Source organism: Grus americana, chromosome Z (assembly GCF_028858705.1).
Source record: "Grus americana isolate bGruAme1 chromosome Z, bGruAme1.mat, whole genome shotgun sequence".
NCBI lineage: Eukaryota > Metazoa > Chordata > Aves > Gruiformes > Gruidae > Grus > Grus americana.
This window is the reverse complement of record NC_072891.1, coordinates 77,492,552-77,564,640: the sequence shown is the minus strand read 5'-3', so window position 1 is coordinate 77,564,640 and position 72,089 is coordinate 77,492,552.

Here is a 72,089-nt window from a genome sequence, read left to right as displayed (position 1 = left end):
TTGGGTTTTTCTTTTTTTTTCTTTCTTTTCTTTTTCTTTTGTCCTCTTAATAGAGCTGTGGAGCATCAGTGCTAAATCTTGAGAATGTATCTTAAGGAGGAATGCACATGTACTGCAGCTCTGGTTGAGAAATGTGCATGTAATACTATTTCTTCCCAAAGCCTTTTCTTGTACCATTAAGCTCACAGGTATCTGATGCATTAAATTCTGAAAAGGATGGAGAATCATCGTAGAAAACCTCCTCTTTTTATTTTTACCCACTCTATAGCAGTAATCATTGGAGGTTTTGTTACTTTATGCTTTTTAATAATCAGTATTGCAAATTGATGATGTCACTTAGTGCCTAGGAGTAGGTGGAGGGTGCCATGTGGTCCAGAGGCTACAACTGCTGCTGCAGTAGCTCTGATTCCCCCCCTTCCTCTTCCTCAGTTCCCAGATAAAAGCAAATGCAGTCTCTAGTCTGCAAGTGCTCTGACTTCTGAATGCTGCAGTGCCCACCCGAACAGTTATTAAAAAAAATAAAGAGGCAGCATCTCAAAATCAAACAGATTGGAGAATTGTATTAATAGCAAATGAAACTACCTCATGAAAAAATGTATCTACTCTACAGGGTAAGGTAGATTTAAACAATCAGGGCTGGACCAAAGAGGCAGTCTAGATGCAGCAGAGGGAAGGCAGGTAGAAATATTCAGCTCTGTACTCCGTCCAGCCCCAGCCTGACTCCCACTGGTCCTTGTTTTAATGCTGTTTCCATGTGCTTCACTGGGGCCTGTTGGTTGTTTCCCACGGAATCGCCGTTTGCAATGCGCCACCATTGAGGCTGCACCTCACCGGCACTGTGAAAACGGCTGGGTCTGGAGGCCGGCTCCTTGCGATCACCGCCTCCTGGGCCAGAAATTGGTCTTCACCTCCAAACTCGGTTGCGTGCCATTTCTCTAGTGGCAGAAGTCTCTGGACTGCTCCTGGCCTGGGCTGGCAGCATTTCAGTGGGGCTGCTCCTTGGAGCAGGGTAGACTTGTGCCAGGAAAGGTCCCAAACATTTGTCATCACGGTATTACCCCCTAACACTGTCAGTGCACCAGCGCAGGCACAGCCTCAAAGGACACAAGGATAGGACAGATGTGGCCAGCATGACAACCAAAGCTAGTCCCTCGACTAAAACCATTATAACCCTGACATGCATGTTGCCTAGCATCCTGTGTCAGAGCAAGTGATATGGGTCCTTGTGTTCCTTGCAATGTACGTGATGAACTGCTGCCACCTCTCTTAGCCTTTGCAGTGTGTGCTCAGAACTCCTGCAGAATGGTTTGTCTCCATCTGACTCCCCTGATTTTCTAAAGTGCTACTTCAATTTTACATCTTTTGCTCTTCTTCCCAGAAAAAAACTATTTGTTTATTGAGAATTAGAAGGTATTAGGAAGATTTATTTTGTATGTTCTTTTTTTTTTTTAAGAAGAGAAAGATTCCAGTGAAAACTCTTTACGCCTCAGCTTAGAGACTTAAAACTTTGTGTGTAGCAGTATTGTTTAATTCCCTTGCCAGACATGAAAGATCACGTACATCTATTGTGGTACATGTGGACTCATGTGGCAGAGTCTGAATCAAATTTAGACTTCTCCTGCACTACAGTGCAATTGGATTCAGTGTTGCAGTTCGTTGCTCATCTGTATTTACAGAGTGAATTATAACAAATGCTCAGTGGTGAAATGACTGGCAGTTACCGATCAGATTCAATTACCATTGAGTGAAGCAAAGAAAAATGGAAAAAATTGTCTAGGGATGTTTATCACCAAAAGATCTTGCACAGCGTGGTCAAGAGAAGTGCAAAGCATGCCTGTGTAGTGTGGGGTTGATGTAACAGCACGACACCTGGCTGCTTTTGCTCTCAAAGTCCTCTTGCCGTTACAGGAATGCAGTGCACACCTAGTGTGAGAGCACTGTGCAAGGACGATTTTTGTTACAGCAGCTGACGCTGTAGCTTCCATGTGGGTACAGTAGGACAAACCTGTGGCTGGAGTCAATGGGCCTACGATAGTGTGTGCCTGTAGTCTGGCTACTTTGGAAGGTATTTATGCTAATTTCTGATTTCCAACTGGATCAGTGTTTCTGCTGGTGGCTGGCTAACATGCAGTGGAAAAGCTTGTGACACAAAACATTTCAGTCAGCATATGAACTTGTCATTTTCCCCTGAAGATTTCTTTAAGGTGTATGTACTAAGCTATGTGAAGAAAAATGATGAAACAAAGAAACAAAAAAGCCCCAATCTTCAGTAAGTTAGAGTTATAGAAGTGCATTGCAGAGTTCAGATCTGTGTTTCATTTCACCCAGTCCAGCCTTGAAAATTCCACTTGACCCATTCTTCAGTAAGAGGGATGAAGCATCACCGCCTTTTGAGGACCAGTAGGTTGATGAGGAGGTTCCCATGCAAAATGCCCATAAGGTCTGCTGTCAAAATGCATTTTTGTCAAAAAAAAAGGTAAAGAAGAAAGAATAATGTGAAGTTTAATGAAAAAAAAAAAATCCTGGAATGTTGGACCTAAAAATTTATTCTAAAAATGAGAGTGCAATCAGGTATGGTATACCAGAAATCATTGCTTGCAGGTGTGGCTGAGCATACAGTTTTAAATGTTAAGGCTGAACTTTCTGTGGTTCTTTTGTGGTCCTGAATGCTCTCTTGCATGAATCAGGTATTCAGATCTCCTAAAATCCAGAAAGATCATCCAGAAAGCCTATCCTCAAAATCATGCAGTGTATTTTTTGTACAAGTATTTCCCAAAACATATCCAGTAGTGAAGATATTGAACCGATCCATTTTCAGATGTACTCCAAAAGTATGCAGAAAAAAGGGCTTGGATAGTGGATGTGTTAGCGTCGTCTCCAGTCACCAGGCACTAAGTTTACATTCTCAGGCAAATGAAATCCAGTAGGTACCACATCTTGCCTGCTCACGCATCATGCATAATTTAGTTTCTAATTTAGTCTGGATTTAGTGGTGCTTTCATGTGCTGTTTGTTTCACCTTTGTAATACCAAATCTCTTGTTTAAGGTAGAACATTTTATTTCCTGTTGATACCAATGCCTTCATGTTTTCTTGCACCCCTCTGTATTCTGTGTCTCACCTTCTGTTTTAAATCACTGTGGTTACAAACCACAACCAATTTACAGCAGTAGGAGTGTAATTAAAAATAATAGCCATAGCAGCTGTGTTGAAAACATGGTCTTCCCATATACCAGTTAATGACAGATCTTGCTATAATCTGAATGCAAAACATGCTTCTTTAAAGGCTTTTTCCAATATGAAAGGGAATGAAAACCCATTAATAACTATATTCTACTGCAAGGTTTTGAAAAATGAAGGAAAACCTTCCCCCCGCTCCGTCTCCTGGAAATTGCATCCCTGATGTCTGGGAATCTGTAAAATGCAGATGATTTATACCACCGACAGTCTCCAGATCCCTGAGAAACAGCAATGGAAAGCTTCACAAGAAAGTCTCTAGGGGTTCAGGCACAATCATCTACTGTGGAAGAACTGGACAGAAGGATATTTACTGTGTAGTGTTTCTCAGACCGTGGTAAATAGAAAGTTCAGGAACGAAAGGAAAGAAATATGAGTAAAAACAGGGGAAAGGCTGTCAATTCAAGGTGAAATATTCTTGTTGTCCTCAAAATCCCTAGCTGAGAAAGCCAGGGCTGCAGAGACAGTATTAACCCAAATTATTCTGAAATTGCTGAGGTTAATAAAAAGAAATCCTGAAATGCTTCAAGGAGTTGAAAAGGACATCTAGAACTTTTAAAGTTTTTCAACATTTTTCCTTCAGAAAATACTTTCCTTTTCTACTCAAAACTGAAACTTTCTGCAGGGATATGTGGATTTTAGTTGGGATGTACTAGAAATAAGTGCCTTGGTGAAACTGAATATTTTGACATTTTTATTTGTAAAAGTATTCAAATTTTTATTATTATATACAAAATCAATTTTGGAATGAAATATAATAATTATTTAAATTAACCAGAAATTTTTGTTTTGAAAATTTGCTTTCTGGGTGGACAGAAAAGATGTAGATGAATCTATGCTACTACAATTTTCCCTGAAGCTAGATGGGAAAAAAATGAAAATAGAAATAAACAATTGAGATAGATAAAGCACACCGCTAGTATGAAGTCCTTCCCCAGGGGTACTACTATGTCATTTACTTTTGTTTTGAATATTGCTTGGAAGTGGAGTGTACTGATTCATGCCGTCAGCAGAATTTTAGGTTTGTCGGTAAAGATTTATGAGAGGCTACTAAGAGCATTTTCAGGCGCCCTTTTAGTCAATCATCCATTAAGGGAAGACAGAGCTATTCACACAATCGCTCTGGCAGTTGCTTATATGGGGTGTACAAATCCAGCATATGGGAATGGTGTTTTGCTACATCTGCTTTTCACCAGGCTAAAGGACAGTGTGCATGACAACAAACCCCAGGCTCCTTCCGTACGTGTACAGCATGCTGTGGAGGTTTTGTTGTTTGCTCCATAGAAATTGTTAAGCTGAGGTTCTTTGTTTGGACAGGGCACAAGCTGTCTTTCTTATGTTGGGCTATTTGATTTAGTTTTTAAACCTGGCACAATACATACTCAAAGAAAAATTAACTTTCTTGGTAATTTGGGGAAAGGGAGACAATTCTAGAAGGATCTTTTGTAAAAGCAAAACCTTCTGTCCATATCAGATGAACTTTCATGGAGGGATTCTGGCTGAAAGTTGAAACCTGAAAAGGTCCACGCTCCTACTTTCCATGCCACTTCCATACATTAACTCTTAGATGCAGTACGGTCTTAAAGCTCCGCCTTAGCAATTGGAGTTAACAGTAAAGTTATACCAATAGTCACCATGTCCCATCTGCTGCTCTCAGTACAGTTGCTACATGTTCCCTTTCTACGAAGAAAATCTAGAGGGGGCAGGTTGGGGTACTTGGATTTCAGGGGGGGTGAGAAGGGAGAGTGGAGAAGCTGAGCCACGTTAGCCACGTGGTATTTAGAGAGGGTTGTGTTGGCTGAGGGGTGGCCTTTGACATAATTCATAACAACATAAGAGAGAGACAAAACAGGGAAGGTAAGGAAGTGGAAGTGAAGGATGGTCCACAGAGATTATTCATATTGCATCACAGATGCTTCTCACCTGCATCTCTGTACAGCCACCATTGCCAGCACTGAAAATCTTGTAGGTCCACTCATGCCTGCCTTCCCTGCCTGCTGTTTGGTATGCCATTGCTCTCAGCAGTTGCCATCTCTGTGGGGGTGCAGGATATGGAAACAGCAAAAAGTGGAGGACAGTCTCAAACCACAGACTGAAACACTAGAATTTTTTTTCCCCTTTCAATTTCTTTCTCCCACAGGGCACATATGCCATATTTTCACAAAATTATCACACAAAAGCCAAAGCAAGACTCCAGAGAAACCCCCATGCAATTACTTCCCCACCATTAAAACATGGATGTCATGCTATTTCTGTGTTTTCCATGATGAAGCAGGAACTTGTGAAAGCTGTGTGTTTTCCCACAGAGCTTTTTGTGGACCTGTGCAGGAAAAAGGAGATGTGCCTGCAGTGTGATGCTGGCCTGGCTGCCCTTCCCTCTCCTGCATCACCCGGTTTGTCCGTCCTGCCGATACCGCTCTCCTGCTGCACTGCCTAGTGCTTCATCTGCTCCCGTTCTAAAGGAGGTCAGAAATCAATCTTACAACTCTTTCCTTCTCTAACAAACCCTCTGTTAGTGAAATCTTGCCTAATTCTTTCAGCTGTAGTTGTCCAGAGTTCTATTTCTTCCTCCTGCTAGGTGCATTTATACTCCTTTAGCAGCTCCTGTTTCTCGCCTGCAAAGAAGCAGATGGGTGTGAAAATCCTTCACAGACTCTGGGGCAGATAAAAACTTGTAAAACTCCTTGTGTAGGATGCGGAGAGACCCCACTTGTGTTACCATGCTCCAGAATGTTAAGTTCTTCCACTGAATTTTTAGCTACGTGATTCACCACCCTCTTCAGCACCTTTTGTTCCCCTGTATCACAGCCTCCCTCCCCAGGTACACCTGACACTGCTGGGTGATTGTGGACAACCAGTAAGGTAACTCACGTGTGTGCACATTGTCCTGTGTCAATTATACAGCTTTAGTAATATCAGCCCTGAGTGTCCTGCTCTGGGATAGCTCTAATGGCATATAGATATTTACATCAATGTAATCTGCTGACTGGGAAATGGACAAAACTAAACCAGATCGTCAGGAGCCCATCCTAGTCAGTGCATTGCTAGTCGCTTTTCTTCAGAAAAAGATCTTATTGCACACCAAGATAATGATGTTGGTCCATCTCTATGTAGGTCAAGACTCAAAAAAAGAAGTATCCTAACAAAATAAGGTCCTGCAGGTGCACGTGCTTGTATTGGGTCTGGCTGGGATGGAGTTAACTTTCCCCACAGCAGCCCTCAGAATGCTGTGCTGTGTATTTCTGGTAGAACGGTGTTGATAACACCAGTGTTTTGCTGAGCAGTGCTGGCACACAGCAAAACCCTCCAACCCACCCCTGCCGAGGCCAGTAGTCTGGGGGTGGTCAAGTGGTTGGGAAGGCACACAGCCAGGACAGTTGACCCAAGCTGACCGAAGAGACATTACATACCATATGACTTCTTGCTCAGCAACAAAAGTCAAGAGAAGGGGTGAAGGGATTCATTATTAAGGCGTTTGTCTTCGGAGGCAACTGTAGTGAGGCCCTGGTTCCCAGAAACTGGCTGGACATCATCTGCTGAGGGGAAGTAGAGACTAAATCCTTTTGTTTTTCTTTGCTTCCACATGTGGCCTTTGCTTTGCTTTATTAAACTGCCTTTATCTCCAAGACCCATGAGTTTTTAATCTTATTTTCTCCTCCTGTCCTGCTGAGGAGGGGGAACGATAGAGCAGCTTGGTGGACATGTGGCAGCCAGCCAAGGTCAACACACCACAGCACTGAATTTCCTTTCAGCTGGTGCAAGTATTTTTCTTTCTTGTTCTGAACTAAAAGGCATCAGCAAAGCTGTTCTGAACTGCTGGGAAAACCTGACGTCTCAGTAGGCATTTCTGACAGCAGAGAACAACGTGCACAAACCATGATGGTGAAGTAAGCAATGACAACAGTTTGAAATCATTAGCACCTTCATTACATTGTGCATTTTTGAAAGCAAAGATTGCTCCTGGTGATTCCTTTCCAACTATTTCTTAAGTGGCAAAATATGCTCTTAAAACATCTGGGGAATGTCAGATGTTCCTTCAGGCGGTGGTAATGCACACATGAAAAGTTTAAGGCCTGCAATAAAGCAGACAGAGCTATAAAGACTGTGTAACTACATGATAGCAAAGGCATGAAGTGAACACTGTCTTTAACTCAGTGAAATTCTGCAAGGAGGCTAAACTCTGTTCTGCGCTACACCTTGAACAGCTGTTTAGCCAAGTGAAAAGTAGATGTGTGTTTGTCATGGTTTAACCCAGCAGCAGCTAAAACAACCACACAGCCGTTTGCTCACTCTGGCCCCCCAGTGGGATGAGGGAGAGAATTGGGGAAAAAAAGGTAAACCTTGTGGGTTGAGATAAAGACAGTTCAATAGGACAGAAAAGGAAGATGAAGATGATGATGACGATGATGATCCCCAGCCTTCCCATTGGCAGGCCAGTATGAGAATCTGAAAAGTCCTTGACTGCTTGGCAACAACTACAAACGTCAGTGTGTTATCAACATTATTCTCATCCTAAATCCAAAACACAGACCTATACCTGTTGCTAGGAAAGAAATTAACTTTATCCCTGCTGAAACCACGACAATGTGAAAAACTGTTCTAATTTACAGTAGAAGAGAAAAGAGTGAGAAAAAGTCCCATCTTAAAGGTATAACATTTGGATGCCTAGAGGCCACAGTGGTATGGTTCACGAACCTGGATTAAGGCTCAGCAGCAGCCTCTGAACTCCATCTGGATAATAAATGCAATGTTCAACTAACTTGAATAACTGCAAAATCTGCCGCTGACGGATATCATATGGGTATATTGATTTCCTTTTTCGTGGTTTTGTGTGCACAAACCAAAGAAGAATACTCTTTGTTATTTGTTTCCATTTTAGCAGCAAAAAGCGGTTCTTGGGCTTCTGCCCATTATTTACAGTTTATATGTGCACAGCTCTGTCAGTCTTATGCCTCCTGTAAGAAATTTCTTTGTCATGGAGGATGCAGAGACCCCAGCAGTTGGGGTTATCTTCCCAGTTCATCTCAAAAGCCACGTAAAAGCAGCGAACAAACAACTGTGCAGAGACTGTGCAAACACCACGCCAGCCCCTGAGCTCAGGGCATAATCATGCTGCCTCTGGAAAGTACATCTGGTGGCAGCTGTACAGGCACAGACTTGCTCAGCGTCAGGCACTCGCTCCTGCAAACCACTCCTGGGCCTCAGCAGAGCTTGTGGGTCCAGCAGCCGCAGAGAGGAGCCTGCTGAGCTGGTGACCAATGCTGAGCACAAATGCAGGCATCACCTCCACTGTATTTTGCTTGTTGTGCTGGCAGCTGCTCCAAACTGGCTTCAGCAAATGCCTTGATTTTGAATAGGATGAGTTTTTAAAGATTTTTTATGGAAGAAGGGAAAGAGGGAGAAATGTGGAAGAGAAATGTAATATTTTCCATAAACCAGGACTGATCAAATAACTTGCCAGTCGCCTAACTTTTTAAATGTGGCTGGTCTACCTCTCCTGAGTAAATGTCCATGCTTACATAAATGCAGAATGACTTGCTAGAAATAGAATAATTTATTCCCTATCCTCAAGAGATATCCAAAATAGCTTTGCTACTTCTTTTCTGAAGTTTGCATTTCTAAGTGTTAGGAAAAATTTCTTCAACAGAACCACAGTTTGATTTTAGTTAACCTTAGCTGTGTCATGTGGTGGAAAACCAGTTACCTGCTTACATTTTGCTAAATCTGGCTCTTTCACCAACAAAAATAAGTTCTCTCGCAAGTAGCAAATGGAGCCTTTTTTCTTCCTGAGAAGTCATTTAAGCGTGTCTTGTGTATTTGGGAGCACTGGACTAGATTAAACCTGATTTATCATGCGTTTGTACGTTGTGGTTAGTTGATATTAGTTGTGGTTAGGAGACCAGGAAGGCTGAAGCTCCACTTGAAGCTTTTCTTGTGTTTGAAGCTTTTAAAAAATGGCTTTTCTCCCACACAGTTTGAATCCTGTGTATTTGTGGATGGGGGTGCACTGTCAGTGATCGACAGTGTGGCAGCAGTCAGCCACAGCAGCTCCTTCGTTCAGCTCTGCCTGTGCTGTACGTGCAGCTCCGTGCATACTGTTGCACAGGATGCCCATTCTTGCCCCAGCGTGGCACGAGGTGCAGGTTGTGCCTGAAATATCCTCAGGATGCAGGCCTGTGAAAAACCCTGGAGGAACAGTGAATCATTCTATCGAGTGTTAGCCCTGTCCCAAAGAACCACAGAGGTCGTGGGTAAATTTGTAAACCATCTGCCTGGCAAAAAATAATGTTGCCCTCCCTACTGGTCCTAGCATTGCACAGCAGATGCTAGCCATGTCATTCCACCGGTCAGGGAAATGCGTAATTGCTAGGGAGTTGTACTACTTTCATGGGACAGGGTTCTGTATGTCCTGCAAAAGGGGTTTCTGTTTGGTATTCAGAGGCTAGCAAATTAAAATCAATCTTGATCTCTTCAATACCAAACAAAGCCACCTTCTCAGAAGCTGCAAGGTTAAGCTGAAGGCAATGTATGGATATTTTCTTCTTTTGCAATGTGGTATCTGCTGTCAAATTACCTGCACTTGGCTGAGTTCAGGCTTCATTCAGACCATTGAAGATGATAGCAGGATTTCCATTGGCTTTGGTCTGCCTTAGACAAAAGACTGTACAAAGGAAACATAAGAAGCTTATGAGCTAAAGCTGGGAAGCGATGCAGTAGACAAGGCACCAGATGTATATGAGCATTTGTGGTCCCTGTGATTCACAGTAATTCACAGCAGTAGCATTCCCCTGTGTTTACTTTATTGATGTTTAAAACTAAAGTAATTGTAGGTAACAACAAACATTTGCTTTTGCAATGGCAGCAGCTGATAAAATGTGATGGCATTTTATTAAGAATTCAGTCAGCAAGATTGTTTTGATTTGTTGTGTGAAATACATTAACTGAAATAAAAGCTGCAGTATCTCACAGGTTCAGGAATGCTGTTGCGCTTATTTTTAGCAGGTTGGGGGGTTGTGTGTTGTGGTGCCTTTTTTGGTTTTTTTGTTTGCCTATATTAACAAAAGTTGGTATAAGGATGTCAGGAGAGGGATCATGCTGCAATCTACATATTGGTAAAAGGGTATGTGCTTCAACCTGCAGCGAGTGCATTGCAATGTGCTTATGAATGGTCAATGCCTCAGGTCGTTTTGTCTCAAAGCTTGAGTGCAATGTCAATTATTTTGGAAGAATGTGTGTTACTGTATCTGTTGTCTGCATTGACTTGTTTACTAACAGCTCTTCCAGGAACACCCTTACTTGTGCCATACCTGTTCCATATGTCAAGGCAGCTCTGTGGTTTTTAAGGTTTGGGACCTTGTTTCAGGATACTGTGCACCACAAGGTTGAAAATTATGTATTCTCATTCAGCAGAGAAGTTTTAACAAATTAGGAAGTTATGACAGCATGTGGGTTTTTCATGTCATTGTTATATGAAGGGAGAGAATAACTTTGAAAGAAGTCCTGGAACAGGTGGGTTTGTTTTGGTTGTTTTTTGTTTGGGGTTTTTTTTTGTTTTTTGTGAACTGAAACCAGTCGATTCTGCAGGCTCTTAACCCAAAAACATCTGTGTGCCAGCACTTATCCTATAAGCTTTCTGTATGTCTGAGTCTTAAACTGAATGTACATTAAGATCATTTTAATTCCGTATCATGAGCTTAAAGTCAGTTTTGAGTCCATACAATAACCAAGGTTATTGCTCATGCAAACGCAGTGGAACTCAGAGGAAGGAAAATTCCAAGCTATGTTAATGTGCTGTATCTCTAGATCTCCTTTACCATAGCATTTGTGTGCCAGCATAGACTGCGCTTGCTCTGGTTACAACAGTGTGAAAGCAGCACTTCATGCAGATGTTTTCCAAACTGTAGTAACTGACCACATTATTTAATAAGGGACACAGCAGCCTACTTTGGCTGCGAGATAAACAGATGGCAACTAGTCAAGCTGGGACAACTTCACGTCTGCCCAAACACAAATATCTTGACTTGCAAAATGCGCAGTAACTCCCTACTCAGAAAGGTGAGTTTTATGAAAACAGAATATAAGTGAGGAAATCTCTGTACCATATTGTCAAGAAACTGTTCTAAGAAGAGAGCCCATCGTGATAAACTTTCTCATGTTAGGTACTGTCTGCAATTTATACACCTCCTTGGAGGCAAGTATCTTACAAAAGCACTTCATTAATTCAAGGTGAACACATAGTTTTTTGTGCACACCAAAAATGTCACTGTTCAAGCATTTTCCACATAAACATCTTTTCCAGTGCAGAAATGCAAGATATGCCTTTCTAGCAAAGAGGAAATATATTCTTTACTTCTGCTATTGCATTGTGAGAAAAAAGCTTTGAAGACAATCTGGGCAAGCAGCTTGCACTGGAGTTAAAAGGGAGGCCTCCAGATGAATTTAGCCTGTTAACTTGGCTTAAAACCAGAGGTTTCATGTTCCCCTTGTTATTTTAACAAACCTAATTTTTGAGTCTGGCCTTTTTACAGCTGGGTGACTTGCAGCAATTGCAGCAGTTTTTCTTGTGCTGTCTGCAGAAACTGTGGAAGTTCTGTAAAAAGAGTTAGGTGAATTTGTTTTCAAGTGATCTGTAAAGAGCTAGCGCAGAAGTGACTGTGCATGTGCTCGTTACTGGTTCTACAGGCTGACTTCTGCATTCAAAGATAACTACCAGAAGCTGACCTGCTTGCAGGTGGCCTGAAGTAATCTGACCTTTACAGTTATGTGTAATCAGTGGTACAGACATGCCAAACCTCTGAACACCCACATTTGCGTGCATGTACACACACACACACACACTCACACTCTTGAGACGCTTCCAACTCATTTTGTCTCTGTGGCTGTCCCTCAGCCTGGAAGAGCTCCTAGGGTCTTCCTGTACCAAACACAGAGTCATGTCTGACTCTAGGATGTAGTAAGTGCAAAAAATAAATAGTTATGGGAAGAAACGTGTCCTATGTTGAGCATGCAAATAACTTCCTAGCTGGAACTGACGAAATATCTGTTTCCCCCCACCCAACAATCTCATTTCCAGAAGACATCTGAATGAGGCAAAGTCACATTTGGACCAGCGCAGTGAAGACTTGGGGATAACGCAAACAGACAAATTGATATTTCATGCCAAGTTAAACTTAGACAGCGTGTATCAGCCAATTGTTGACATAGCATTAGTAATTGCTTTTCTACATTTATTGCAGGTTTCTAAATGGATGAAAAATTATTTTAAGCCTTGTAAAATATTTATTATTAGAAATGGCTTGTCCCAGAAAGATTAAAGTAATTTTCTTAGCTGGTATATACTGTTGTAGCTCTGCAGATACTAGTTAATGCCCGTTGTTCCTCCTCAGCAGCCACACAAGGAAGGGACACAGCTTGTAGGAGAAGAAAAGGCATGAGGTTCTGGAAGGAAGGTGCTGACAGCCAAGTCAATCTCATGTAATCTGGTGGGGTTTTTTCCACTCTGTGCAGCAATAACTTACTATGACAGTTTGTCACGTTAGCTTTTCATTTACGTAAAAGGGACCAGCTGTTGGTTTATTTCTCTGAAGGAGCCCATAATGGAATTGCTGAAATATTTAAGGCATAATTGCACAAAATGCTATTTCAGGCCTTAATATTGATGTGTGTCTGTCACTGAAAATTCCAAGATGTTTCCCAAATCAGAAGTGGGATGAAGATTTGTCAGGCTCGGGAAAGCTCCATTTCTGTTTAGATTTCTGCTCCAGTGACAGATATTGTAGGGATCCTTATGTCTAATAGTAATACTGGCTCTTGTCCTTTTCTTTCTAGCCATGAAATTCTCTGCATCTCAGCTATAAATTCCATGACTGCTATAAGCTACGAGTGTTTCTCAGACTTACTTAGCTTATAATCACTGAAATGCCATGCTGTTATTCCCCATCCTTTTAATATTAAAATAAGACTAAAGTAAACTAGAAATAAACAAGATGGTGTCTTGTTATTAGAGGATAAAAGACTGTGTGGCAAGTGAGAATGTTAAATCAGTGAGAAACCTCATTTCTCAAGATGCAGTATCTGGAACTCATGCCTGTGATAGAGCCATTTATTGTTCAAACTCCCTTACATTGAGGGAAAATCACATTATACAGCAATCTGTGTGCCATTGGCATATATTGTTGGGAGTAATGGCATGTGTGTCGCTATGTGTATTGTACCATCAGTGTTTTGGGTCACTCTGTACTGTTCTACCCTCTTCTGATGAAAAAAACCTTGATAAAATATGCCAGCATGCCAGATTGAATTGTGTTCTGCATGTGACCCCCACAGGAAAGAAGGTCATGGGGCCATTCAAGCCTTATTTCTGCACCTTTTAATGAGATTCTGAAAGGGCTGGGGAGGAGGGAAAGACCATTTGTCACTTTGGAAACAAAAGAAGAGGCAGCAGAAACAGAATCTGAATACAAATGAGACATTTTTCCACTTGGGACAAGCTGATTTCCATATTAACTATTTTTTTCTATATTTGTACAAACGCATTTCCTTTGCTATTTTGTATTTAGAATCAAAATGATGATAATGAGTCAAATTTGCACGTTTTCTAAAGAAATGCTGAGGTTGAACCTACATAGATTAATTATGTTGCACTGCATTTTAATGGTTATATCTTTAAACAAAGCTGAAATCCAGCAGACCTTATGACCTGTGATCAGTGTGTGCTTTGTCTCTTACTTTGTCATTGCACTGTGAAGACAGATAAGGTGGGAAGAAAATATAAAAGTGTTTATATAAATCCCATTTATGACACTGCAATTATGCACAGTACGTTTCTGGGATGTAGATACAACTCATTATTCACATAAGGAACTTAATAAGGAAATCCAAACATGTTGGTACAGTTTCATCTCCTCGGTAAAGTCAAGGTGCCACTGCAACTTTCTGAACTGCTCTGAGCGGTTTCCTGAGCATTGCTGATGGTGTCCGTTCTGTCCTTGGTTGATTCCAGGTGAAAATATTTTACCATTAAAGGAACATGTCGGAGGAGTGAATATGGCAGAGGAACACCCAGGGGAGCAGGTAATAATCATCTTCATTAATGACCCAGTGATGGGGCAGAGTGCACTTCAGCAAGTCTGCAGATGATACAGAATTGGGAGGAGTAGTTGCCACTTCGTACTGCTCTTCAGAGGACCTCAACAGGCTGGAGGAATGAGCTGGCAGGAACCTCGTTAGGTTCACCAAAGGGAAATGCCTGTTCCTGCACCTGGGGAGGAAGCACCTCAGGCACCAGAATGTGCTGGGGGCCACCCAGCTGGAAAGCAGCTTTGCAGAAAAGGAGCTGGGCATCCTGGTGGACACCAAGATGACCATGAGTCAGCAATGGACCCCTGCAGCCAGGAAGGCCAACGGTCTCTTGGGCTACCTTAGACAGAGCATAGCCAGCAGGTCAAGGGAGGTGATCTCTTTTCTCCTCTCTGGTGAGGCCACATTTGGTGTGCTGTGTCCTGTTCTGGGACACCCAGTACAAAACAGACATGGGCTAACAGGAGCATGCCCAGTGATTGCCATGAAGATGATTAAGGAACTGGAGCACCTTTCACATGGAAGAGCCCAAGACTGCTGGGCCTTTCAGCCTGGAGAAGAGAAGACTAAGGGGGGGATCTCATCCACGTATCTATAAATACCTAATGGGAGGAAGAAAAGAAGTTGGAGCCAGACTCTTCTCTGTGGTGTCCAGTGACAGAATGAGAGGTAACAAGCACAAATTAAAGTACAAGAAAATCAATTTAAACAGAAGAAAAATCTGTTTTACTGTGAAGGTGGTTAAACACTAGAACAGATTGCCTCGAGAAGTTGTGGAGTTTCCATCCTTGGAGATATTCACACCCTGACTGGATATGGTCCTGGGCGACCTGCTCTAGTAGGTCAGCCTCTGCGCAGGGCTTTGCACCAGCTGATCTCCAGGGGTGCCTTCCAACCCCTGCAGTTCTGTGTGATTATGTGATCAATTCAAACTACCCTTCGGAAGCCCGGTCTTGATCCTAGTCTTCTGACGGGGAACTCCTTGCCAGTGAGGGGTATGGTTTTACTGTCTCTTTCCCAATCCTGCTTGGTGTGGTGCTCGCCAAGTGCCTAGCAAGCCTCAACCATGCCACAGTTGATGTAGTTTTGTCATCTAAGCAAGACTTATGAGTGGCTGATGAACTGGGACCTACATACTGAATGCTGATTCATTCATCCCTTGTTAAAAACTGTTTTCTTTTTAATCCAGTTTTAAGGCTGTCCTTTGCTCTCCAAAGCAGGTGGAGGAGGGATCAGACCTCATCAGACTGCTCAGAGCATTCAGTAGTATGACCCAGACCTATCCCGCCTTGAAGAATCAGAGGTGGACCCAGAAGCATTAAGATTAATGTTTGGCCCTTGGTTTCCACCCTCCCTGCTGTTAGTTCCTGTGAATCCCCAAAACACCAGATGTGTAGTCATTCACAACACTCCCCCTGTCCCCTGGTACCTTCTCCTCTTACTGTTGTCAGCTTTTTCCAGTCGTAAATGATAACCTAACGAATTACAGAACTATATGAACAGACAGATTTTCTTCTCAGTCATGCAAATCTCAGCATTGTTTTATTTCCCCTTCAGCTCCTAGATCTGTGGATTTGTCTTTATCCTTAGCAATTAAAACATCTTTCCCGAGGCAAACAAAAGGAAAATAATGCAATAATAAAATGAGAATGCTTGCATCTGCCTGATGTTATCTTGACAGCAGATGATGACAGATACATTAAACAATAAAAGACCTTCATTGAAATACAGACTTGGAGGGGAGGAGGTAATTCAAAGCAGGAAAAACAATCTCTCTGCTCACTGTGGTTTGATAATAATTATAGCAAAATTAATTACTTGCCCTTCACAGGAGCTGAGCAATTATACCACTTAGATCTTCTGAATTCTATATGTTTATTTATTGCTAAATTAATTAAATACAGATGGTTTATGACTTTGTTACCTTAGTGCAGTCACACTAAAAAAATCCTACTGGCACACAAATGAAGCATCTGAAAGTCCTGGATGGATGACACTGTGGTGGTGTTCACCACTAACCATTGCTATCTAAGCTCTCATCTGTCTACCTGGATTACAGGCTAACAGTGGGGAAAAATTCCATCTGTCTTCTTTTTACTCAGTGCTATAACTACTTCTGTAGCATCAGTGTTATAAAGCAATCTGAGAGAACTCCAGTGCTTCGATGTCTTCTGGCACCAACTCTCCAGCCAGGGTTAAGCCGTGACACTCATGGACATTACGAGAAGTATTGCAGGAACTGCACCAGTGTGGCACCACCAAAAAAAAAGAGGTTTTACTGTGGTGGATGCACCACACTGTTGTGCAAGGAGATTCTGGTATGAATAAAACCAGGGCTGAAACTGCTGAGTTTTTCAGGTGCTTTTGGCAGTGTTATCTGTAACGAGTTACAGAAGACATTGTAAAGGCTTGACAAACAGCAGAAGGCACCAAAACCTCAGATGTGACCTGCAGTTCGCTTTGTTTTCAGAGAAAGGTGACACCCACAGATGTTAGAAGGGAAAACAATACTGCAAACATGAATAGGTTTTGAAAGTCATTAATATCCTCTTTTTTCACAGTGCAAAATTATATCTGTGACCAAAACATTGCAAAACTATCTTTAAAACCCAAGGATGCTGACCAGTTCCTGTCTGGCAGTTCCTGTGGGTCAATTTTCCTTTTAGTTAGGACCAGCTTTATGTCCTGTGTTTTATCTCTTCCCTGCTCATTCACAAAGTATCTTTTTTTAAACTTAATAGGAAACTGCAGTAGTTGGGCATTTCGAGAGACTGCCTCCACCATTTCAAGAAGGGCTGTTTAATAGATTTCCTGCAGAAGCCATTGATCAGGTGGAGATTTGTGCTGAGGCAGCATCTCTATTTCATAAAAATGAAGCAAGTCCTTCTGAGTATCTTAAAAGCAAGTATGCTCAGCTGGGCTTTAATTACCTCTGATAATCTCTCTAGCAAGTTGCAAGGGTTTTTAAATCTGTATGTGAGGGACTCAGAAGATTATGGTCTTTGCTAATAACAGGTATTAGTGCACAGTTAGGGGATTGCAGTGCTTTTCTATTTTCAATTTTCAGACTATTGCCATAATTACAAAAGCTCAGGCACACCGCAATAGGCTTGTACAGGGGTCTCAAGAAAGTAGAGAGAACTAAAAGCAAAATCTGTTCTTCTTCTTTCCCCTGCTGGGGTAGGGAGCCACACTGGGGTGACACTTGGTAAAGGGTTTCCAGCTCTTCAGTCTTCCAATCCATACAGATTGGGCACTCACATATCTGTATGGTTGACGCTGGTGGTTTTATAAGTGCATTAGCACCTGATTTTGATATCAATGTGCAAGTGTTTTGCATGCAGCGAGGCTGAACTGAGGTTGCTACAGAAGCTGAATGATGAGGCCCTTGAAAGCCAGGAAATGGCAGGCTTAGGACTGGCCCTTAGCAACAGCAAGTCAGCTCTGATAACCATGGCTCATGGGACTGCTCTCTGGGACTGCTTTGACCCAGGCACTGGTACAGCAGGAAGGATTGGGCCTCAGACACTTTCCTTTCCCAAGCTCCCCCTGTAATCTTGTCATCCTCTGACAAGGGCAATGGCTGAGTCCAGTGATGGAGCATCCCATTTGGGTTTTTTGGTAGAACCACCAAATGGAGTCTATCATCTGCTCTTACATCAGTCAAGCCTGTCAATGCCTTGTCTTTACGGCTCCAAAGCCTCGATGGTCTCTGTGACACTGTCACAGCATCCTTCTGTCTCTTCAACATTTACTGTCCCCTGTGGACACCAAAGGTAGTCCTTCAATGACTGATTTATTTGCCTTTGGAATTAGATACTGCTCTTTTGTCAGATGTGGTAAGCTTTTCATCCCTTTGTGCTGTTACTGTCCATCTTTCTCTTGTCTGTTGTCTGGATTTCTAGATTTTTCTATTAACAGTTTTATATTCACACAAAGAGGTGTATCTTATTCTGTTCTCTGAGGACAGAAAAGCCACTAGCCCATGTCCATGTGTCTCATGCATCGATACCTGAGTGCATATAGACTTTCAGATGCTGAATCTTTCAAAGCCGGAAAGTTTCTACTGGCAATAAAACACATCTTTGATTTCTGTTTCATTTTTCTAGGACCCAGACTTCCCGAATTCTTTTGGTGATTAATATGGCTATAGTCTTGTTTTGTCACCTGCATCAGTTAGGTCTCTTATCTACTTACAGAAATTACCCAAATTTTAACTGATTTTTCCTACAAATTAATAAAAAATGAGAAATTAATATTGTTTATAAAATAACTTACATTGGGCTGTCTTCTGTACTTTGGGTGTTCATCTAAGAAAGGGGAAAAGTTTGTTCAGAAAAGAGTCTTTTTTTGTCATTTAATATGTTGGCATCCCAGTTTGCTAAAGACATCCAACCCAATTAAAACCATTCTGCGCCACTAAGCCCCCAAGAATACTGCCAAAAGACATAATTTTCTCTCCAAAAGGGATTAAAGAGTGATTGTTCCGGGGGAGGAAATTGTTAAACAGTAGGTCAGAATTTGCCTCTCCCAATCGCTTCTATTCTTCTAGTTCTCTTCCAGTTTTGTCCAGCAGACATTTCTCCAGAGATTGCCACTAGGGCGTATTGTAAATTTACATTTAGTGACACTGCTGCAGGAGCACCTAAGATGACTGGAGAACAGTTATGTAAAAAAGAGCAACAATTAAGAATTCATTATATTTCTACAGTCATGTGAATTTGTGGTGATAATGCACAATAAAAATTGGTGGTACTTTAGGCTTTCTGGATCACCTGAAAGGAAACGGATATTTCCCTTAAAAAAGAAATCGCAGATGGGCCTCCTTGATTAAACTATTTACTACTTTATCAAAAGCTTGAATTCATTGCAGGATATTTCTCATCTTTTTGGTTATTTTTTGAATGCAAAATCTATCTCTAGCTGTATTTTCCATCTATTGATATAGAAGTTACCATGCCCTAGAGAAGAGTTTAAGCAAATTCAGGCATTCTTATCTTTACAGTATCTGTCCTGAGCATATTTATTTGTTTTCTGCCAATAGCTGCAGATAGGAACCTTATGGTCACTTAAAAAGAAAGAATATATATTTTGCATAAATGTAGAGTAGTTTCTTTTTGTTTTCTTAATCTCAGAACATACATAATGGTGTCTGCACCTATCTATAACATGGTCTGAATGGGGAGGGAAAATATGTGTAAATTAAAAGAACTGTATATAGACAGGCAGAACAGAACTCACAGCTGAGTTTTACAGTTTACATATCTAGCAAGAGAGGAAGTCTTTATAATTGTTTATACTCTTGGACATTATGTATACTGGGTAATATTTAAGCATCCTATGGGCACATTAAGAGCTGGGAATCAGAAACTACCTGAGTAAATGTACACCCTTCCATTTACTAAGAAGATACACTGTTTGATTTTGTGCTCACATGCTGTCTTACCTAAGGGGTTTTTGTTCAGAACCAGAGGATGTATCAAATTAGGGTTGGTGCAGTTGACACACTGGAGGGAAGGGATGCCATCCAGAGGGACCTGGACAGGCTGGAGAGGTGGGCCTGTGCGAACCGCATGAAGTTCAACAAGGCCAAGTGCAAGGTCCTGCACACGGGTCGGGGCAATCCCAAGCACAACTATAGGCTGGGTGGGGAATGGATTGAAAGCAGCCCCGAGAGAAGGACTTGGGGGTGTTGGTGGAGGAGAAGCTCAACATGAGCTGGCAGTGTGCGCTTACAGCCCAGAAAGCCAACTGTGTCCTGGGCTGCATCAAAAGAGGTGTGACCAGCAGGTCGAGGGAGGTGATCCTGCCCCTCTACTCTGCTCTTGTGAGACCCCACCTGGAGTACTGCGTCCAGCTGTGGGGGCCCCAGTACAAGACAGACATGGAGCTGTTGGAGCGAGTCCAGAGGAGGGCCACGAAGCTGATCAGAGGGCTGGAGCACCTCTCCTGTGAGGACAGGCTGAGAGAGTTGGGGTTGTTCAGCCTGGAGAAGAGAAGGCTCCAGGGAGACCTTACAGCAGCTTTCCAGTACCTAAAGAGGACTACAGGAAAGATGGTGAGGGACTGTTTATCAGGGAGTGTAGTGACAGGACAAGGGGTAATGGATTTAAACTGAAGGAAGGTAGATTTAGATTAGATATAACGAAAAAATTCTTTACTGTTGGAGTGGTGAGGCACTGGCACAGGTTGCCCACAGAAGCTGTGGATGGCCCATCCCTGGAAGTGTTCAAGGCCAGGTTGGATGGGGCTTTGGGCAACATGGTCTAGTGGAGGGTGTCCCTTCCCGCAGCTGGGGGGTTGGAACTAGATGATCTTTGAGATCCCTTCCAACCCAAACCATTCTGTAATTCTATGAAATCAGTGCTAATGTAACAGTAAAAATATTTACTCAAAGGCCTAAATATTGGATAAAAGTGAACCTGATAGTATGTCTCCATAGCTGACCAGAATCAGGCTAAGAAAATTTTTAAAAGAATGAGTATTTTGTTCAGATTTTCCTTAACTTTTGGTATGCAGCATACTAAAATTATCTGTAACAAGCAATCACAAAGCCAGATTCTTAAGAAATCAAGCTGATACAAATAACGCAAGCACACATTTTACTAAATGGACACTCTAGCAGTGAAGGAAAGTGCCAGCTTTAAATACATTCAGAGCACTGTGGCATTTATTTCTATTCAGGCTTTAAAAGCAAGGCTGCACAACCTATAGGTTTCACTGGTAGGTGACATTGGATTCCAAAAGTTTCCCAAGTTAAGGAGAAAATGTTTCCAGAACTGCAACAGAGCTGCTTTCAGAGTAAAAGATGTAACTGTGATGTTGGAAAATGTTTTCTCTAGGAAGAGATTTAACCCACATTGCAGATCAAGCCCCAGTCCTCCAATACACACCGGCAGCAAATTCCCACAGGAATCCAAGTCCATTATCCACCATCTGCCCTTGCCAAAAGTACACTTTCGAAACTCAGAAACCCTGGGCAGGAGATAGTCCAGAGCATGACTTCAGGGTCAGGTGCTGTATTAATATGACTCGCTAGCTGTGCCCTTGGCAGCCTTGCGTACTCCTCGAGCTGTGGGCTGTCTCTTCATATAAGCGGCTAAGCAGGGCATGGTCCTGAACTCAGCTTGCAATCAGAGCATGAATAAGGAGATTATAATTATATATATAAGATAGATAGATTACAGACACGTACAATAAGTATTTCCCCCAAAGGAGGATGTTTTTCAGCTATACATCAGTTTTAGAAAGTTGATGAAGCTTCTGCTGAAACTTTGAAGCTATAAACCAAAACAAACCTCAGAGCACAGCATGAAATAAATGATTCTCACTGGTAGCAAACAATCCGTTTGCATAAGTATGTTCACACTTAACATGCTGTGATGTTCAACTGGTTAATTTTCTTATATCTAAAAATAAAAGCAGGGCTCCTAGTAGAAGTGCTCTCTGGAGGGGTAACCTTGGCCAGCTGTCAAATGCCCATCCAGTCGCTCTCTCACTCCCCCTCCTCAACAGGACAGAGGGAGAAAATAAGATGAAATAGCTCATAAGCTGACATAAAGACAGGGAAATGACTTACTTATTACCATCACAGGCAAAACAGACTTGACTGGGGGAAAAATAATTTCTTGCCAATCAAAACAGATTTGGATTGTGAGAAAAAAAGACAAAGTAAAAGCCACCAAATTAATTTAATGTATTGGTATAAACCCCACCAATATTAAATTACTATTTATTGTTTAATACATTAATATATTTAATATCTATTTAATATATTAATTAATTAATTAATTTAATTTGTGCCTTTCAAAAAAATCTCCCTCTTTTTAGTGATTGCTCTGTGTTACAAGACTAGAGTCACAGAATCATAGAATCATGGAATGGTCTGGGTTGGAAGGGACCTTAAAGATCATCTAGTTCCACCCCCCCTGCCCTGGGCAGGGACACCCTCCACTAGACCACATTGCCCAAAGCCCCATCCAACCTGGCTTTGAACACTTCCAGGGATGGGGCATCCACAACCTCTCTGGGCAACCTGTGCCAGTGCCTCACCACCCTCATAGAGAAGAATTTCTTCCTAACATCTAATTTAAATCTACCTTCTTTCAGTTTAAAGCCATTACCCCTTGTCCTATCACTACACTCCCTGATAAACAGTCCCTCTCCATCTTTCCTGTAGTCCTCTTTAGGTACTGGAAGGCTTCTGTAAGGTCTCCCTGGAGCCTTCTCTTCTCCAGGCTGAACAACCCCAACTGTCTCAGCCTGTCCTCATAGGAGAGGTGCTCCAGCCCCCTGATCATCTTTGTGGCCTCCTCTGGACTTATTTCAATAGCTCAATGTCCTTCCTCTGTTTGGAGCCCTAGAGCTGAATAGGGGAGGGGGGGGGAGGGGGAGGGGGGGGGGAAGGGAAGGGAAGGGAAGGGAAGGGAAGGGAAGGGAAGGGAAGGGAAGGGAAGGGAGGGGAAGGGAAGGGAAGGGAAGGGAAGGGAAGGGAAGGGAAGGGACGAGGAGATGTGAAAGTCTATTACAGTATTGACAGGGAAAACCTGACCAAGCACCACCAACTTTGTCATGGACTTGCATCTAAGAAGGAACACAGCTGGGCCAAACACCTTCCCAGTTAACTGCAAGTGGCTGCACTTGCAGTGCCATCACTGCTGTGGTCACTCTGATGAGCCAGTTCAGCATCCTACTTGCCAAACTCAGTGTCAGAGAATGCTGGGTGAACACAAAATACAACAATCTATAATTGCCTTTTGAAGAAAACATCTGCTAGCACTCAGGACTAAACTTGGAAATTAAAATCAGAAAAGAAAGAAAGAGGAAAAAGGGGAGAGGGGAGAGGGAAGGAAGGAAGAAGAAGGGAGGGAAGAAGAAGGTAGAGAGAGAAAGAGGTAAAGAGAAAAAAATGGGAGGGAGGGAGAGCGGGCCAGAGAAACCAAACCCAGATCATATCACAACTCCCTTGTTTTCCTGAAGTTTCCTTGTGAGAATTTCTGGAAATACCTTTATCCTTAAAGTTCAAAAAAATTATTTGCATTTCAATAGCTGCTCTCAGAAAATTACACTAGCTGAGTCATCCCACCAAAAAAATAAAAAAATAAACCCCAAACCCTTTCTGAAACCTCAGTAATCGTCTGTATGGCAAATACAAAGCATATCTACCCTTTGAATAACTTAAAATTTGCATGTGCAGCTTATTGTCCCCTAGGTTAAGCAACAACTCCAAAGAGTTGTGGTGAATGGAGTTAAATCCAGTTGGTGGCCAGCCACAAGTGGTGTTTCCCAGGGCTCAGTACTGGGGCCAGTTCTCTTTAATATCTTTATCAATGATCTTGATGAGGGGATCGAGTGCACCCTCAGTAAGTTTGCAGATGACACCAAGTTGGGTGGGACTGTTGATCTGCGTGAGGGTAGGAAGGCTCTACAGAGGGATCTGGACAGTCTGGATCCATGGGCCGAGGCCAACTGTATGAGGTTTAACAAGGCCTAGTGCCGGGTCCTGCACTTAGGTCACAACAGCCCCGTGCAACGCTACAGGCTTGGGGAAGAGTGACTGGAAAGCTGCCCAGCAGAAAAGGACCTGGGAGTGTTGGTCAACAGCCGGCTGAACATGAGCCAGCAGTGTGCCCAGGTGGCCAAGAAGGCCAACAGCATCCTGGCTTGTATCAGAACTGGTGTGGCCAGCAGGACTAGGGCAGTGATCGTCTCCCTGTACTCGGGGCACTGGTGAGGCTGCACCTCGAGCACTGTGTTCAGTTATAGGCCCCTCACTACAAGAAAGACATTGAGGTGCTGGAGCGTGTCCAGAGAAGGGCAACGAAGCTGGTGTAGGGTCTGGAGCACAAGTCCTGTGAGGAGCAGCTGAGGGAACTGGGGTTGTTTAGCCTGGAGAAAAGGAGGCTGAGGGGAGACCCGATCGCTCTCTACAACTACCTGAAAGGAGGCTGTAGCCAAGTGGGTGTTGGTCTCTTCTCCCAAGTAACAAGCGATAGGACAAGAGGAAAAGACCTCAAGTTGTGCCAGGGGAGGCTTAGATTGGATATTATGAAAAAATTTCTTTACCAAAAGGGTTGTCAAGCACTAGAACAGTCTGTCCAGGGAAGTGGTGGAGTCCCCATCCCTGGAGGGATTTAAAAGACATGTAGATGTGGTGCTTAGGGACATGGTTTAGTGGTAGACTTGGCAGTGCTAGGTTAATGATTGGACTTGATGATCTTAAAGGTCTTTCCCAACCAAAATGATTCTATGATTTTATGCCTGGAGGGTTTCAAGCCACATCTAGACAAAGTCCTGAGCACCTGGTCTGACCCCAAGGCTGACCCTGCTTTGGGCAGGAGGTTGACCAGAGATCTCCCAGCTTGAGCTATTCTGTGGTCCTATGGGATGTCTGTCACTTCTGTTACCCTGTCAGTACATGTTCCTAACTTGCTGGGTGAACAAGGGGCAAAGAATACAGAACCAAGGTGGCACTCTGAACACCAGAGAAACCACAGCCACTCAAAGAGGACCCGTGGGTAACAGGATAGTTGTACTGCAGGGGAATTTCATTACCATCCTTGGTTCAAGTCAAATGCATCTGTGTGGGTCCTAGTACTGCAGAGAAACACTGCTCTGGAGCAGGCATCTGGGTTCTCCAGTTAACTTGTGTGCTGAGGAAAATATTTGTCTTGTGTTATGGATTCATGCTCTTAATCTACATCAAATGGCAGTGTTTAAAAGGATGTCTTAACATTGTCTCTCCAAAATCCACTCATACTTCTATTAGCAGTTAAGTTTCATATTTTTTGTAAGGAAGGCATACACGGTCAATGATTTTACAACTGGGCGTATGTGTCTGTGCATGGTCTTGTCTGTGCAGGGGGAAAAAATAGGGTGTAAAAACTTGCTTTAATGCTGAGAATAGATTAACACGCTTCCACCAAAGAGACCTTAAAGTAGCATGCAAATGGTTGAAAGGTTTCTTAAGCAAAAAAAAAAAAAAAAAAAAAAAAAAAAATCTTTGTATTGAAAAAATGCAAGGTCAGTGGAATTTTTTCTCCGTGTGGTTGTTCACCTGCCTTTTGAATGTCTGTAGACTTTGTCCACAAAGTCTTTAACATGATTCCTCATTCCTCTAAGAATCCTGAGTACAAGAAGGATTAGTATATTGGATGAGGACTAGGAAGTCCTCTTTCTCATTTAGGTGTTGCTGCTTTTCTGAAAACAATTTAATTTTTCCTTGCTTCAGTTTCTTCATCACTAAAACAGGTGTAAATACAATGTCTCTCCTAATGCAGACTGATGGATGAAAAGTGATATGAAAGTGTGGTAAATTCTAGTTATTACAAGGGGAGGACTTTACAAGAGCTAACGTTGGCTGACTGGGATCAAGGAGATGAATTTGAAAGTAAGCAGAAACAGGAGTAATTTGAACTACAAAACTGTGGAAGCACCTGACAGGTGAATTTCTGCCTTAGTATCAGGTATCAATTCTAGGCTGCTAAAATCTGGCACCACAGATCACTACTAAGTACTACAGGAAAAAGAATTGAAGTTGGGTGGAAAGAGGGAGGTTTTATCATTGGATAATGGATATTTAGTGAATTACTGTAATCAGAACTTAGATTGGGAAAGAAATATGTATTTCAATGAATTATGAGAGACTTGGGGGTTTTAGAATATTCATCTTTCTACTCCAAGAAAAAAAAATATAATGAAAACAGAATCACTGCGATGATGGGTCTGTCTGGTATGTTTGACTTTAGATCGGGGGGAAAGAGTGCTCAGCCACTGGTATATTAAATATCTGTAGAAATCCTAATAGAAATGCTTAATAACTCTTTGCCTCATTTAAACAACTCTGGTTTTGAACCTAATTACACAAGAATCAGTAAAGCTAAGCTTCTGAAATGTTTTGAATTAGTGAATATCTCAGTTCTATCACTGCATTTAGTGAAACAGGAATTAGCATGGACTCCTTCCAATACCAAATGTGTCTGGTTTGGTTTTTTTTCCCCTCATTAAAATAATTAAAATCCAATCACACATTTGCATATTACATAGCACATGCTTCTTATTCCAGATGTGCAGTTGAATAGGTTGGGGTATTTCTTTTTGTACAAGGCTTGCTTTCAAACATAGGTCTAGTTCAGAGGTTTGTTATAAAACAGGCATCGAATTTTTGTGTGCCTCAAGTTGAAATGGACAATTTACAATAGGGAAAGTGACTCTTACAGGAAGAGACTTAAGGTTAGAGGGCTGTTTAGTTTGCTGAGAAGCATTACAGAGTTTCATGGCAACACTTGAAGAATAAACTGCATATTAAATATCCCAAGCATATTCATCAGAAATTATGTTCTCTTGGATCGTTTGCCCTCCCAAACCCAGCTTGATGTCAGTTGATGTCAAACTCAGCTTCATTTTACTGACATAGTTACATTGCTGCAGTAGCAATAAGTGACATCACTGGAGGATGCACCTCCAGCATGGGCTGGGGTTCTTTTATGTGCAGCTGTATCATGTGTTTTCAGGCTGTTTGCTGTCAGGAGAATCTCTCTGGCAGAATTGTTTTCCAAGTCCCAAAGAAGCAAAAGATGGAATAAAACCCAGTTTCTGTTTTGCTGTTGTTGCTAAAGTTGGCAAATACAAATCTGATAAACATACAGAGGCAGAGCTCGTGAATGAAGTGCTGCTCTTTTTTCCTGCTTCATGTGATCATATTATTGAAACAGCGTGACATTTCAGTGTTCGCCAATGGGAATATCTATAATGGATGCATGGGTTTCACTCAGAGAAATGAGAGCCTGGGCACCTTGGACTACACCTGCATCATCATTTTGTTTTATTTGTTTACTGTTACTTTGTTTTCTAAAAGTTGAAGAGAGTAACTACGAGCTGATTCACCCTGAAACTGATTGAAGTCATGCAGGCTAGCATCAAATTCTACTACAAACCAAAGAGAACTGCAAGCCATACAGTCCTTGTGCTGCTAATTCAGTTTGTGGCTCTAGCTTTAAAAATCCAGACAATCAGCGTCCTAGGAATTTCACCACCATCAGCTGGGAGTCTTGACTTATTTGGGACAGTGGTACCTTTGTCAAAGACTCACAGTGTAATGATGTAGTGGTGGATGGCTATAGGTTCATGGAAATAGAATAATTTTTTGAAAAAGAATAATTGAAAAATAGATTTGTTTGTTTGGGGTTTGTTTGTTTGTTTGTTTGTTTGTTTGTTTGTTTGTTTGTTTTGAGAGGTCTGATGAGAACACATCTGTGTGGCCCTGGCTCAGTTTACCTACTTTTCTCATTACGTCCCATTTGGTTTCCTGCTTTATTGACTCTTCTTCCTGCTTACTGTAATGATAGCATATTCTTTATCTAAATGGATTCATTTATGTATCTGTGTCCCAATGGGAGTATGTTCTAAAGAAGCATGGCTGGAAATGAGTTCACCTCTTCCCCTACTGGCCTTTTGCATCAAGTGCTAAGTTTTTCTAACTCCTGATGTGATTGCCTCTCACTTTCCCAGTGCCATTCACTCTTTTATTCAAGTTTTCCCCACTTTCAAAATCATTAAAATGTACATTACCAAAATAGAAGCATGAGCAGCAGGGAAGGTGAATTGACCTAAAGCACAGTCCTATATGTGTACAGCATTTTTCTTTTAGAGGAGGCAATAAGATAGAAGTGTACAGAACATCTCCCATGTGTAATGTTCCGGAGCATCAGCTGTGGTGTGCACTTGTGTGCATGTGAGCATGTGCGCATTTCTTAGCAAGGTTCACACTACTCGGAGAGGACTTCTCTGCATTTATTAGTCATGCCAAATTATCTTAGGAACCAGATTCTTGGCTTCCTTTTCTTCTCAGTCCTCCCCAAGGGCAGTAGACATTTAAAGTAACCAAGGAATGAAGCAACAGCCCCAAAATGCAAGCTCCCCAAGGATATCCCAGGGTTTGATTGACATTTTTTACTGGTGTTATCAAAATTCTCATTTCAAACCATCTATGATAGGATTTTTGCAGTGCTTAACACACAGCTCTTTCAGATGTTGACAGTATTCAGGGTCCTCCACACTGCAGAAATTCATGTGCCAAGATAGAAAAATTACAGAGGCTTCTTGATTATTTGGGCTACCATCACAGAAAATACAGCATAAATGTGAAAAAGAAGTACATGAATATCCTTCCTTATTCCCAACCATGACAATGAACTCATAACTCTTAAATTCTGAGTTAGTAGTGTCATGTCAGCCTATGGATTTCAAAACTGTAGCTGAATTAAGTTATTTATATATTTGTTACTCTTGAGATTAATTCATACTATGACATGGAGGAAACTGTGTGCCTGATCATTTTTACCTCACTCCTGAGATGCAAAATGCTCTTTTTGTATTTGCTTATGCGCCTGTTTGAGAACGAAGCTAGGAATATGTCCTGCAATAGTTTTTTGAGTCCAATTATAACATTAGTTTTGGAAAGACATGGGTGACTGCACACTGAGTGGTGCTTTCTTGCATACCTTTTACATTTAGAGGAATGAATGAACACTGGACTTCCCAGGCATTCAAAGGGCATGAAAAAAAGTCCTTTGGTGCATGGGAGTGCTTAAAAGGACCTCCACTTTAATATTCGATCATTCATAATACTGCACTTTTCAGTATTTATGTTTGAAATGTCAAGGTTAAGGTTTTTCAGTGTTAAGCTTTCCAGATTTCTCTTAATTTGCTTCCTTTTGCTGGAGGCAGGGGCACAGAATCCTTCAGTTCCCTTGGAAAACCAGGAGCCATCAGATTTTCAGCATCCTCCTTGTGTTATGACAGTACTGAAGCAGCAATTGACAAATCCCTTGACATGCAAGGTCTAGTGATTTCCATCAAAGAGAGGTAGCACTCAGACCTAGCTGCAATCATTTCATTCTTGGATGGCTGGTTTTCATCAGTTTCTGGAGGTTTTTTTTGATTTTTAGGGGTTTGTTTTTAAAGTATATGTATGCATTTGGGACATCACATTGATTAGAAAGAACGTACTAAATTACCAAGATGTATCCATTGCAGTTTGTAAAGTCTGCAGGCAAAAATTCAGTGTTTCAGTGAAATTCTTTACTCGGTTTGTTATGTTCTTCTCTGTTCTTTACTGATGAGATTAGAATGGACTAAGAGAAGCAGAAAAGACTGAAAGTGGATAAAAATGGTATGCTAGTGATGTCTTGGAGCCTTCCTGAGCAACGCCTGCCTTGTTTGGGCTGCCCTGCAACCATTGCATGAAAGGGAAGGACAGGCTGCAGAGAAGAGGTAGAGCTTTGCTGTGGTGTCTGCTAAAGCACTGCAAAAAGCTGAGCAAACCCAAGGAAGTAGCATACACTGAAGTCCACGAGTCCCTGGTCCTCTGGCAAACAGAGCTAACTGCAGTTTGTTTTTCTCACCTCATCTGCCTCATGTCCTTCTTTGCTCCCGTTCAGTGCTCTAAGTTTTCAAAGAAATAGTTGGAAAAGGCATGCAGCAATGGTCTTCAGAGGTCACCTTCTGTGACCACCTGCTGAGAGCAGGGCCAAAATTGGCAGGAGACACTGGGCCCTGTGCAGGCAGCTTTGGGCTCTCATGCAAGACAGACACATCAACAGCCATCCCCAGGAAAAGTGTTCCCCAGTCAGATCACTTTCCCTCAACTCATGGGCAGGACCCACAGGTCCTGTCCCAGCAGGGAGCCTGCCTGGCCTGAGGGCCAGCCCAGTCGCACTCTGTGCATGGGCACAGTGCTGCACAGGACCAGTGTCATCCCAAGGCAGACCCCATGGGCACCACGTCCCATGTGGGGCCATGGACAGGAGAGAGGTTGACAAACCGGAGGGGCTGAGGGGAGGCCACCTGTATGGCAGGACTGAAGCACTTGCCCTTTGAGGAGGGGCTGACTCCTTTGCAGGGGTAACTGTCTTTGGTTTTCTTTTTCTCTCTCTTTTCTTTTTGCCATGCTTGGTTTTTTTGGAAGGCCATGAACAGCAGATCTCTCCCCCAAAATGCACCCCTCCCACACACACTTGGAAAGGCTCTGGAGAGACAAGACGACAACATGGGTTGATGGCATCGCAGTTTCTACAGATGTGTGACCTGGGCTCAAAAACAGCTCAACCTAAAGAACCATCAGTATACTTTCTCTCAGCTAGTGCTGATAGGATTCAGCTTATAAGACGACACTTCCCTACCAAAGCCCTCCTGGTACCCTAACTGTGGGATTTTAGGGGAACATGAGTGCGCAGGGTATATGCAAAGAAGTAACATTTGGGGACATGCCTCTTGTCCACATCTGCATCTTCCCGTGCTGATGTTCCTTATCTCTTCTCCTGTGGTTATATCTCTGCATTTCTTCTCTCACTCAGCCTTTTGCCTGGAGTAGATATGTTGTCCAAAATGTTGGAAGTACCTCTGGTCCTGCCATGCCTATGCAAAGTGTGGTGAGTTGACCCTGGCTGGAGGCCAGGTCCCGACCAGAGCCACTCTATCGCTCCCCATCCTTAACTAGACAGGGGAGAAAAGGTATAACGAAACACTTGTGGGTTGAGATAAGGACAGGCAGAGATCACTCGCCAATTATCGTCACGGGAAAACCAGACAACTTAAAGAGAAATTAATCTAATTTATTACCAACCAAAACAGAGTAGAGCAATGAGAAATAAACCCAAATGTTAAAACACCTCCCCCCACCCCTCCCTGCTTCCCAGGCCCAACTTCACTCCCCATTTCTCTCCCTCCTCCCCGCCAGCGGCACAGGGGGATGGGGAATGGGGGTTGTGGTCAGTTCCTCACACGGTGTCTCTGCCGCTCCTTCATCCTCAGGGGGAGGACTCCTCACACTCTGCCCCTGCTCCAACCTGGGAGCCCTCCCACAGGAGACAGTCCTCCACCAACTTCTCCAACATGAGTCCTTCCCATCGGCTGCAGTTCTTCACCAACTGTTCCAGCATGGGTCCCCCACAGGGTCACAAGTCCTGCCAGGAGCCTGCTCCAGTACAGGCTTCCTATGGGGCCACAGCCTCCTTCAGGCGTCTCCACCTGCTCTGGTGTGGGGTCCTTTATGGGCTGCAGGTGGAATCTCTACACCCTCTCATCCTTCCTCCATGGGCTGCAGGGGGACAGCCTGCCTCAGCATGGTCTTCACCACTGGCTGCAGGGGAATCTCTGCTACGTTGCCTGGAGAACCTCCTCCTCCACCTTCTTCACTAACCTTGGTGTCTGCAAAGTTTTTCACATCTTGTCACTCCTCTCTCTGGCTGAAAAAGCTTGACGAGGTTGGTTTTTTTTTCCTTTTTAAATATGTTATCCCAGAGGCACTACCACCATTGCTGATGGGCTTGGCCTTGGTCAGTGGCAGGTCCATCTTGGAGCCAGCTGGCATTGGCTCTGTCAGATACAGGGGAAGCTTCTAGCAGCTTCTTACAGAAGCCACCCTGATAGCCCCCCCCACTACCAAAACCTTGCCACTGAAACCCAATACACAAAGAAAACCTTTTAGTAGAAAAACTGTCCATGCAGTACTTCACAGCCTGTACATTGTCCATGGGAACTAGAGAGGGAGGTGCTGAGCTCTTCTCCATGGGACCCAGTGACTGGATGCGGGAATGGTTCAAAGCTGCACCAGGGGAGGTTCAGGCTAGACATTAGGAAGCATTTCTTTACTGAGAGGGGGGGTCAAACCCTGGAAAGGCTTCCTAGAGAGGTGGTTGATGCCCCAAGGCTGTCAGAGTTCAAGACAATGCCCTTAACAACATGCTTTAACTTTTGGTCAGCCCTGAAGGGGTCAGGCAGTTGGACTAAATTGCAGGTCCCTTCTAACAGAAATATTCTATTCTATTCTATTCTATTCTATTCTATTCTATTCTATTCTATTCTATTCTATTCTATTCTATTCCATCACCAGACTGCACAGAGGTGCTCGAGTCATTTGTCTTCCCCAGGCATCACAGTGTAGCAATCAAAAGAAAGATTAATATTTGTGTTTCATCTGACCTCACCTTCTTCCTCCTGGAGAAAGACAGGTTGACTATGGAGATGGTGAGTTTGAAAAACAAGCATGGCTTGTCTGCTGCGATGGTAAGAAGCAGACAGAAGTCAGTCAGACAATGCCAAATTTGTTTCAGTGTATCAGTAGTAAAGCAAGGTGCAGCTGGGAGCAGGACGCAACAAGCTCTGGAGAAGAAGGCTGTGAGTTTGCCTGGTCCCCTCTTCTCTGGCTCTCACAATGTCTCCCTGTGCTTTTGCTTCCCCTTTTCTATTGCAGGCTGTGGGACCATGAATGTCCTTTTACAGCATAGCCCTTGTACAGCAGGGGCTTGGCCAGGCCTTCAAGGTGTTATTATAATACATGTGACCAAAGTGAGGAGAAGGACTTGGGGGTATTGATTGATGAGAAGCTCAACATGAGCCGGCAGTGTGTGCTTGCAGCCCAGAAAGCCAACTGTGTTCTGAGCTGCATCAAAGCGGCGTGACCAGCAGGTTGAGGGAGGTGATCCTGCCCCTCTACTCCACTCTGGTGAGACCCCACCTGGAGTACTGCGTCCAGCTCTGGGGGCCCCAGTACAGGAGAGACATGGAGCTGTTGGAGAGAGTCCAGAGGAGGCCACGAAGCTGACTGGAGGGCTGGAGCACCTCTCCTATGAGGACAGGCTGAGAGAGTTGGGATTGTTCAGGAGAAAAGGCAGCTCCGGGGAGACCTAATTGCGGCCTTCCAGTACCTGAAGGGCCCTACAGGAAAGATGGAGAGGGACTGTTTATCAGGGACTGTAGTGACAGGACAAGGGCTAATGGGTTTAAGCTGAAGGAGGGTCGATTTAGATGAGATGTTAGAAAGAAATTCTTTACTGTTAGAGTGGTGAGGCACTGGAACAGGTTGCCCAGAGAGGTTGTGGATGCCCCATCCCTGGAAGTGTTTGAGACCAGGTTGGATGAGGCTTTGGGCAATGTGGTCTAGTGGAGGGTGTCCCTGCCCACAGCAGGGGGGTTGGAACTAGATGATCTTTGAGGTCCCTTCCAACCCAAACCATTCTATGATTCTATGATTCCTGAACACTGGTATTAGCAGCACTTCTTTTTGTGACCGTGAGATTTTCCTCATGGTATCTCTATTGGCATGATCAATAAGCTGATGGTGTAATGAATTCAGGGGAATGTGGTGACTGATTATTTTGTAAAATATTGCAATGTCTTTGGAAATAAGGGTTAAATAAATCTCTTCTCTGCTTGCCTAAGGTGAGTAGTTTTGGTGGAGGTGAGTAAAACATATTTTTCCCATTATCAGTACAATAGAAGGTGGATTAATGGTTTTGTTCTGGGCGTATGTTTGGGTGTTTTGTAAAAATTTTCCCAAATAACTTTCTCAGGCTGCTATTCAACTGCAAAGAAATACTTATAATCATCCTCATTATTATTATTATTACACCACCAGCATTACCATCACAATTATCCGTCAAAACATCCAATAGCTCAGTTGTAGAAGATCCCAAAGGACATGCTGGAAAGAAAAATCCAATTTCCAATTATGCTGTTGGAACTAAAATACTCCCATTATTAGTGGGCTTGTTCTACAACATCTGAGAGACTCAACCCTTGTGAGAGATGCTGTCAGATAAACACTGGTGTAACTCTTTGGGGCTTTCAAATGGAAAAAGTGAAGATGGCAGGTGCAGAATGGCCAAACCAGACAGACTAAAACCAAGTCTACACCCTAATATAGATGAAGGACGCAGATTTCTGGATAATGCTGTAGCTAACTGCTAGGGACAAATAGTCTGTTCTTTGTTCAAGTTTCAAATCTCCGTGCTCACAAGGTGTGCTTACCTGTTGAGCAGAGAGGGCCTGAGCATGCTTACTCCACAGCCAAGTAGAATGTTCTCTAAAGACCTCTTTGCTTTTGTACAGTGAGACATCATGGAAAAGAGGTGCTTTTAAAAGCCATTGCTGCTGTGGGGATGCCCTTGAAGCATATCTGGGTAGCAAACACAGAATTTGTGCAGAAGAACCTGGTTCTCAGAACATTTCCTCACTGAATTCCACATCAGGACTGTTCAAAGAGGCATCCGGAAGCCTCTCTGAGCCATCAGATATTTGGAGAGTTTATTCCTTTCTACGTTTGGTAACATTTATAGCACTGGAAGAAGAGCACAGGCTTTTTAAATTCTACTTTATTAGTTATATTTCTTCATGACAAACTTGGAGACATAATTCTGCTCTCGTCTGCTCTTTCTCCCTGCTTCTAACACGGTTTTGTGATTGACTTCTTTCTGTGGTGAGAGACATCTAATGCAACTCTGGAGTCATTGCTATTGACTTCAGAGGCTTTTATGTGGATTTACCTTCAGGTGCCATCAAAGTGTGTCTCCTAATCATTATTCTTGATGTGCAAATGTTTCATGCCTTTACTTTCTGCCTAATTGGGCTCTTCACAGGAAGAAGCCATACTAATACTAATGGAGAAATCCACCAATAAGGGGAGCATCATCTAATGTCAATGATTATTTAAAACTAAGTCTTAGCAATCCTCATTACCGTCACTAAGTTATTTCCCTCAGCCCTGAGTTAGTCTCTATGCATTTACAGCTGATGAGTGCTAATTCTGCTTGTCAGGAAGACCACAGACATGTTCCTTGAAGTGACTGAAATCTTCTAACATCACCTGTTTTCTCATTGTTAAAAACAGATTAAACTTCTTTTTCTGTACATCTCAGTGGAGGAGCAGTCCTCCAGAGGTTCAATGAAAAGAAGAGTATAACACAGGCCCTAAATGAGACAGATGCAAAGTCTTTCTCTCACATACCTCCCCTTGACTTCCATGGTTGTCAAATCAAATTCCAGAAAAGTGAAGTTATGGTATGTGCATACTGAGTATGCTGCTGGTCTTGACCAATTAAGTGTGGTGAGACATAAGGGGAAGTGGCAACTCATCCCAGCTTAGGAAGGAAATACTCCTGTTACCTGACAGTAGCAGGTCTCAAAAGGTTTATTATTTGTATTAAAAATCCATGCTACAAACCTCAGGGCAAGATCTTACGTAAGCATAAGGCGATTTTACTTTGCAATACTTCTAAGCAGGTTGATTTGATCCACTCATGCCTTCTCCTCCACTTACTGACAAGAACCATGTGCAAGTGGTCTGTTCAGCATCACTGGTGTGCAACACAGCATTTTTAAGCAATTCAACTGCCTTGTGCATTTGTCATTTGAGCTTCTTATCATCACAGGCTGTTTTGTTGGTGGGCTAAAAGGAAAAGGAGTGACATAGGGGGTATGCTGTAGCCTTATTGCCATCCTCCTGTTTTCAAGATGCAGAGCCCTCTGATGATGAGTCATCTGTGTTGTGGTTTTATCGGAGTGTGGAAACTAACCTTTATAGGAACACCACATTCCAGAATTTCACTGCTGTTAACTATGTGTTTGGTTATCAATATAGGCCATTGAACAGGACTTCCTAAACATTTTCAGCGCCTGTATCTCTCACCACGAGACACTGTCCAGATCGGAGTGCAGTGAATGAGATATAATACAGCAGGATGGCATCCCTTCAACAGCCTGCACAGTTCAGGTACATGTTTTGTAGCTGAATGAGTTTTGCTGGCATGCTCCCACAGGAAGGATGTCACAACTTCTTACCAGCCATGTGTGACAGGGCATATTCAGTGATCAGCTGCATATCTGAAAAGTCCCCACATGGTGGAGTATTCATTTTGTTTTCTTTAAGTTGTATGAAGCAACATTGTAGAATTTTCCATTGAGGACCCTATTTACTCATTATGACACTCTATATAAACTGGGCTGTAATACGTATGCAAAAATTTTGCTGCATTTTTTCTGGCACTTACTGGCTTCTGAGTGTTTAGCAGTGCCATATTTTTTATATTACACAAACTTGTTTCTGCTAAGGAAAGCAGGAGATGAAGTTGAGGATAATTAGACCAGTTGAAACATGATCAGTTTGCAAGTGGATGCTAAGTTGCTCTTCTAACTAGTCATGAGCTAGTTCTGATTCTAAACCCATATAAGTGCATTAGCGCAGCCAGAGTGAATATTATTAGGCTTGCTGGTTTGTGCTTCTTGTGGTTTAACCCGGCAGGCAGCTAAAACAACCACACAGCCATTTGCTCACTCCTGCAGTGGCATAGGGGAGAGAATTGGAAAAAAAAGTAAAACTTGTGAGTTGAGATAAAGACAGTTTAACAGGACAGAAAAGGAAGATTGATGATGATGATGATGATGATGATATACAAACCAAGTGATACATAACCACTGACCGATGACCCTCCCCAGCCAACTCCCTCCAGTTTACATAATGAACATGATGTCATATGGTATGGAATATCTCTGTGGCTATTTTGGGTCAACTGTCCTAACTGTGCCCCCTCCCAGCTTCTTGTGTCCCTCATGTGGAAGGCTCATTCCTTCTTGCTGTCAGGGTCTGGGAAGCTGAAAAGTCCTTGACTTAGGTGTAAACACTGCTTAGCAACAACTAAAACCTCAGTGTGTTATCAACATTATTTTCATACTAATGCCAAAACACAGCACTATACCAGCTACTAGGATACTCATCACTGCCGCAGCGGCACTAACAGTTTTGCTTCAAAGGTGGCTGGAATTCAGTGAGCTACTTGAGTGTGTTCATGCTGCTCTGGCTGCAAGTTACCGCTATGAAGGACTCCTGGCTCATATCTTTCACAGAGACTGACAGAAATAACTCCATAGCAACTTTGGAAGCAATGGAACAGGTTGCAGACTTATTTAAAATAATAGAAAATCAATTTTACACATAGGGAAATTGAAGTAAGGGAAGTTGAAAAGACCTGCTCAGGCCAGAGAGGCACTGACCATTGGACTGGGAACTTTTGGCCTCACATACATGGTAGTGCCTACAGTCAGGTCTTAACAGGACAATACTCTCCAGTCAGCAATGTGACGCACAGGACAATGAAGTTTTAGCCCCAGGTAAAGGGACTTCACCTTTACTTTCCCTCCCAGCCATCATCTGTTTTTTTGGGAAGGTCAGATGGAAATTAGACTCTCACAGTTCCTCTGTTGTAAAGATCAGTAGTAGGTGATTCTCTGGCCTGTGCCTGCTAACACAGTCTCTGATCACCCCTAGAATACACGGACCAAACTTATCCATCTTGTAACTCAATTTGTTTTCTCAAGGCTATCCTCTGAAACGCTCTCTATTTAGCTATTTTTGCCTTCAGTCTGTATAACTCAGTGAGGGTTTTTCATGCTCTTTATGCACTTGTAGCACAATGGGGGTTTTTTGTTTGATACCTTATTGCATTCAATTCAGTAAACATACTCCATGAAATGAAACCACATGGTAGATTCTAGAGCTGTCAGAAAAGACTACAGGCCTGCTTCAATAACAGTGGTTTTCCAGAACTCAGGACAGAGAGAAATAATTATTATTAACAAGAAATAAATAAATTACTGTCATTTCTAAAATGACAGTAAAAATATGCTCCCTTTGACAACTGGATGTGTTTATATGCAACAGAAATACTGACTCAAGTCAGCAGTGTTGTGTGGCTTTGGACAGACTCCACTTGATCACCCTGTCAGTCTTCCACATGCCCTGTGCTGTCTCACAGTACCTACCTACCTCATCCCCTAGGAAGGTGATGGAACAACTAATTTTGGAACCCATTTCCAGGCATGTGAAGGACAAGAAAGCCATCAGGAGTATTCAGCATGGGTTCACCAAGGAGAGGATATGCTTAATCAACCTGCTAACCTTCTACAATGCCACAGCTGGTTTGGTAGATCAGGGGAGAGCAGTGGATATTGTCTACCTTGACTTCAGTAAAACTTTCTACAATGTGTTCCATAACATACTCATAGACAAGCTATTGATGTATGGCATGAGCAGACAGTGAAGTGGATTGAAAACTGTCTGCATGGCTGAGCTCAGAGGGATGTGACCAGCCTAGTTGGACACCAGTAACTAGTGGTGTACTCCAGGGGCCAATACTGGCTCCAGTCCCATTTGACATCTTCATTAATGATGTAGATGATGGGTCAGAGAGTACTGTCAGCAAGCTTACAGATTACTGGAAGAAATGTCTGGTAGACTAGAGGGTCATGCTGCCATAGAGAGGGACATCAACAGGCTGGAGAAATGGACCAGCAAGAACCTCAGGCAGTTCAATATGGGAAAGTGCAAAGTCTTGCACCTGAGGAGGAACAGCCTCAGGCACCAAGACATGCTGGGGCAGCCCAGCTAGAAAGGACCTCTTCAGAGAAGGCCTTGGGTTTTGGTGGACACCAGGTTGAACATAAGCCAATAATATGCCCTTGCCACAAAGAAGGCCAACAGTGTCCTCGGTTGCATTACGAGTGTTGCCAGCACGTCAAGGGAGTTCCTCTCAGCACTGCTGAGACCACGCCTGGAGTATTGTGTCCAGTGCTGGGCTCTGCCATAAAAGAAAGACATGGACATACTTGAGAGACCCCAACAAAGGGCCACTGAGATGATTAAGGGACTGGAGCACCTCTCCTATGAGGAAAGGTTGAGAGAGCTGGAACTGTTTCAGCCTGGAGAAGACCAGGCTCAGGAGGAACTGATGAATGTATATAAATATCTGATAGGGGGAGTGCAAAGAAGATAGAATCTAGCTCTTTTCAGTGATGCCCAGTGACAGGAAAAGAGGCAATGGGCACAAACTGAACCACAGGAGATTCCCTCTGAACATCAGGAAACACTTTTTCACTGTGAGGGTGACCAAGCACTGACACAGGTTACCCAGAGAACTGGTGGAGTCTCCATCCTTCGAGATATTCAAAAGCTATCTGGACATGGTCCTGGGCAAGTGGCTCTATGTGTCCCTGCTTGAGCAGGGGGATTGGACCAGATGACCTCCAGAGGTTCCTTCCAACAACAACCACTCTGTGATTCTATCAGGAGTCCAGATCCTATTACTGCTTTTGCAGCTGTTCTCCGTAGTAAGTAATTTTGGTGCCTTAGTAGAGTGGAAATACTAGTATTTCCTTTGTCAACCTCATGGTTGAAAAGTAATATGTATGCTATAGATAATTTAAAAGACACGGAAATAACCCCCTAAACCTAGATCCAGCAATTGGCTTCAGCAAGTGCATAACCTGAAGTACTATAGCAGTCATGTGGGTAGTTAACATTCATCCTTTTTGAATTGAGGAAACATTTAAAAACTGCAACTGTGCAATAGTAAAGAAAGCCCTTGCTTTAATTTTTTTGATGTCTATTACAACTTTCTAACAGAGATGCCTGCTTTTCTGTCAACAAAACCATAAGGATTTCAGTCCACAAACTAGTAAGCTCTATAAGATTAGATCAGTGCTACATCTGCCCTAGAATTCTGTTTCTGACAGTAGCAGAGGGGAAGCTATTTAGGCACAGTGTGTGACCCTGCCCACTATCTGCAGTCCATTACCCTTTGATTCCCCAGGACCTATAACCGTGGAACTGGGAAAGAAGAAATACTTGCTTGCCAATCCTTTTGGTATCTGTTTATAGACCTGTTGCCTGTGAATTTGCCTAATCCTTCTTTGGATCAGCTGCTACTCCTTGCTTTCACAGCCTCCTGGGATAACAGCTCCCAGAAGATTGATACGCCCTGTGCAAAGTAGTATTTTCCCTTTATCTCTTTCAAATTGATCTCCTGCTGGTTTCATCGGGCTCCCCCTACTTCCCAAATTGCATTGACAGTGGAGTTTGACACTTACGTCATCCAAGGTCCTTCCCTCCTTTCTTGAGCAGGAATACCAGAATACTGGGATGTGGCATTTATTTGGCCTATCCTCCCTGCTCCATAGTTAAAATTAGTTGCACGTTTGTTCTTGTTAGAGAACAGCCCTGGTAATAAAACCTCTTCAATTTACATGATGTAATGCACCGCTCCAGACCAAATCCTGTACAGCCTCTTCTCCTGCGGGCTCTAGGACTTGTTGTCTTAGGCAGCAGTGATTTATTGCACCCAGAGATGTTGTCTCTGCACTTCGCTCTTGAGAAGTCATTGACCCAGTAGTAGGCATCTCCCTATTATTACCTGTCCAAAACTTGCAGCTTCAGAAGTCCTGCTTACCACTTCTTGATCACACTCTCCTTCCTCATCAAGGTCGTCAGTGGTACAGCCTGAAAGACATTTTTATTTTTGGTTTGTGATTTCCACCCACAGGTCCTGTGATGCTGTTCTTTTCCATAATGCTTTGATGCTGTTGCTGCTTCAGAGCCTTTCATGCAGAGTGCCATTCTGCCCCCTGAACACCTTATTGCATCATTGCTATGAAACTAGCAGCCAGGTAACATTGAATCCCATCGATCCTCCATATCCCAGCTCTCTGAGATGCCCATTGTATCAGAGTGCTCCTTGAAGGCAACCGTTTCAGCCCCTTAACTTCTTTTTCAAACTTCAGCTATGGGCCTGCCAGCACCTGTAAGTTTTGCCCTTACTCCAACACTTAATTTTGCATGTGCCAGTCAACTGACACTAGCAGTCTAATTTGCTTTCCTTACTGATTGTGATTGTTCTTTTCATTTCTCTCTTGCTATTTCCCAAGGGACATTGCCGTCTAGATGTATCCACTTCTTAGATCACACTGGTCTGAACTAGGTTCTCTTCTGCACCTGTGTGCTTTCCCCCAGGTTTTACTTTAAATAGTTCTCCAGGAGCCCTTGACTTTTCGGTGCCAGAAATCTCACTTCCTTATGACCAAAGTGCAGCCTTCTCTTCTTGTTCAGGCTCCTTTTGTCCTGGACGGCTTCCTAGTGCGTCACGGATTTAAGTCCTTCCTCTCTGCATCTCAGGCAAGCACTAAGATTCTGGATTTCTGTGTACCCCCAGCTTCACGTGTGGAATTGACAGTGCTTCACAAAACGCAAGGTCTCGATCCTCAGCCACCTGCTTGACAGTCAAAACGTGGCCTCTTCCATTTACCTGCATAAATGGTATGAAGATGGACCAAAATAACAAGATCTAACCCTGAAGCCTCACATCTAGGTGTTGCATGATGACTGCTGCCATTGTGCTCAGCAGCAGGCTGTAATTTAATTTCACAGGCCCAGTTACCCATGTCTAATATTAGAATTTCCTCCCAGCACCAGCTGCTTCTTCCTGTCCTTTCGTCTCTCTGCTGCCTCCAAGGTGCACTGTGATTAGGATGGGTCTCATCTAGGAAATTAGAGCAGTCCAAGGAGGGCATAATTTGCAGAGGACTGCCACAAGAGAAAGGCATTTGTCTTACAGGGCACTGATGCATTTTGCTCTCCTTGTTAATGCCTAGCCCTTGTGGAAGGGCTCAGAACAAAACCATTCTCTTTCCCTGGAAATGACGTGAGCTAGCAGCAGCCTACAAGTTCTCCGCCTTGTAAAAAGAAAGGCTGAGGAACAATATAGCCACGTCGTCTGGCAAACACAGGTTGTAACAGGCTGAGCCAGGAAAGGATAGTATCTCTCTGTAACGATGCCTGAACGCCTTGTGCTAAACACTCACCCCCTCTACCGTGCATCCTGAAGGAGAAGATGCTGCCCTACAAGAGAGGTTGGGGGGAAGGGAGTCTGGGGTCAGTCGCTGTTCAGCCACTGTTTCCCTCCGTGCACTTGGCCTTGTGATAATCACAAGCCTTCAGAGGACGATGATGTTGACTTCCGTTAATGAAATGAAGCCCCTGAATAATTGTGTGGGTTCAGTTCTTAAACGCTGCATTTGTCGTCCTGCCCTCACAGTGTGCCTTCTTCATGTCCTTTATCTTATCCCAATCAGACTGCAGGTTCTTTGAGGCTGGATTTCTTTCTCTTCTCTATGTGGATGTACAGAAAAGTGCAAAGAGCTCATCTCCCAACAGAAGTCTTACAGCCCAGCCACAGGGGAGGCAGAAGTAAGGGCATTGCAGTTTTGAAACACCAGACTCAATATTAAAACATACAGCAGTTCTGGGGGGAAGGGCAAGGGAGTGCAAGTGGAGCTTGACGTCAGAGGCACGTAAAAATTGTGGGATCCTGTCTGTACTTGGAGTGCCTGGTAGAGCACAGTAAGCATTATTTATTGGTCTATAAAATATAAAGATATACTCGTAATGCCCAGATGCTCATCCTCAGCAGTTTGCTATTAGGCTGCGTTATCTCAAAAATTTAGGTGCGTAAGTAATTTAGTAACAATCTTTACTCTTGCAAGTCACCTGATGTTGGTCGAAAAATCAGTAGAGGACTCTCTGCATTAGGCACTTGCTGCACTGCATTCATAATGTTAGAGACCGAGCATTTGGGCTTTCGTACCTAAAAAGCAGTTTCCTGAAAAGAAGGGGTGAAGGGAAATCCTGACAGCCTTTGACCAGCCAAATCAGCGGAAAAGAAAGTTACTGAAAATAAACCTTCCCAATCAATTTCCCAATTCACCAGTTCACCTCCCCTGCTCCCCATGGTTTTTGAAGAGCTGGAATTAATCAGCAGCTACCTGTTCTGTCCTAGGGCATCCCTGGGGGTGCAGCACTGTCCTCAGACAGGTCTTCCACTGCCACCTGCTGTCCTTTAGATGGTGTTTTAGCTTCCCCAGAACACCCATGTCTTGTCATGCGTGTGGTTACAGAAACTAAATTGCAATATTTTGACTGACACATGTCACAGACTTTCACTAAAAACATTATTTTCCAGTGCTTTTCAATTATCATGATTGTATTTTGAAATGCAAGCACATTTCTTTCTAAGGTGGAATTTGCAAGAGGGTGGAAGTTCCCCTTGCTGCACAACTCTTAACAAGGTGTAACCCACTAAGGAGTGGGCCTAAGGATTTGTACAAGTGATGAAATACAGCCTCATTTTCTGCCTGTGAATTTTCAGAATATTTTTGCTCTTCTTCTAAAGAAGAGCAAGCGTGGTGTAATACTTTAATGTCTTACACATCTTTGACTGAGTGAAAAGGACGTGCAGAATCGGTGGGTAGCTGACCATCTTACATCAATTCAAGACAAGCAATGACACTGAGAGCTGCGGAGCCATTCTGGGTTTGTATCAGTGGGATTAAAGGAAGGTTTGATGAGAGGCAGAGCATTTCACAGGTGACAGAACCTCCTGCTTGTTACCACACTCTGTTCTTCACATTTCCTTTCCGTAACGGCCTGCAGTTCTGCCAGCCTCCACCCACCCTTTGACAAATGTTTCTCCTAGTTTCTCTTGGGGCACTTTTCATTGAATTCTCCATTACGGGTATGCCCATATGCATTAGAGAGAGTCGATTCTGGTGTGAATTACAGCTGCTCTCTGCAGATTGCGCTGCAGACCCATGCTGGGGGCAGAAGCCACCAAAGGCCATCCGCACCCCCAGAGAGGGAGCACCTCTTTTCCATGGGAGCAAGACAGGCACTCTTCAAGCCTCCCAAACCCGGCACACAAGCTCTTCTCCCTGCTCTGTCCCCTCTGTCCTCTCTTTCTTTCCTCTTTCCTTTCCCCCTTCCCTTTCTTCCTACCTGTCCTGGTTCTGGCAAGGATAGAGTTAATTTCACAAGGAGCCAGGACAGGTGAGCCAAGCTGGCGGGGGGCTATTCCATACCATGTGACGTCATGCTCACCATAACAGGGGGCTAGTCGGGCAGGGGCGGGTTCGGCATGGCTCTGGGACGGGTTGAGCGTCCGGTCAGTGGGTCGGTCTTCGGATCGGTAAATTGTTCTCTGTTATCACCCATTGTGAATATCTGTTATCAGTGCTGTTGTTGATTGTTCCCCTCTCCCTTGCTGTCCCAGTAAACTGCCCTTATCCCAACCCTCGAGGCTTTGCCGTTGTTTTTCCATTCTCCTCCCCAGCCCGCCGGGGGAGGGGTGAGCGAGCGGTGCATGGCACCCAGCTGCCGGCTGGGGCTGAACCACGTCACTACCTCACTTTTCCTCTTTCTCTCTGCCTTTCTCTCTTGCCTCTCTTTCCCCTTTCTTTCTGTCCCTGTTGTGATACTTCCTTGACACCCAGTGGTATTGTGTTCTCTCTCCAGACTAAAAGGCGGGAAAAATTTGTTCACCAAAAGGGTTGTCAAGCATTGAAACAGGCTGCCCAGGGAAGTGGTTGAGTCATCATCCCTGGAGGTATTTAAAAGACATGTAGATGTGGCACTTAGGGACATGGTTTAGTGGTTGGCATGGCAGTACTAGGTTAATGGTTGGACTCAATGACCTTAAAGGTCTTTTCCAACCTAAATAATTCTATGATTCTATGATTCTAAGCTCTCTACAAGTTGAATTTCCAAATTTCTGAAGAATCAGGTAGGAAAGGGAAATGCACATTTGCAAAGGAGTAGCCTCATCTTACAGAGAGTTAAACCTGACAGAGACAACTAGTAGAACCAAATGTTACAGGGCTCTATAAATAATGTACCTAGTGGAAAAGCAAATCTCCTTGGACAAATGCATCCCAGTCTGCTTGTAAACCAGAGGTGGCTGGACAGAGCAACCCAGGGTCAGGCAGTCCAATTGCCAGTGGCACAAGACATCCTGTCTCCAAGGATGCTGAGATAAGTCCCTGATCAAAGCAGATATATGACTGGGTTTTTCTTAACCTTTTCCTCCCCTAAGGATCCAGAACCCTTCCAGGGACCCTTAAAATATCCTGCCCTTAAGAACGACAACAATCCAGGCACAGAGATGGGTCAGGTAAGGATTTCAGTGCCATCCTCAGCACTGAATGGGGTCACTGCAGGGAAAGAGCTGAGGCAACATTCAGACAGACCCCCCTGCCAGAGATCCAGAGGTACCAGGCTCATTCACCAAAGCAGCAGCAACTTTGCTGTAGAAGTTTCAGTTCGTGCTGAATAGGAACTAAACCACCTGCGCAGCCAGCACTGACTGAGATGAGGTATTGAAGGCTGAGGAAGGTGGGGCTGTTCAAACTCCTGTGATGTGCCCAGGGATCTCTCCCTAGGAGCTCTTCCTGAGAAGACGGTAAAGGAGAGGTAGGGAAACTCTCCTATTGCTTACAGAACCCCCTTCTCTCCCACCTCGCTTTCAAGCTGCACCTCACTTGATCACTTCCCACTAACTGTACTACAGCAACCCAAGGAGGCAGACAGTACCCTGCCGTGAGCCTGGCTGGGGCGATTTACAGCTCCTTGCAAACTGCAGGCAAAGCGGCACTGGGAGTAGAACGAGAAGAACAACAGACAGACCTGCCCTTGCTCGGGCGGCCCCGCCAGTGGCCCACACCAGCACAGGGAGGATGATTGCAGCTCCATGACAGGATAGGTTTGCTCCACATTTTTGATGGGTTTGCCTGAAATTTTGCTCGTGCGCCTCTTTTTCCGATATCTGCCCATTCTCAACATTATTTTGGAATGGGATGAGAGCAATAGGCGGCTTTCATGAAGTCACTCAGCTAAGGACTACACCATGAAAATGTTGGTGTATCTGAAGATACAGCTGATTCTGGAAAAGGAAAGGGAAAGAACTTTATGATTTCTTTTTCTCTTTAAACAGTCCACAGAGGTTTAGGATTTGTATAATTCATACACATTTGTATCTATTCAAATAGTTCTGGAGCTTGAACGATCAGGCAGGGGCCTTCATTTGGTCAGAAATGAAGGTGTAAACGACTGAAGCTTGCTAGCACAGTACCCTTCAGAGGCTTAAGTCTTCACAGGGTTAGGAGGACTTTTCAACAAAGGATGTAAGACAGGAGGAGAAGACAAGTATGGCACGGGGACTATTTGTAAATTTGCAGATTTACTTTATTCCAAGGCCTAGGTGCTGTAATTTTGAGGATGTTCTTGTCATTTCAGATCTGTTCACAGGATGGACGCCTGTCCTCGTAAAGATGAAACAACTCTTGCAAAAACAAATTGCAGAGAGAAGTCATTCCCGAGTTTAGTATTCCCCTACCGCTCGATAGCAACAAGGGGACGATTTCACTGGGCAAGCAATGCAGAAAAATTGTGCAGCCCTACAAACAGAACCACAGTGTCCTTGTGCCCATCACCCCCAATCCAGTGGGGCTGTAGAGAGGGAAAACTCAGACTTTAAAACCAAACTGACAAAAAATTTGGACAGAGACTGGCCTGAAATGTCTGGATCTGTTTGCCTCTCCTGTTGATGTAGAGGAGAAGCACTGTGAATAGAAAACACGGGCTGTCACCTTATGAGATTTTAACGGGCAGACCCATGTGGCCAACCTACACAGCCCCCTTCAGTGTCACGCAGTCAAACTTAAAGCTAACAGGGAATGCTCTTCTAAAAGAAAAAAAGAAGTGCTCGGCCTAATGACTTTAAGTGATTATAAAAGCTAGCGGCAAGCACGAATGACGGGACGACCCAAGTGGTGATGGATCCTTGGCTCCCGGAGTCCTGAGCAGGGCACCTGCTGGCCTTCTACTGTGCTCTGGAGGGACAGCAACTACAACTCCTTCCTGCATCTAGAGGATAAGACCCCATTGCTCGTGCTCTTGAGGACCACCACCGCAACAGTCGGCCAGGAGCAGCAGCTACCAGAAGCACGGCACACTTGTACGCGGAGAGGGAGCTGGCACTGTGGGCGAGTGCCAGCGGGAGTGGATGGGACTGGAGCAAAATGGCCCTTTAGGCTTCTCCCTGCCAGTGGGGGGCCACGACCCAGCAGGGTGGGAGACTCTCACCCAAGGCTGGCCACCGACCACCCAGGTTGGGCAGTCCACGCTGACTGCTCCCGCCACGCTCCCCCTCGCAGGAGACCTCTGCAAGGCATCAGGAGTGGGGACGAGATGCATGGTCACGGGTGCATGTTGCAGGTGACCAAGAGAGAGCAACACGGAAATGTGGAAGTTGAAAACAAGAAACAATATTTGCTTTTTCCTCCTGACGCTGTGCACTCACAGGGGCAGAACACCCACTGTGACATCACCGGGCGGTGGAGGCTGACGTCCGTGAGCACCGGACTGTGACGTCAGCAAGCAACGGCCTGTGACCTCACATCCCTCGCTGCTTATCTTGGGGCGCCGGCAGAGGCTGGCCCAGCCTGGCTCGTGCCTGGACTCCTGCCGAGCGTGCGTGCGAGGTCTGGAGGGTCGAGCGAGGCTTCTCCCGGTGCTGGGTGGTGCTTTGGGGGCTGCCGTCGGCAGCTCTCGGTGCCCATCCCGGAGCCGTCCCCTGTGTTTCCCCGGCCCTGCCTGGTTCAGGCAGCCGGGCACCGCGCAGTGTGCTTGCAGCAGCGGAGGTGAGCCGTGCGGGGAAACGTCCCCCCGGGGTGGCCGTGGGGCGGGCGATGCGGCTCGCGGAGCCGGGAGGGTGTCCTTCTCGAGGGGCCTGGGCATCTCGTCCTCCCTTCCTCTCCTCCCTGGGACAGAGAGTGACCACGGCCTCTTTTGCAGCATGCGACATCCTTTGGCAGCGCCGGTGCCAGCGAGGGAGAGCAGCTGCTCATCCTCAGCTCTCCCCGGCTCACTGCAGAGCACAACCATGGCCACGGAGGGAGAGTGGAGCTGCCCCATCTGCTCTGATGTTCAGAAGAGCGGTGCCTTTGTGCAGCCATGCCAACACCGGTTCTGCCTGGGCTGCATCATGCGGTGGGCACAAACAACACCAAATTGCCCACTCTGCAGAACACTGATGGAAAAGATCGAGTTTTCTGTGCGGGGAGAAGATGACTACCTAGAGCATGTCATCACGCCCCCCGCACAGCCATCAGTCGCCAGCAGCCAGGCAGGCCAAGCTCCCGGCGGCGTGGACAACAGCAGCCCCCAAAGCCCTGTGGCATCCCCTCCGTCCTCTCTGCAGGGGATGCCATTCCTGGAAGAGCAGGGAGCTGCAGAGATGGAGGCCAGGGCTACTGTGGGTGGCCTCCTGCCCGAGGTCTGGGCAGCACTCTTCCGGCAACACGAGCATCTCCTCGACCCTGTGCTGCCGTGGCTGTGCCGGGAGCTGGAGGCAATATACGAGGAAGAGTGGTGGCTGGCAATGGCAGCAGAAAAGCTGATCGTGTTCGACCTGTGCAGACATGGGCTAGATGAAGAGGCCATGATCCAGCTGATGCAACCTGGCCTCGAGGAACATACAGCACCGCTGGTCCGCGGCCTCATCGATGTCATCGTGGACCGGTGCAGTGAGGAGGCCCAGAGGCTGCTGCGCTCCTCCGCTGCTGGGGAGGAAGGCGTCAGCCCTGCAGCCAGCCCCAGCCCCACCAGCTCCCGGGGGGGTACTCCTGACCCCCACCCGGCCTCCTCCAGCAGCCCTGCAAGCTCCGACAGCGAGGAGGAAGCCATCATCTCCCTCCACAGGGGTCCCAGCTGCCCCCCATCTGTGCCCATCCCTGCAGAGCAGGAGCAGCCCCAGGAGCAGCCGGGGGAGGTGGCGGTGGCAGCAGGTCCCTCTGCCCAGGCCTGCAGCCGCAGCCCCTCCGCTCCCAGCCGGGGCAGGGACCGCTCGCCTGGGGGGCCCCGGCGCCCCCCAAAGAGGAGGGCCCACGGCCCCCAGGACTCTCCCCAGCCCTGCAAGAGGCCGCCCCGCCGGCGCCACTAGCAGGGCTCCTTCAATCCTCGAGTCCAAAAAAAGGAAATAAATTCCTGTTTCCCTGACACCGTCTCTGGCTGCTGCTTTCTCCCCCTTCTCCCAGTGCCTTTCCCTGCCCCTCGCACCCCACTGTGGGTGGCACCAGCCTGCTGTGGGGCATGGCCGTGTGCCCCCGGAGCCCCAGGACCACGTTGGCGGTGCCTGCTCCCACAGGAAATCCTGCTGCAGCCGCACACCCGCAGGGCAGCAGATGCTGAGGGCAGAGCAGGCAGGAGGGGAAGCTGGTTGTGTCGCACGTCTGATGGGGACCCAACTGGGCATCGCCCCTGGTCTCCACTGGCAGCCCCCAGTACCCCCGCCAGGTGCCAGTGCCATGAGGGCCATCCCGAGCTCTGCCCAGCTGGAGGCAGCATCCTCGGAGCCCTGGACCCCGCTGTTTGGTGTTGGCATGGGGACAGAGAGCAGGGGTGCCCCCACCCCAGCTGTGCCTGAGGGCCCTGGCAGAGGGTCCCTCTCCCAGCTGGGTACAGTGGCCTGCATGGCTACGGCCGGAGCACTCCCATCACTGGCAGGAGGGGTATGCAAACGGGGGGGCTGGCAAAGCCCTTCTCCTGGGGATGGCTCACCAGCGTGAAGCAGTGCTAAAAGGACACCAGAATTCTTGTGAGGAAAAAGATTCTTGTGTCTCATTTTGCACCCTGAGCTTCCTATCCCCTTTCAAACCCACTTGGTTTGAACCTGACAGAGACAACTAGTAGAACCAAATGTTACAGGGCTCTATAAATAATGTACCTAGTGGAAAAGCAAATCTCCTTGGACAAATGCATCCCAGTCTGCTTGTAAACCAGAGGTGGCTGGACAGAGCAACCCAGGGTCAGGCAGTCCAATTGCCAGTGGCACAAGACATCCTGTCTCCAAGGATGCTGAGATAAGTCCCTGATCAAAGCAGATATATGACTGGGTTTTTCTTAACCTTTTCCTCCCCTAAGGATCCAGAACCCTTCCAGGGACCCTTAAAATATCCTGCCCTTAAGAACGACAACAATCCAGGCACAGAGATGGGTCAGGTAAGGATTTCAGTGCCATCCTCAGCACTGAATGGGGTCACTGCAGGGAAAGAGCTGAGGCAACATTCAGACAGACCCCCCTGCCAGAGATCCAGAGGTACCAGGCTCATTCACCAAAGCAGCAGCAACTTTGCTGTAGAAGTTTCAGTTCGTGCTGAATAGGAACTAAACCACCTGCGCAGCCAGCACTGACTGAGATGAGGTATTGAAGGCTGAGGAAGGTGGGGCTGTTCAAACTCCTGTGATGTGCCCAGGGATCTCTCCCTAGGAGCTCTTCCTGAGAAGACGGTAAAGGAGAGGTAGGGAAACTCTCCTATTGCTTACAGAACCCCCTTCTCTCCCACCTCGCTTTCAAGCTGCACCTCACTTGATCACTTCCCACTAACTGTACTACAGCAACCCAAGGAGGCAGACAGTACCCTGCCGTGAGCCTGGCTGGGGCGATTTACAGCTCCTTGCAAACTGCAGGCAAAGCGGCACTGGGAGTAGAACGAGAAGAACAACAGACAGACCTGCCCTTGCTCGGGCGGCCCCGCCAGTGGCCCACACCAGCACAGGGAGGATGATTGCAGCTCCATGACAGGATAGGTTTGCTCCACATTTTTGATGGGTTTGCCTGAAATTTTGCTCGTGCGCCTCTTTTTCCGATATCTGCCCATTCTCAACATTATTTTGGAATGGGATGAGAGCAATAGGCGGCTTTCATGAAGTCACTCAGCTAAGGACTACACCATGAAAATGTTGGTGTATCTGAAGATACAGCTGATTCTGGAAAAGGAAAGGGAAAGAACTTTATGATTTCTTTTTCTTTTTAAACAGTCCACAGAGGTTTAGGATTTGTATAATTCATACACATTTGTATCTATTCAAATAGTTCTGGAGCTTGAACGATCAGGCAGGGGCCTTCATTTGGTCAGAAATGAAGGTGTAAACGACTGAAGCTTGCTAGCACAGTACCCTTCAGAGGCTTAAGTCTTCACAGGGTTAGGAGGACTTTTCAACAAAGGATGTAAGACAGGAGGAGAAGACAAGTATGGCACGGGGACTATTTGTAAATTTGCAGATTTACTTTATTCCAAGGCCTAGGTGCTGTAATTTTGAGGATGTTCTTGTCATTTCAGATCTGTTCACAGGATGGACGCCTGTCCTCGTAAAGATGAAACAACTCTTGCAAAAACAAATTGCAGAGAGAAGTCATTCCCGAGTTTAGTATTCCCCTACCGCTCGATAGCAACAAGGGGACGATTTCACTGGGCAAGCAATGCAGAAAAATTGTGCAGCCCTACAAACAGAACCACAGTGTCCTTGTGCCCATCACCCCCAATCCAGTGGGGCTGTAGAGAGGGAAAACTCAGACTTTAAAACCAAACTGACAAAAAATTTGGACAGAGACTGGCCTGAAATGTCTGGATCTGTTTGCCTCTCCTGTTGATGTAGAGGAGAAGCACTGTGATAGAAAACACGGGCTGTCACCTTATGAGATTTTAACGGGCAGACCCATGTGGCCAACCTACACAGCCCCCTTCAGTGTCACGCAGTCAAACTTAAAGCTAACAGGGAATGCTCTTCTAAAAGAAAAAAAGAAGTGCTCGGCCTAATGACTTTAAGTGATTATAAAAGCTAGCGGCAAGCACGAATGACGGGACGACCCAAGTGGTGATGGATCCTTGGCTCCCGGAGTCCTGAGCAGGGCACCTGCTGGCCTTCTACTGTGCTCTGGAGGGACAGCAACTACAACTCCTTCCTGCATCTAGAGGATAAGACCCCATTGCTCGTGCTCTTGAGGACCACCACCGCAACAGTCGGCCAGGAGCAGCAGCTACCAGAAGCACGGCACACTTGTACGCGGAGAGGGAGCTGGCACTGTGGGCGAGTGCCAGCGGGAGTGGATGGGACTGGAGCAAAATGGCCCTTTAGGCTTCTCCCTGCCAGTGGGGGGCCACGACCCAGCAGGGTGGGAGACTCTCACCCAAGGCTGGCCACCGACCACCCAGGTTGGGCAGTCCACGCTGACTGCTCCCGCCACGCTCCCCCTCGCAGGAGACCTCTGCAAGGCATCAGGAGTGGGGACGAGATGCATGGTCACGGGTGCATGTTGCAGGTGACCAAGAGAGAGCAACACGGAAATGTGGAAGTTGAAAACAAGAAACAATATTTGCTTTTTCCTCCTGACGCTGTGCACTCACAGGGGCAGAACACCCACTGTGACATCACTGGGCGGTGGAGGCTGACGTCCGTGAGCACCGGACTGTGACGTCAGCAAGCAACGGCCTGTGACCTCACATCCCTCGCTGCTTATCTTGGGGCGCCGGCAGAGGCTGGCCCAGCCTGGCTCGTGCCTGGACTCCTGCCGAGCGTGCGTGCGAGGTCTGGAGGGTCGAGCGAGGCTTCTCCCGGTGCTGGGTGGTGCTTTGGGGGCTGCCGTCGGCAGCTCTCGGTGCCCATCCCGGAGCCGTCCCCTGTGTTTCCCCGGCCCTGCCTGGTTCAGGCAGCCGGGCACCGCGCAGTGTGCTTGCAGCAGCGGAGGTGAGCCGTGCGGGGAAACGTCCCCCCGGGGTGGCCGTGGGGCGGGCGATGCGGCTCGTGGAGCCGGGAGGGTGTCCTTCTCGAGGGGCCTGGGCATCTCGTCCTCCCTTCCTCTCCTCCCTGGGACAGAGAGTGACCACGGCCTCTTTTGCAGCATGCGACATCCTTTGGCAGCGCCGGTGCCAGCGAGGGAGAGCAGCTGCTCATCCTCAGCTCTCCCCGGCTCACTGCAGAGCACAACCATGGCCACGGAGGGAGAGTGGAGCTGCCCCATCTGCTCTGATGTTCAGAAGAGCGGTGCCTTTGTGCAGCCATGCCAACACCGGTTCTGCCTGGGCTGCATCATGCGGTGGGCACAAACAACACCAAATTGCCCACTCTGCAGAACACTGATGGAAAAGATCGAGTTTTCTGTGCGGGGAGAAGATGACTACCTAGAGCATGTCATCACGCCCCCCGCACAGCCATCAGTCGCCAGCAGCCAGGCAGGCCAAGCTCCCGGCGGCGTGGACAACAGCAGCCCCCAAAGCCCTGTGGCATCCCCTCCGTCCTCTCTGCAGGGGATGCCATTCCTGGAAGAGCAGGGAGCTGCAGAGATGGAGGCCAGGGCTACTGTGGGTGGCCTCCTGCCCGAGGTCTGGGCAGCACTCTTCCGGCAACACGAGCATCTCCTCGACCCTGTGCTGCCGTGGCTGTGCCGGGAGCTGGAGGCAATATACGAGGAAGAGTGGTGGCTGGCAATGGCAGCAGAAAAGCTGATCGTGTTCGACCTGTGCAGACATGGGCTAGATGAAGAGGCCATGATCCAGCTGATGCAACCTGGCCTCGAGGAACATACAGCACCGCTGGTCCGCGGCCTCATCGATGTCATCGTGGACCGGTGCAGTGAGGAGGCCCAGAGGCTGCTGCGCTCCTCCGCTGCTGGGGAGGAAGGCGTCAGCCCTGCAGCCAGCCCCAGCCCCACCAGCTCCCGGGGGGGTACTCCTGACCCCCACCCGGCCTCCTCCAGCAGCCCTGCAAGCTCCGACAGCGAGGAGGAAGCCATCATCTCCCTCCACAGGGGTCCCAGCTGCCCCCCATCTGTGCCCATCCCTGCAGAGCAGGAGCAGCCCCAGGAGCAGCCGGGGGAGGTGGCGGTGGCAGCAGGTCCCTCTGCCCAGGCCTGCAGCCGCAGCCCCTCCGCTCCCAGCCGGGGCAGGGACCGCTCGCCTGGGGGGCCCCGGCGCCCCCCAAAGAGGAGGGCCCACGGCCCCCAGGACTCTCCCCAGCCCTGCAAGAGGCCGCCCCGCCGGCGCCACTAGCAGGGCTCCTTCAATCCTCGAGTCCAAAAAAAGGAAATAAATTCCTGTTTCCCTGACACCGTCTCTGGCTGCTGCTTTCTCCCCCTTCTCCCAGTGCCTTTCCCTGCCCCTCGCACCCCACTGTGGGTGGCACCAGCCTGCTGTGGGGCATGGCCGTGTGCCCCCGGAGCCCCAGGACCACGTTGGCGGTGCCTGCTCCCACAGGAAATCCTGCTGCAGCCGCACACCCGCAGGGCAGCAGATGCTGAGGGCAGAGCAGGCAGGAGGGGAAGCTGGTTGTGTCGCACGTCTGATGGGGACCCAACTGGGCATCGCCCCTGGTCTCCACTGGCAGCCCCCAGTACCCCCGCCAGGTGCCAGTGCCATGAGGGCCATCCCGAGCTCTGCCCAGCTGGAGGCAGCATCCTCGGAGCCCTGGACCCCGCTGTTTGGTGTTGGCATGGGGACAGAGAGCAGGGGTGCCCCCACCCCAGCTGTGCCTGAGGGCCCTGGCAGAGGGTCCCTCTCCCAGCTGGGTACAGTGGCCTGCATGGCTACGGCCGGAGCACTCCCATCACTGGCAGGAGGGGTATGCAAACGGGGGGGCTGGCAAAGCCCTTCTCCTGGGGATGGCTCACCAGCGTGAAGCAGTGCTAAAAGGACACCAGAATTCTTGTGAGGAAAAAGATTCTTGTGTCTCATTTTGCACCCTGAGCTTCCTATCCCCTTTCAAACCCACTTGGTTTGAACCTGACAGAGACAACTAGTAGAACCAAATGTTACAGGGCTCTATAAATAATGTACCTAGTGGAAAAGCAAATCTCCTTGGACAAATGCATCCCAGTCTGCTTGTAAACCAGAGGTGGCTGGACAGAGCAACCCAGGGTCAGGCAGTCCAATTGCCAGTGGCACAAGACATCCTGTCTCCAAGGATGCTGAGATAAGTCCCTGATCAAAGCAGATATATGACTGGGTTTTTCTTAACCTTTTCCTCCCCTAAGGATCCAGAACCCTTCCAGGGACCCTTAAAATATCCTGCCCTTAAGAACGACAACAATCCAGGCACAGAGATGGGTCAGGTAAGGATTTCAGTGCCATCCTCAGCACTGAATGGGGTCACTGCAGGGAAAGAGCTGAGGCAACATTCAGACAGACCCCCCTGCCAGAGATCCAGAGGTACCAGGCTCATTCACCAAAGCAGCAGCAACTTTGCTGTAGAAGTTTCAGTTCGTGCTGAATAGGAACTAAACCACCTGCGCAGCCAGCACTGAATGAGATGAGGTATTGAAGGCTGAGGAAGGTGGGGCTGTTCAAACTCCTGTGATGTGCCCAGGGATCTCTCCCTAGGAGCTCTTCCTGAGAAGACGGTAAAGGAGAGGTAGGGAAACTCTCCTATTGCTTACAGAACCCCCTTCTCTCCCACCTCGCTTTCAAGCTGCACCTCACTTGATCACTTCCCACTAACTGTACTACAGCAACCCAAGGAGGCAGACAGTACCCTGCCGTGAGCCTGGCTGGGGCGATTTACAGCTCCTTGCAAACTGCAGGCAAAGCGGCACTGGGAGTAGAACGAGAAGAACAACAGACAGACCTGCCCTTGCTCGGGCGGCCCCGCCAGTGGCCCACACCAGCACAGGGAGGATGATTGCAGCTCCATGACAGGATAGGTTTGCTCCACATTTTTGATGGGTTTGCCTGAAATTTTGCTCGTGCGCCTCTTTTTCCGATATCTGCCCATTCTCAACATTATTTTGGAATGGGATGAGAGCAATAGGCGGCTTTCATGAAGTCACTCAGCTAAGGACTACACCATGAAAATGTTGGTGTATCTGAAGATACAGCTGATTCTGGAAAAGGAAAGGGAAAGAACTTTATGATTTCTTTTTCTTTTTAAACAGTCCACAGAGGTTTAGGATTTGTATAATTCATACACATTTGTATCTATTCAAATAGTTCTGGAGCTTGAACGATCAGGCAGGGGCCTTCATTTGGTCAGAAATGAAGGTGTAAACGACTGAAGCTTGCTAGCACAGTACCCTTCAGAGGCTTAAGTCTTCACAGGGTTAGGAGGACTTTTCAACAAAGGATGTAAGACAGGAGGAGAAGACAAGTATGGCACGGGGACTATTTGTAAATTTGCAGATTTACTTTATTCCAAGGCCTAGGTGCTGTAATTTTGAGGATGTTCTTGTCATTTCAGATCTGTTCACAGGATGGACGCCTGTCCTCGTAAAGATGAAACAACTCTTGCAAAAACAAATTGCAGAGAGAAGTCATTCCCGAGTTTAGTATTCCCCTACCGCTCGATAGCAACAAGGGGACGATTTCACTGGGCAAGCAATGCAGAAAAATTGTGCAGCCCTACAAACAGAACCACAGTGTCCTTGTGCCCATCACCCCCAATCCAGTGGGGCTGTAGAGAGGGAAAACTCAGACTTTAAAACCAAACTGACAAAAAATTTGGACAGAGACTGGCCTGAAATGTCTGGATCTGTTTGCCTCTCCTGTTGATGTAGAGGAGAAGCACTGTGAATAGAAAACACGGGCTGTCACCTTATGAGATTTTAACGGGCAGACCCATGTGGCCAACCTACACAGCCCCCTTCAGTGTCACGCAGTCAAACTTAAAGCTAACAGGGAATGCTCTTCTAAAAGAAAAAAAGAAGTGCTCGGCCTAATGACTTTAAGTGATTATAAAAGCTAGCGGCAAGCACGAATGACGGGACGACCCAAGTGGTGATGGATCCTTGGCTCCCGGAGTCCTGAGCAGGGCACCTGCTGGCCTTCTACTGTGCTCTGGAGGGACAGCAACTACAACTCCTTCCTGCATCTAGAGGATAAGACCCCATTGCTCGTGCTCTTGAGGACCACCACCGCAACAGTCGGCCAGGAGCAGCAGCTACCAGAAGCACGGCACACTTGTACGCGGAGAGGGAGCTGGCACTGTGGGCGAGTGCCAGCGGGAGTGGATGGGACTGGAGCAAAATGGCCCTTTAGGCTTCTCCCTGCCAGTGGGGGGCCACGACCCAGCAGGGTGGGAGACTCTCACCCAAGGCTGGCCACCGACCACCCAGGTTGGGCAGTCCACGCTGACTGCTCCCGCCACGCTCCCCCTCGCAGGAGACCTCTGCAAGGCATCAGGAGTGGGGACGAGATGCATGGTCACGGGTGCATGTTGCAGGTGACCAAGAGAGAGCAACACGGAAATGTGGAAGTTGAAAACAAGAAACAATATTTGCTTTTTCCTCCTGACGCTGTGCACTCACAGGGGCAGAACACCCACTGTGACATCACCGGGCGGTGGAGGCTGACGTCCGTGAGCACCGGACTGTGACGTCAGCAAGCAACGGCCTGTGACCTCACATCCCTCGCTGCTTATCTTGGGGCGCCGGCAGAGGCTGGCCCAGCCTGGCTCGTGCCTGGACTCCTGCCGAGCGTGCGTGCGAGGTCTGGAGGGTCGAGCGAGGCTTCTCCCGGTGCTGGGTGGTGCTTTGGGGGCTGCCGTCGGCAGCTCTCGGTGCCCATCCCGGAGCCGTCCCCTGTGTTTCCCCGGCCCTGCCTGGTTCAGGCAGCCGGGCACCGCGCGGTGTGCTTGCAGCAGCGGAGGTGAGCCGTGCGGGGAAACGTCCCCCCGGGGTGGCCGTGGGGCGGGCGATGCGGCTCGCGGAGCCGGGAGGGTGTCCTTCTCGAGGGGCCTGGGCATCTCGTCCTCCCTTCCTCTCCTCCCTGGGACAGAGAGTGACCACGGCCTCTTTTGCAGCATGCGACATCCTTTGGCAGCGCCGGTGCCAGCGAGGGAGAGCAGCTGCTCATCCTCAGCTCTCCCCGGCTCACTGCAGAGCACAACCATGGCCACGGAGGGAGAGTGGAGCTGCCCCATCTGCTCTGATGTTCAGAAGAGCGGTGCCTTTGTGCAGCCATGCCAACACCGGTTCTGCCTGGGCTGCATCATGCGGTGGGCACAAACAACACCAAATTGCCCACTCTGCAGAACACTGATGGAAAAGATCGAGTTTTCTGTGCGGGGAGAAGATGACTACCTAGAGCATGTCATCACGCCCCCCGCACAGCCATCAGTCGCCAGCAGCCAGGCAGGCCAAGCTCCCGGCGGCGTGGACAACAGCAGCCCCCAAAGCCCTGTGGCATCCCCTCCGTCCTCTCTGCAGGGGATGCCATTCCTGGAAGAGCAGGGAGCTGCAGAGATGGAGGCCAGGGCTACTGTGGGTGGCCTCCTGCCCGAGGTCTGGGCAGCACTCTTCCGGCAACACGAGCATCTCCTCGACCCTGTGCTGCCGTGGCTGTGCCGGGAGCTGGAGGCAATATACGAGGAAGAGTGGTGGCTGGCAATGGCAGCAGAAAAGCTGATCGTGTTCGACCTGTGCAGACATGGGCTAGATGAAGAGGCCATGATCCAGCTGATGCAACCTGGCCTCGAGGAACATACAGCACCGCTGGTCCGCGGCCTCATCGATGTCATCGTGGACCGGTGCAGTGAGGAGGCCCAGAGGCTGCTGCGCTCCTCCGCTGCTGGGGAGGAAGGCGTCAGCCCTGCAGCCAGCCCCAGCCCCACCAGCTCCCGGGGGGGTACTCCTGACCCCCACCCGGCCTCCTCCAGCAGCCCTGCAAGCTCCGACAGCGAGGAGGAAGCCATCATCTCCCTCCACAGGGGTCCCAGCTGCCCCCCATCTGTGCCCATCCCTGCAGAGCAGGAGCAGCCCCAGGAGCAGCCGGGGGAGGTGGCGGTGGCAGCAGGTCCCTCTGCCCAGGCCTGCAGCCGCAGCCCCTCCGCTCCCAGCCGGGGCAGGGACCGCTCGCCTGGGGGGCCCCGGCGCCCCCCAAAGAGGAGGGCCCACGGCCCCCAGGACTCTCCCCAGCCCTGCAAGAGGCCGCCCCGCCGGCGCCACTAGCAGGGCTCCTTCAATCCTCGAGTCCAAAAAAAGGAAATAAATTCCTGTTTCCCTGACACCGTCTCTGGCTGCTGCTTTCTCCCCCTTCTCCCAGTGCCTTTCCCTGCCCCTCGCACCCCACTGTGGGTGGCACCAGCCTGCTGTGGGGCATGGCCGTGTGCCCCCGGAGCCCCAGGACCACGTTGGCGGTGCCTGCTCCCACAGGAAATCCTGCTGCAGCCGCACACCCGCAGGGCAGCAGATGCTGAGGGCAGAGCAGGCAGGAGGGGAAGCTGGTTGTGTCGCACGTCTGATGGGGACCCAACTGGGCATCGCCCCTGGTCTCCACTGGCAGCCCCCAGTACCCCCGCCAGGTGCCAGTGCCATGAGGGCCATCCCGAGCTCTGCCCAGCTGGAGGCAGCATCCTCGGAGCCCTGGACCCCGCTGTTTGGTGTTGGCATGGGGACAGAGAGCAGGGGTGCCCCCACCCCAGCTGTGCCTGAGGGCCCTGGCAGAGGGTCCCTCTCCCAGCTGGGTACAGTGGCCTGCATGGCTACGGCCGGAGCACTCCCATCACTGGCAGGAGGGGTATGCAAACGGGGGGGCTGGCAAAGCCCTTCTCCTGGGGATGGCTCACCAGCGTGAAGCAGTGCTAAAAGGACACCAGAATTCTTGTGAGGAAAAAGATTCTTGTGTCTCATTTTGCACCCTGAGCTTCCTATCCCCTTTCAAACCCACTTGGTTTGAACCTGACAGAGACAACTAGTAGAACCAAATGTTACAGGGCTCTATAAATAATGTACCTAGTGGAAAAGCAAATCTCCTTGGACAAATGCATCCCAGTCTGCTTGTAAACCAGAGGTGGCTGGACAGAGCAACCCAGGGTCAGGCAGTCCAATTGCCAGTGGCACAAGACATCCTGTCTCCAAGGATGCTGAGATAAGTCCCTGATCAAAGCAGATATATGACTGGGTTTTTCTTAACCTTTTCCTCCCCTAAGGATCCAGAACCCTTCCAGGGACCCTTAAAATATCCTGCCCTTAAGAACGACAACAATCCAGGCACAGAGATGGGTCAGGTAAGGATTTCAGTGCCATCCTCAGCACTGAATGGGGTCACTGCAGGGAAAGAGCTGAGGCAACATTCAGACAGACCCCCCTGCCAGAGATCCAGAGGTACCAGGCTCATTCACCAAAGCAGCAGCAACTTTGCTGTAGAAGTTTCAGTTCGTGCTGAATAGGAACTAAACCACCTGCGCAGCCAGCACTGACTGAGATGAGGTATTGAAGGCTGAGGAAGGTGGGGCTGTTCAAACTCCTGTGATGTGCCCAGGGATCTCTCCCTAGGAGCTCTTCCTGAGAAGACGGTAAAGGAGAGGTAGGGAAACTCTCCTATTGCTTACAGAACCCCCTTCTCTCCCACCTCGCTTTCAAGCTGCACCTCACTTGATCACTTCCCACTAACTGTACTACAGCAACCCAAGGAGGCAGACAGTACCCTGCCGTGAGCCTGGCTGGGGCGATTTACAGCTCCTTGCAAACTGCAGGCAAAGCGGCACTGGGAGTAGAACGAGAAGAACAACAGACAGACCTGCCCTTGCTCGGGCGGCCCCGCCAGTGGCCCACACCAGCACAGGGAGGATGATTGCAGCTCCATGACAGGATAGGTTTGCTCCACATTTTTGATGGGTTTGCCTGAAATTTTGCTCGTGCGCCTCTTTTTCCGATATCTGCCCATTCTCAACATTATTTTGGAATGGGATGAGAGCAATAGGCGGCTTTCATGAAGTCACTCAGCTAAGGACTACACCATGAAAATGTTGGTGTATCTGAAGATACAGCTGATTCTGGAAAAGGAAAGGGAAAGAACTTTATGATTTCTTTTTCTTTTTAAACAGTCCACAGAGGTTTAGGATTTGTATAATTCATACACATTTGTATCTATTCAAATAGTTCTGGAGCTTGAACGATCAGGCAGGGGCCTTCATTTGGTCAGAAATGAAGGTGTAAACGACTGAAGCTTGCTAGCACAGTACCCTTCAGAGGCTTAAGTCTTCACAGGGTTAGGAGGACTTTTCAACAAAGGATGTAAGACAGGAGGAGAAGACAAGTATGGCACGGGGACTATTTGTAAATTTGCAGATTTACTTTATTCCAAGGCCTAGGTGCTGTAATTTTGAGGATGTTCTTGTCATTTCAGATCTGTTCACAGGATGGACGCCTGTCCTCGTAAAGATGAAACAACTCTTGCAAAAACAAATTGCAGAGAGAAGTCATTCCCGAGTTTAGTATTCCCCTACCGCTCGATAGCAACAAGGGGACGATTTCACTGGGCAAGCAATGCAGAAAAATTGTGCAGCCCTACAAACAGAACCACAGTGTCCTTGTGCCCATCACCCCCAATCCAGTGGGGCTGTAGAGAGGGAAAACTCAGACTTTAAAACCAAACTGACAAAAAATTTGGACAGAGACTGGCCTGAAATGTCTGGATCTGTTTGCCTCTCCTGTTGATGTAGAGGAGAAGCACTGTGAATAGAAAACACGGGCTGTCACCTTATGAGATTTTAACGGGCAGACCCATGTGGCCAACCTACACAGCCCCCTTCAGTGTCACGCAGTCAAACTTAAAGCTAACAGGGAATGCTCTTCTAAAAGAAAAAAAGAAGTGCTCGGCCTAATGACTTTAAGTGATTATAAAAGCTAGCGGCAAGCACGAATGACGGGACGACCCAAGTGGTGATGGATCCTTGGCTCCCGGAGTCCTGAGCAGGGCACCTGCTGGCCTTCTACTGTGCTCTGGAGGGACAGCAACTACAACTCCTTCCTGCATCTAGAGGATAAGACCCCATTGCTCGTGCTCTTGAGGACCACCACCGCAACAGTCGGCCAGGAGCAGCAGCTACCAGAAGCACGGCACACTTGTACGCGGAGAGGGAGCTGGCACTGTGGGCGAGTGCCAGCGGGAGTGGATGGGACTGGAGCAAAATGGCCCTTTAGGCTTCTCCCTGCCAGTGGGGGGCCACGACCCAGCAGGGTGGGAGACTCTCACCCAAGGCTGGCCACCGACCACCCAGGTTGGGCAGTCCACGCTGACTGCTCCCGCCACGCTCCCCCTCGCAGGAGACCTCTGCAAGGCATCAGGAGTGGGGACGAGATGCATGGTCACGGGTGCATGTTGCAGGTGACCAAGAGAGAGCAACACGGAAATGTGGAAGTTGAAAACAAGAAACAATATTTGCTTTTTCCTCCTGACGCTGTGCACTCACAGGGGCAGAACACCCACTGTGACATCACCGGGCGGTGGAGGCTGACGTCCGTGAGCACCGGACTGTGACGTCAGCAAGCAACGGCCTGTGACCTCACATCCCTCGCTGCTTATCTTGGGGCGCCGGCAGAGGCTGGCCCAGCCTGGCTCGTGCCTGGACTCCTGCCGAGCGTGCGTGCGAGGTCTGGAGGGTCGAGCGAGGCTTCTCCCGGTGCTGGGTGGTGCTTTGGGGGCTGCCGTCGGCAGCTCTCGGTGCCCATCCCGGAGCCGTCCCCTGTGTTTCCCCGGCCCTGCCTGGTTCAGGCAGCCGGGCACCGCGCGGTGTGCTTGCAGCAGCGGAGGTGAGCCGTGCGGGGAAACGTCCCCCCGGGGTGGCCGTGGGGCGGGCGATGCGGCTCGCGGAGCCGGGAGGGTGTCCTTCTCGAGGGGCCTGGGCATCTCGTCCTCCCTTCCTCTCCTCCCTGGGACAGAGAGTGACCACGGCCTCTTTTGCAGCATGCGACATCCTTTGGCAGCGCCGGTGCCAGCGAGGGAGAGCAGCTGCTCATCCTCAGCTCTCCCCGGCTCACTGCAGAGCACAACCATGGCCACGGAGGGAGAGTGGAGCTGCCCCATCTGCTCTGATGTTCAGAAGAGCGGTGCCTTTGTGCAGCCATGCCAACACCGGTTCTGCCTGGGCTGCATCATGCGGTGGGCACAAACAACACCAAATTGCCCACTCTGCAGAACACTGATGGAAAAGATCGAGTTTTCTGTGCGGGGAGAAGATGACTACCTAGAGCATGTCATCACGCCCCCCGCACAGCCATCAGTCGCCAGCAGCCAGGCAGGCCAAGCTCCCGGCGGCGTGGACAACAGCAGCCCCCAAAGCCCTGTGGCATCCCCTCCGTCCTCTCTGCAGGGGATGCCATTCCTGGAAGAGCAGGGAGCTGCAGAGATGGAGGCCAGGGCTACTGTGGGTGGCCTCCTGCCCGAGGTCTGGGCAGCACTCTTCCGGCAACACGAGCATCTCCTCGACCCTGTGCTGCCGTGGCTGTGCCGGGAGCTGGAGGCAATATACGAGGAAGAGTGGTGGCTGGCAATGGCAGCAGAAAAGCTGATCGTGTTCGACCTGTGCAGACATGGGCTAGATGAAGAGGCCATGATCCAGCTGATGCAACCTGGCCTCGAGGAACATACAGCACCGCTGGTCCGCGGCCTCATCGATGTCATCGTGGACCGGTGCAGTGAGGAGGCCCAGAGGCTGCTGCGCTCCTCCGCTGCTGGGGAGGAAGGCGTCAGCCCTGCAGCCAGCCCCAGCCCCACCAGCTCCCGGGGGGGTACTCCTGACCCCCACCCGGCCTCCTCCAGCAGCCCTGCAAGCTCCGACAGCGAGGAGGAAGCCATCATCTCCCTCCACAGGGGTCCCAGCTGCCCCCCATCTGTGCCCATCCCTGCAGAGCAGGAGCAGCCCCAGGAGCAGCCGGGGGAGGTGGCGGTGGCAGCAGGTCCCTCTGCCCAGGCCTGCAGCCGCAGCCCCTCCGCTCCCAGCCGGGGCAGGGACCGCTCGCCTGGGGGGCCCCGGCGCCCCCCAAAGAGGAGGGCCCACGGCCCCCAGGACTCTCCCCAGCCCTGCAAGAGGCCGCCCCGCCGGCGCCACTAGCAGGGCTCCTTCAATCCTCGAGTCCAAAAAAAGGAAATAAATTCCTGTTTCCCTGACACCGTCTCTGGCTGCTGCTTTCTCCCCCTTCTCCCAGTGCCTTTCCCTGCCCCTCGCACCCCACTGTGGGTGGCACCAGCCTGCTGTGGGGCATGGCCGTGTGCCCCCGGAGCCCCAGGACCACGTTGGCGGTGCCTGCTCCCACAGGAAATCCTGCTGCAGCCGCACACCCGCAGGGCAGCAGATGCTGAGGGCAGAGCAGGCAGGAGGGGAAGCTGGTTGTGTCGCACGTCTGATGGGGACCCAACTGGGCATCGCCCCTGGTCTCCACTGGCAGCCCCCAGTACCCCCGCCAGGTGCCAGTGCCATGAGGGCCATCCCGAGCTCTGCCCAGCTGGAGGCAGCATCCTCGGAGCCCTGGACCCCGCTGTTTGGTGTTGGCATGGGGACAGAGAGCAGGGGTGCCCCCACCCCAGCTGTGCCTGAGGGCCCTGGCAGAGGGTCCCTCTCCCAGCTGGGTACAGTGGCCTGCATGGCTACGGCCGGAGCACTCCCATCACTGGCAGGAGGGGTATGCAAACCGGGGGGCTGGCAAAGCCCTTCTCCTGGGGATGGCTCACCAGCGTGAAGCAGTGCTAAAAGGACACCAGAATTCTTGTGAGGAAAAAGATTCTTGTGTCTCATTTTGCACCCTGAGCTTCCTATCCCCTTTCAAACCCACTTGGTTTGAACCTGACAGAGACAACTAGTAGAACCAAATGTTACAGGGCTCTATAAATAATGTACCTAGTGGAAAAGCAAATCTCCTTGGACAAATGCATCCCAGTCTGCTTGTAAACCAGAGGTGGCTGGACAGAGCAACCCAGGGTCAGGCAGTCCAATTGCCAGTGGCACAAGACATCCTGTCTCCAAGGATGCTGAGATAAGTCCCTGATCAAAGCAGATATATGACTGGGTTTTTCTTAACCTTTTCCTCCCCTAAGGATCCAGAACCCTTCCAGGGACCCTTAAAATATCCTGCCCTTAAGAACGACAACAATCCAGGCACAGAGATGGGTCAGGTAAGGATTTCAGTGCCATCCTCAGCACTGAATGGGGTCACTGCAGGGAAAGAGCTGAGGCAACATTCAGACAGACCCCCCTGCCAGAGATCCAGAGGTACCAGGCTCATTCACCAAAGCAGCAGCAACTTTGCTGTAGAAGTTTCAGTTCGTGCTGAATAGGAACTAAACCACCTGCGCAGCCAGCACTGACTGAGATGAGGTATTGAAGGCTGAGGAAGGTGGGGCTGTTCAAACTCCTGTGATGTGCCCAGGGATCTCTCCCTAGGAGCTCTTCCTGAGAAGACGGTAAAGGAGAGGTAGGGAAACTCTCCTATTGCTTACAGAACCCCCTTCTCTCCCACCTCGCTTTCAAGCTGCACCTCACTTGATCACTTCCCACTAACTGTACTACAGCAACCCAAGGAGGCAGACAGTACCCTGCCGTGAGCCTGGCTGGGGCGATTTACAGCTCCTTGCAAACTGCAGGCAAAGCGGCACTGGGAGTAGAACGAGAAGAACAACAGACAGACCTGCCCTTGCTCGGGCGGCCCCGCCAGTGGCCCACACCAGCACAGGGAGGATGATTGCAGCTCCATGACAGGATAGGTTTGCTCCACATTTTTGATGGGTTTGCCTGAAATTTTGCTCGTGCGCCTCTTTTTCCGATATCTGCCCATTCTCAACATTATTTTGGAATGGGATGAGAGCAATAGGCGGCTTTCATGAAGTCACTCAGCTAAGGACTACACCATGAAAATGTTGGTGTATCTGAAGATACAGCTGATTCTGGAAAAGGAAAGGGAAAGAACTTTATGATTTCTTTTTCTTTTTAAACAGTCCACAGAGGTTTAGGATTTGTATAATTCATACACATTTGTATCTATTCAAATAGTTCTGGAGCTTGAACGATCAGGCAGGGGCCTTCATTTGGTCAGAAATGAAGGTGTAAACGACTGAAGCTTGCTAGCACAGTACCCTTCAGAGGCTTAAGTCTTCACAGGGTTAGGAGGACTTTTCAACAAAGGATGTAAGACAGGAGGAGAAGACAAGTATGGCACGGGGACTATTTGTAAATTTGCAGATTTACTTTATTCCAAGGCCTAGGTGCTGTAATTTTGAGGATGTTCTTGTCATTTCAGATCTGTTCACAGGATGGACGCCTGTCCTCGTAAAGATGAAACAACTCTTGCAAAAACAAATTGCAGAGAGAAGTCATTCCCGAGTTTAGTATTCCCCTACCGCTCGATAGCAACAAGGGGACGATTTCACTGGGCAAGCAATGCAGAAAAATTGTGCAGCCCTACAAACAGAACCACAGTGTCCTTGTGCCCATCACCCCCAATCCAGTGGGGCTGTAGAGAGGGAAAACTCAGACTTTAAAACCAAACTGACAAAAAATTTGGACAGAGACTGGCCTGAAATGTCTGGATCTGTTTGCCTCTCCTGTTGATGTAGAGGAGAAGCACTGTGAATAGAAAACACGGGCTGTCACCTTATGAGATTTTAACGGGCAGACCCATGTGGCCAACCTACACAGCCCCCTTCAGTGTCACGCAGTCAAACTTAAAGCTAACAGGGAATGCTCTTCTAAAAGAAAAAAAGAAGTGCTCGGCCTAATGACTTTAAGTGATTATAAAAGCTAGCGGCAAGCACGAATGACGGGACGACCCAAGTGGTGATGGATCCTTGGCTCCCGGAGTCCTGAGCAGGGCACCTGCTGGCCTTCTACTGTGCTCTGGAGGGACAGCAACTACAACTCCTTCCTGCATCTAGAGGATAAGACCCCATTGCTCGTGCTCTTGAGGACCACCACCGCAACAGTCGGCCAGGAGCAGCAGCTACCAGAAGCACGGCACACTTGTACGCAGAGAGGGAGCTGGCACTGTGGGCGAGTGCCAGCGGGAGTGGATGGGACTGGAGCAAAATGGCCCTTTAGGCTTCTCCCTGCCAGTGGGGGGCCACGACCCAGCAGGGTGGGAGACTCTCACCCAAGGCTGGCCACCGACCACCCAGGTTGGGCAGTCCACGCTGACTGCTCCCGCCACGCTCCCCCTCGCAGGAGACCTCTGCAAGGCATCAGGAGTGGGGACGAGATGCATGGTCACGGGTGCATGTTGCAGGTGACCAAGAGAGAGCAACACGGAAATGTGGAAGTTGAAAACAAGAAACAATATTTGCTTTTTCCTCCTGACGCTGTGCACTCACAGGGGCAGAACACCCACTGTGACATCACCGGGCGGTGGAGGCTGACGTCCGTGAGCACCGAACTGTGACGTCAGCAAGCAACGGCCTGTGACCTCACATCCCTCGCTGCTTATCTTGGGGCGCCGGCAGAGGCTGGCCCAGCCTGGCTCGTGCCTGGACTCCTGCCGAGCGTGCGTGCGAGGTCTGGAGGGTCGAGCGAGGCTTCTCCCGGTGCTGGGTGGTGCTTTGGGGGCTGCCGTCGGCAGCTCTCGGTGCCCATCCCGGAGCCGTCCCCTGTGTTTCCCCGGCCCTGCCTGGTTCAGGCAGCCGGGCACCGCGCGGTGTGCTTGCAGCAGCGGAGGTGAGCCGTGCGGGGAAACGTCCCCCCGGGGTGGCCGTGGGGCGGGCGATGCGGCTCGCGGAGCCGGGAGGGTGTCCTTCTCGAGGGGCCTGGGCATCTCGTCCTCCCTTCCTCTCCTCCCTGGGACAGAGAGTGACCACGGCCTCTTTTGCAGCATGCGACATCCTTTGGCAGCGCCGGTGCCAGCGAGGGAGAGCAGCTGCTCATCCTCAGCTCTCCCCGGCTCACTGCAGAGCACAACCATGGCCACGGAGGGAGAGTGGAGCTGCCCCATCTGCTCTGATGTTCAGAAGAGCGGTGCCTTTGTGCAGCCATGCCAACACCGGTTCTGCCTGGGCTGCATCATGCGGTGGGCACAAACAACACCAAATTGCCCACTCTGCAGAACACTGATGGAAAAGATCGAGTTTTCTGTGCGGGGAGAAGATGACTACCTAGAGCATGTCATCACGCCCCCCGCACAGCCATCAGTCGCCAGCAGCCAGGCAGGCCAAGCTCCCGGCGGCGTGGACAACAGCAGCCCCCAAAGCCCTGTGGCATCCCCTCCGTCCTCTCTGCAGGGGATGCCATTCCTGGAAGAGCAGGGAGCTGCAGAGATGGAGGCCAGGGCTACTGTGGGTGGCCTCCTGCCCGAGGTCTGGGCAGCACTCTTCCGGCAACACGAGCATCTCCTCGACCCTGTGCTGCCGTGGCTGTGCCGGGAGCTGGAGGCAATATACGAGGAAGAGTGGTGGCTGGCAATGGCAGCAGAAAAGCTGATCGTGTTCGACCTGTGCAGACATGGGCTAGATGAAGAGGCCATGATCCAGCTGATGCAACCTGGCCTCGAGGAACATACAGCACCGCTGGTCCGCGGCCTCATCGATGTCATCGTGGACCGGTGCAGTGAGGAGGCCCAGAGGCTGCTGCGCTCCTCCGCTGCTGGGGAGGAAGGCGTCAGCCCTGCAGCCAGCCCCAGCCCCACCAGCTCCCGGGGGGGTACTCCTGACCCCCACCCGGCCTCCTCCAGCAGCCCTGCAAGCTCCGACAGCGAGGAGGAAGCCATCATCTCCCTCCACAGGGGTCCCAGCTGCCCCCCATCTGTGTCCATCCCTGCAGAGCAGGAGCAGCCCCAGGAGCAGCCGGGGGAGGTGGCGGTGGCAGCAGGTCCCTCTGCCCAGGCCTGCAGCCGCAGCCCCTCCGCTCCCAGCCGGGGCAGGGACCGCTCGCCTGGGGGGCCCCGGCGCCCCCCAAAGAGGAGGGCCCACGGCCCCCAGGACTCTCCCCAGCCCTGCAAGAGGCCGCCCCGCCGGCGCCACTAGCAGGGCTCCTTCAATCCTCGAGTCCAAAAAAAGGAAATAAATTCCTGTTTCCCTGACACCGTCTCTGGCTGCTGCTTTCTCCCCCTTCTCCCAGTGCCTTTCCCTGCCCCTCGCACCCCACTGTGGGTGGCACCAGCCTGCTGTGGGGCATGGCCGTGTGCCCCCGGAGCCCCAGGACCACGTTGGCGGTGCCTGCTCCCACAGGAAATCCTGCTGCAGCCGCACACCCGCAGGGCAGCAGATGCTGAGGGCAGAGCAGGCAGGAGGGGAAGCTGGTTGTGTCGCACGTCTGATGGGGACCCAACTGGGCATCGCCCCTGGTCTCCACTGGCAGCCCCCAGTACCCCCGCCAGGTGCCAGTGCCATGAGGGCCATCCCGAGCTCTGCCCAGCTGGAGGCAGCATCCTCGGAGCCCTGGACCCCGCTGTTTGGTGTTGGCATGGGGACAGAGAGCAGGGGTGCCCCCACCCCAGCTGTGCCTGAGGGCCCTGGCAGAGGGTCCCTCTCCCAGCTGGGTACAGTGGCCTGCATGGCTACGGCCGGAGCACTCCCATCACTGGCAGGAGGGGTATGCAAACCGGGGGGCTGGCAAAGCCCTTCTCCTGGGGATGGCTCACCAGCGTGAAGCAGTGCTAAAAGGACACCAGAATTCTTGTGAGGAAAAAGATTCTTGTGTCTCATTTTGCACCCTGAGCTTCCTATCCCCTTTCAAACCCACTTGGTTTGAACCTGACAGAGACAACTAGTAGAACCAAATGTTACAGGGCTCTATAAATAATGTACCTAGTGGAAAAGCAAATCTCCTTGGACAAATGCATCCCAGTCTGCTTGTAAACCAGAGGTGGCTGGACAGAGCAACCCAGGGTCAGGCAGTCCAATTGCCAGTGGCACAAGACATCCTGTCTCCAAGGATGCTGAGATAAGTCCCTGATCAAAGCAGATATATGACTGGGTTTTTCTTAACCTTTTCCTCCCCTAAGGATCCAGAACCCTTCCAGGGACCCTTAAAATATCCTGCCCTTAAGAACGACAACAATCCAGGCACAGAGATGGGTCAGGTAAGGATTTCAGTGCCATCCTCAGCACTGAATGGGGTCACTGCAGGGAAAGAGCTGAGGCAACATTCAGACAGACCCCCCTGCCAGAGATCCAGAGGTACCAGGCTCATTCACCAAAGCAGCAGCAACTTTGCTGTAGAAGTTTCAGTTCGTGCTGAATAGGAACTAAACCACCTGCGCAGCCAGCACTGACTGAGATGAGGTATTGAAGGCTGAGGAAGGTGGGGCTGTTCAAACTCCTGTGATGTGCCCAGGGATCTCTCCCTAGGAGCTCTTCCTGAGAAGACGGTAAAGGAGAGGTAGGGAAACTCTCCTATTGCTTACAGAACCCCCTTCTCTCCCACCTCGCTTTCAAGCTGCACCTCACTTGATCACTTCCCACTAACTGTACTACAGCAACCCAAGGAGGCAGACAGTACCCTGCCGTGAGCCTGGCTGGGGCGATTTACAGCTCCTTGCAAACTGCAGGCAAAGCGGCACTGGGAGTAGAACGAGAAGAACAACAGACAGACCTGCCCTTGCTCGGGCGGCCCCGCCAGTGGCCCACACCAGCACAGGGAGGATGATTGCAGCTCCATGACAGGATAGGTTTGCTCCACATTTTTGATGGGTTTGCCTGAAATTTTGCTCGTGCGCCTCTTTTTCCGATATCTGCCCATTCTCAACATTATTTTGGAATGGGATGAGAGCAATAGGCGGCTTTCATGAAGTCACTCAGCTAAGGACTACACCATGAAAATGTTGGTGTATCTGAAGATACAGCTGATTCTGGAAAAGGAAAGGGAAAGAACTTTATGATTTCTTTTTCTTTTTAAACAGTCCACAGAGGTTTAGGATTTGTATAATTCATACACATTTGTATCTATTCAAATAGTTCTGGAGCTTGAACGATCAGGCAGGGGCCTTCATTTGGTCAGAAATGAAGGTGTAAACGACTGAAGCTTGCTAGCACAGTACCCTTCAGAGGCTTAAGTCTTCACAGGGTTAGGAGGACTTTTCAACAAAGGATGTAAGACAGGAGGAGAAGACAAGTATGGCACGGGGACTATTTGTAAATTTGCAGATTTACTTTATTCCAAGGCCTAGGTGCTGTAATTTTGAGGATGTTCTTGTCATTTCAGATCTGTTCACAGGATGGACGCCTGTCCTCGTAAAGATGAAACAACTCTTGCAAAAACAAATTGCAGAGAGAAGTCATTCCCGAGTTTAGTATTCCCCTACCGCTCGATAGCAACAAGGGGACGATTTCACTGGGCAAGCAATGCAGAAAAATTGTGCAGCCCTACAAACAGAACCACAGTGTCCTTGTGCCCATCACCCCCAATCCAGTGGGGCTGTAGAGAGGGAAAACTCAGACTTTAAAACCAAACTGACAAAAAATTTGGACAGAGACTGGCCTGAAATGTCTGGATCTGTTTGCCTCTCCTGTTGATGTAGAGGAGAAGCACTGTGAATAGAAAACACGGGCTGTCACCTTATGAGATTTTAACGGGCAGACCCATGTGGCCAACCTACACAGCCCCCTTCAGTGTCACGCAGTCAAACTTAAAGCTAACAGGGAATGCTCTTCTAAAAGAAAAAAAGAAGTGCTCGGCCTAATGACTTTAAGTGATTATAAAAGCTAGCGGCAAGCACGAATGACGGGACGACCCAAGTGGTGATGGATCCTTGGCTCCCGGAGTCCTGAGCAGGGCACCTGCTGGCCTTCTACTGTGCTCTGGAGGGACAGCAACTACAACTCCTTCCTGCATCTAGAGGATAAGACCCCATTGCTCGTGCTCTTGAGGACCACCACCGCAACAGTCGGCCAGGAGCAGCAGCTACCAGAAGCACGGCACACTTGTACGCGGAGAGGGAGCTGGCACTGTGGGCGAGTGCCAGCGGGAGTGGATGGGACTGGAGCAAAATGGCCCTTTAGGCTTCTCCCTGCCAGTGGGGGGCCACGACCCAGCAGGGTGGGAGACTCTCACCCAAGGCTGGCCACCGACCACCCAGGTTGGGCAGTCCACGCTGACTGCTCCCGCCACGCTCCCCCTCGCAGGAGACCTCTGCAAGGCATCAGGAGTGGGGACGAGATGCATGGTCACGGGTGCATGTTGCAGGTGACCAAGAGAGAGCAACACGGAAATGTGGAAGTTGAAAACAAGAAACAATATTTGCTTTTTCCTCCTGACGCTGTGCACTCACAGGGGCAGAACACCCACTGTGACATCACCGGGCGGTGGAGGCTGACGTCCGTGAGCACCGGACTGTGACGTCAGCAAGCAACGGCCTGTGACCTCACATCCCTCGCTGCTTATCTTGGGGCGCCGGCAGAGGCTGGCCCAGCCTGGCTCGTGCCTGGACTCCTGCCGAGCGTGCGTGCGAGGTCTGGAGGGTCGAGCGAGGCTTCTCCCGGTGCTGGGTGGTGCTTTGGGGGCTGCCGTCGGCAGCTCTCGGTGCCCATCCCGGAGCCGTCCCCTGTGTTTCCCCGGCCCTGCCTGGTTCAGGCAGCCGGGCACCGCGCGGTGTGCTTGCAGCAGCGGAGGTGAGCCGTGCGGGGAAACGTCCCCCCGGGGTGGCCGTGGGGCGGGCGATGCGGCTCGCGGAGCCGGGAGGGTGTCCTTCTCGAGGGGCCTGGGCATCTCGTCCTCCCTTCCTCTCCTCCCTGGGACAGAGAGTGACCACGGCCTCTTTTGCAGCATGCGACATCCTTTGGCAGCGCCGGTGCCAGCGAGGGAGAGCAGCTGCTCATCCTCAGC